Source organism: Dromiciops gliroides, chromosome 1, assembly GCF_019393635.1.
Source record: "Dromiciops gliroides isolate mDroGli1 chromosome 1, mDroGli1.pri, whole genome shotgun sequence".
Classification (NCBI taxonomy): domain Eukaryota; kingdom Metazoa; phylum Chordata; class Mammalia; order Microbiotheria; family Microbiotheriidae; genus Dromiciops; species Dromiciops gliroides.
In genome coordinates, this window is record NC_057861.1 from 224,607,667 (window position 1) to 224,679,755 (window position 72,089).

Here is a 72,089-nt window from a genome sequence, read left to right on the forward strand (position 1 = left end):
CAGTTTTCTCATATCAAATGAGTTCGGAATATTCTAAATTACTAGAAACCACGAAGATTGTGGGAGGAACAGCAAATAGACCAGTGTAACTAGCATTTACATAAGGCTTTAAGGGTTTTTTTTACATGTGTCATTTAATCTGCACTATAACCTTTTAATAGGTACCATTTCACCCATTTTACAGATGAGGAAACTAAGGCTGAGAGGTTGAGTAATTTGCACAGGGTCAGTGGCTGAGACAGCATTCCAATTCGGGGCTTTCTAATAAGTCCAGCACTCTAACCACTGGACCAACTAGTTCAAGCCCTACAGCTAGACCAGAGTACATGGAGTTGAATATCTTTTAAGAAACGTATAAAAATAGGAGGAAACTAGGCTGGGGAAGAGCTTTAAATGCCAGATAGGAGTTTATACTTGATCCTGGAAGTCCTAGGATGAAAGTGACATAGATCTGCTTTTTATTTAGTCACTGTGACAGCTGTGCTGGGGACGGTTGAAATGAAGAGAGACTTGAGGCAAAAAGACTAATTAGGAGGCAGCTGCAATAGCCCAGGGAAGAGGTGATAAGGGCTCGATATGGCTATGAGTGAAAGGGATGTATATCTGTCTGAGCAGTGTGGTGCAGAAGGACATGACAAAATCTGGCAACTGATTCCATATGTGGGGGGAGAGTGGAAAGTAAAGGACGACACCAAGGTGTCAGTCAACAAGCATTTATTAAGTCCCTATGTACAAGGTAGTATGCTAAGTGTGCTGGGGTTACACAGACAAGTGAAATAGTTCTTGCCCTCCAAGAGCTTACATTCTAGAGACAGGGAGAGGACATGAGTACACACAATAATATGCAAAATACATGATCTTTTGGGGGAGAAGGCATTGGCAGTGGGGTGATCAGGAAAAGCCTTAGAGAAGGTAGGGCACTTGAATAGTTTTAAAGGAAACCAGGGATGGTTAAGTGCAGAGGTGGGAAATAGAGTATTGTGTGTGAGGACCAGCAAGAGTGTGTGAAGGGGAGTAATAACTGTAATAAGGCTAGGGAGGTGGGTTGGAACCAGAAGAGATGGTTGACCACCAGGTGGTGACTATTCAGTCACAGAATCTCTCAAGTGGCTGGTTGTAGAGTTTATTTATAGGTGAAAGTTTATTTATAGGTGAATCAATGCAATTACAAATATTTTGAAGTATCAGCACATACATCGATGTCTTTCCTAGGACTAAATTTTTCCCCTGTATAAAACGTATTTAAAATACAAAATTTATTCTTCATAAAGGATGTTTTCACTTAGCCATCACTATATATACACAATTTTATAATAAACACAAATAATGGCATCAATTCCATTGTCATTCATAAATACAAAATTTTATTTGGACTTCATTAGTTTAGAAAGACCACAATGCTTTTCAATGCCACAACATTCAAGACACGCAAAGTTATTCAAATATGTTACTACTTATTTACTTTAACTAAACAAAGTGCAGCTTAATAAAAGATATACCAAAGATAGAATTCACAAATTCATTATCAGACTCCCCCTGCCCCATCCACCCCCCCAAAAAAATAGAATACAGTATATGCTGGACAGAACATAAGCTTCACTTTTTAAAAAAGGGTTTTGTTTTTTTTTTTATTATTCATTTGCTTCTACCATTGAAAAGGACCAAGTTATCAGGCAAATACATATATGTTTCTTGATATAGGAAAGGTATCTTCAAAAAATTCCTTTAAACAGGATTTGCTTATAGGACAGCAGCATCATTTTAACATATGTAATAGTTTCAAATACATCTCTTTTTACTTGATCTCTGTGGTTCTTAAAAGTATAGTGTATATTCTGCTCATTGAGAAACTGTGACAGCAATATTGCTGTCTTAGGTCTAAGTCAAGTCCAATATCTCTAACTCTAGTGATATGCTATCATTATTAACATACTATTAATAAATATTTTTTAAAGGATGGAAATCAAATGGATTTTTGCTTTGCTGCAGAACCACTCCAATGCTACAAGGATGCTACAGCTGAAAAAGTCTTTTGAATAAAGAAAAAGAAAACACATGACTTATGGAAGCTTTATTCAAAAAATTCTTCAGTTTTTACAAATTTCTCTTTAAAATAGTTAGCAAAGCACCAAATACTCTTTTCTTACCAGAATAATTTCTGCCATTTTAATATAATTGACAAGAACTATTAAAACATTTATTTGAAGTATTATAGATTTCATTTCTCCCACTCCTTTATATCAGGAGTACTGCAGTTTCCCCAGTGCCTACACAATATTTATAACACTGAGATAATGAAGGAAATATACAAATGTATGTGTGTGTGGGGGAAATATGTAACATAGTTAAATCCTACACAGGATTAAATATTTGCATATTTACAGGTTAGTGTGTAGCTCTGACTTGGATAACAAAGTGCGACATGAAATTGTCAAAATGATTGTAGTGCAGAGTTGAACAGATACTCTTCCCCCTTCCCAAGAATCTTTTTTACTATGTCCCTAAGAAGCAAATCAACAGCAACGGACATGTGGTCTTGGTGGAGGCAGTTCTGGTGGTATTTCTGGTTCTGGTTGTAAGGAAAGGATGCTGTTGGATAATTCATTCCTTAACACATCCAGAGGCATCTTTAAGATGAGAGGAAAAGAATGCTTAAGTATTTAACAAAGTTACCTTTATACAGTTTTTCAAACAGAAAAATTATAGAGAAATGAAAATCCCACTAATCCCCAAATAAAATCTGCTTAATAACTAAACAAGAGTTGTTATTCGCATTCACGCTGCCCTTTAGGGTTTAAAATGACTCTGTGAGAAATTTAGCTTTATATCAAAATAAAGCCCTTTTGGTCCATTACATGGGGAGTGGGGGAGAGTTAAGAGCAATTACATTTTGGATTAATTGAAATATCTATTTCCTAAAAAACCACAAGAGGAAGATAATTTGGCACACTGGCAAAGAAAGATACCGCATCTCACTGGTAGGGCTTATAATCACTGTACCCCGACTGTTGTCTCCCTGTGATATGAGTTACTCTAGCATCTTGAGGGCCATCCTAGTGTAGTATCTACTCTGACAGCTCCTAGAGTCACTGTGAAGTCTGAGCAACAGTCCTGGTCTGTGCTCTGAGGATAAGTGAAATCCAGATAGCCTCATTCCCAGGGGCTGCCCACAAGATGCTGACTGCTTCATGAAACCCACGAAAAACACACGGCCCAGTTCAATGTAGTCCTCTTGCATGTTCACCATGATGCTGGTGGAGTGTTAGAAAAGGAAGTAGAGAAGCTAAGAAACACAAATCATTCAGGTTGAGAAGGCATGGGATTGGCTGCAGTTTGTATCAGTGGAGAGAAAAGGCACACCAATGCGGTTGCATTCCACTGATGTATATTACTATAAGTATAATTGCTTTGATAGGCAGGCTTTGAGATCAGTAAATTTGTTTTAAAAATTTGAAATTATGTTTGAATCCAGAAGATTTCACGTAAGTTACAATACCAATTAATGATTTATAACTCCTTGGTTTTAAGACTGTGTAAATTACCTCCATGCTGTGTAACATTCTTTTAAAAAAAATCAGAAATGATGGAAGAATAAGAATCACTTATTCAATACTCAAGATCATGGCCTTGTTGAGATCCTGTGTAAGGAATACATTTGAATTCAAGTAAGGGAAAAGAAGGAGCAAATGGAACTTGCTAACAGATCATGCCTTTTTATCATATCTGGTTATTCTATTAAAACCTCAATATTTAAGCACTTGAAAAAATCTGTTATGTTAGATCTGACATGCACTGCAAATTCTTATATGGCCTAAGTGGCCCAAGGGCTACATCTTCAATGATATTTACAATGCAGAGCAATGACATAATATAATGTTGTATCTGGTTCTGATCATTCAAAATAACCAAAGGAATTTTAATTTTCATATTAAAGTCACAGCAAAGGGTAAAGTACAAGGTTTCACATCAAGTTATGAACAACAAAGCAGCTTACCTTTTTCAGAATATCATCAACAAGTTTTAGAAATATCTCATCCACATTGAAATTATCCTTGGCACTTGCTTCACAGAATCTCATCCCGGTTATCTGTTGTGCAAACTAATGAAATCCAGAGATTTTTTTAAAAATTACAAACCAAAACTCTTAATTGTTGACAGCATCATGATGCAATTATGTCTTAGCACTAGCTCAGCTGTTACTTAGCTCTATGACCATGGATACATAACTCATTTAAAGTTTCTGTATCTCAATTCCTCATCTGTAAAATGAGGTTAAACTTTTTCTAAAATCTGTGAATTTCATAAAAACTAACAAGAATTTATTACTCACTAAGCAAATACAAGTTCTTATAGTCTAAGAGTAAAAACTTTCCTTATACTGAATATAAAATTTGGTAGATTTGAAGTTGTGAAATTTGAATATAATTTTGCCTACTTATATTGAAGCCCTTAGTGAAAACCTGCATAATTTAGAATGTGTTAGAAAAGAAGTCCAAGAAATCATGATCAAAGTAAAATTGCTTCAAAATAAGAAAATGACATATAAAAATATTTTAAATGAAAGGCCAAATAATGTAAAACCGCTATTACAAATATTCTGTATGCTAAAAACAACACTTTCTCTATATCTAGATGAATTTAAGTGGCCAGATGTGAAGGAAAATCAATTATAAAAGCTGAATATAACTAAATTAGAGCCCCAATTAATTTTAGTCCTTTTAAGTCTATAACCCCTGAGAACTTTGTCTATTTTCTCTTACCTTTTCACCCTGCTGTCTAGTGATTTCTCTGTCAGTTTCACAGTCCAACTTATTTCCAACTAACAAAAGTTCTGCATCTTCTGAGGCATACTGTGGAATTAAAACAGGATAACTTTTTGCACCTGGAGATATGACTTTTCTTCTAAATAATGGTTAGAATCTTGTAATTCAAATTTTAGAAATCTGAAAACACACTCTTTTTTGTAGAGAAAAAGAAGATTTTGGCTCTTGATGGAAGTCTATGGATTTAAGTCCCTTATTAAGAGACAATTTGGTTCTGAAAATTCCAAATTGACTGAGCATTTTTCTTTCTTATTTTGATTATAATGATAAGGAACCCTATAAGGCTAAGAAACTCTTCTCTGAGTGTGTGTTGTGGCTTTAGCACAAAACAAAAACAGCCAGTGAAGTGGGTGCACACTAGTCTCCCAATATAATGCCTAAATCCTAACTGCTCAGGTATGTCTAAAGTGACAATACAGACTTTTGCAACAGAGAAGTGGGAATAGCTAGCCATTTCTGTTGGATACAATAGGAGAATAAAAAGGTGTTTTTCCCCCCAAAGAAAGCACACATTAATAGTATGTTCACCAAACTGAAGAAGACGTATCATTTGACTTTACTCTGGGGGTGTGTGTAAAGTGTGTAGAATGGATGGAAAGCTGGTCTTGGTGGATTCAGGAAGATCTGAAGTCCAAGTTCTACCTGAATGACTGTGGGAAAATCCTTAACCTCTAATATGCAATGCAACTCTCTAATCCTTCACAGGAGTTTGCTGATCTGCAATAGCAGAGTAAGTACTCACAGAGGGAACCACCCACACTGGTGAAATCACAGGTTTGGACCCCTGAAACACCAACTATATTTGGAACACATAATTGTAGTTCACTATTTAAAGAACAGTAAACATTTTTTTTTTTGTGGGGTTAAAGGAGATAAGGTAAAAAACTAAACCTCAATTTATTCTTAAAATTGTTATTTTTAGAAAACTAGAGTTTCTTTTTTTTGAAGGATGGGAGTTATACTTTAAAACCTTTTTTCTTTAAAGGACAAAACTACAGAATTAAATTATATTATTTTATGAGAAATATACAAAGCCTACCTTATCAATCATTTTCATCCATTTCGGTAGATCATCAAATGTCTCTTTCTTTGTAATATCGTACACTAATATGATTCCCTTGGCACTTCTGTAATAAGCTGAGGTAATGCTGTTGAATCTCTCCTGACCTGCTGTGTCCCTAGGAAGGAATAACAAACACTGGCACAAGGATTCCATCAACTCATAAGGTATGAGCAAAACAAGATGCTCTATATTTGGTATAAATTCTATATACTCAAATCTATGTGGTGGGAGGGTATACATGTAGAACATTTCTTCTTAATAGTTACAGCCAACAAAAAGAACAGAAGAACCCTCAGAAACTGAGGTTTCCTTGATGGAGGGCTACCAACTAAAAGAGAAGAGGGCATATGTAATCATAGAAGGTTACTTAAAATGGGGATGGCCTATGAGTGAGGAACAGTATGTTCAGAATGAGTTTTTTCTTCTTAAAGACATAAAAATCACTAATAGTGATGCTATAGCACATTGAAACATGTGAATGCAGGACTTCAGAGAGAAGGCAGCTACTTAGTAGCAAAAAATAAAATGAAACTTTCACAAAGTATATTGAAAATAATTAACAAAAATCCAAACACATGACTTAGAGGCAATGTAAAAATAATAGTATAAGTGATTGAAAACAACGTAATTTGATCATATACAAGGAGTGCAGGTATTTACAAGGAAATGTTAAGTTTTCTGAGGACAATGAATGTTTCATTTTTGTCCCCGTATCTCCTATGTCCACCATACAATCAAAACATCATAAATACTTGTTGACTGATTATTAATTTCTTTTTTATAGTTTAGGGTTTTCAAAAACTATTTTAAGATTCTGGATACAGCACCAAAAAGCTAAGTTCTTCAAATCAATAACACAGTTACTATAAAGACAAGAAGCAATCCTGAATTTCCTGAAACCGCTGTCAGCTTAGTATGTCCTATCCTTCTCTTTCTTGACTTTTGTGCTAACACCTAAATGGGTATCAATCATCAAGTCATAATCACAACAACAGCCTTTCTAATTTAGTTTTCTTAAAAAATACACTCACCCCCCCAAAAAAACCACTCCCTGCCACTTGCTTTACAGGGCTATTGTTTTAAGCACCCCCCCCCAAAGGCTTGTTTGTGGTGTCTATGACCTTTTTTTAGCAGGTCTCTGAGGATACTATTACTTTTAAAATTTCTCTAACTTCAACAGTCATGCATCCTTCATTGAAGGAGTGTAAATGGATGGATTTCTCTCTAGAGAGTATCCACATGCATTCACAGTTTACCCTTAACTATCTTAAGAGCTGAGACCTATTTCCCCATGCCATGGTCTTTTGTGTATGGGAAGATTATTCCCTTTAGCCCTGTGGAACCTGAGTTAGGACTTGGAACTGGAATCCTAAGGGAAAAAAATCAGCATCTTAACCAGAGGGACTGTGAACCTCATTTGAAAGAACAGCCTAATGACTAGCCTCTTGGCAATGGCCAGACAATCTGGAGACAGAAGTCCCTGAGAATACTCAGAACCCACAATAATCACTTCCTATCCTGTAAATCTATGTAGTTTTAATTGCATCTTGGCTTTTTTCCCCTTTAATTTCAAAAACTAAGTGAAGTTTCTTCTTGACTCCCCAATTACAACTTCCTATGTAGGTGTTCACTGGGGCCCAGATAGCACTACACCATCTGGGATCACAGATAAGATTCTCCACATACCCCTTCCCTTGTTAGCATACTTTAAGTAGATGGGTGAACATTACTACCCTCTAATTTTCATCCTATTCAACCAGTTATAGTATTCTGAAGTACAGAATGGGACAGTGTGATGTTTAAAATTTAATGTGTGATGTGTAAAAAAATTTAATGTGTGGTCACCTTAAATTAGAAACTTTAGCACCAGTCATTGGGCATTAAGCATTTATTAAAGCATACTAAGTATTAGAAAAAAGAGACACGTGAAGTTAAGAAAAGGCCTATCTAGCCTAGAGTTCAGCCTGGTCTGGTTCTTCTTCAAGTCCTCCATCACGAGCCTGCTTCAATCACGAATTGCCCCTCAAACTGAGTGTGGAAGCTTTTTATAGGTCTGGAGCAGAGTCAGTCCTTACACACTGCTTCAAGCTGATTGGTAGGTATCATCCAAATCCACTGGTTCACTGGACTTGAAGGTGGTCTCCAGTTGAGTTCAAAGTCCTTGGCTTCAGAGAACAATACCTTCTTAAGGGCTAGCCAGGTGTGGTTACAATCTAATTAACTTGAAGTAGGCTAATCAGCAAAGTCAATCACTCTCACTTAATTTAATCAATTTAGATTAATCTCCAGGTGGGCTATTGGGTATCTGCCAAATCCCATTATTTTCTCACAACAGATAATGCCTTGATCACCACCAGTCAGTATTCTGGAATCCCTAAAAAGGAAGAACATTATCCCTAATATCTGTCAGAAGTAAAACTAAAAAGTTAGGAAGTCATCTTGGGAGCTGTCATTATCCCCTTCCCAATCTGAATATAATTGCTTTCCTTTGTTTGTTCTTGTTTTTTGGTGAGGCAATTGGGGTTAAGTGACTTGCCCAGGGTCACACAGCTATAAGTGTTAAGTGTCTGGGGCCGGCTTTGAACTCAGGTCCTCCTGAATCCAGGGCCGGTGCTTATCTACTGCGCCATCTAGCTGCCCCCTTGTTTTTTTGTTTGTTTTTGTTTTTTGGTGTAATTGCTTTCCTTTGTAATCATATGTATTTATTTTATACATTTAAAAACATTATTCTGAGAAGGGGCCCACAGACTTCATCAAGCTGTCAAAGAAATCCACGATGCAAAAAAAGTAAAGAAAAACTCACTATAGAATGTTTAAAAAATTAAAAATAAAAATGATTAACTTTCACATCCTTTTTGTTTCTGTATACAAACATCAATGTTTAAATAATATTAATTTTCTGTAATAAAAATCAGACTCAGGAAAGAACTGATAATTCTCTTCTCCCCACCTAAGTTCATGCCTTATGGTTCTTCCTTTACTGTGTTCTGCCCTGAATGCTTGATTAAGCATCTTCTCATGGAAGGCTAATTTATAATAACAAAAATATTTGTAATGACAAAATGTTTTTGTTTTATTTCAAGAGCTTCTTTTCTTGAACTTTTCCTTCATACAGAAAATTTTCTGCTATCATATATGGTCTGAAACTAAGAAATATAGTTAATTTCTAACTTCTCTAAGTCCTTTCTAATTCTCTGGTACTAAATTATCTTTCATAATTTCCCATATATAATTTTAGACAGACATGCAAGCATTAAGTCTTTATGCTATTAGATCAAATTATTTTAACTTTTCATGCTTAGGTAAAATTCCTGAGTATATGTAAAAAAATATATGTGTACACACAGCAATATATGTCAAAGTGTATGAGATATGATGGAGAAAGTTCTTTTTCTTACTACATATATAATATATGAAATACGGAATTAGGGAACAAGAGTGATTAATCTCAAAATAAAAATTACTTCTATGCATGTCCTTGCCCCCCCCTTAAAGCATTTGAGGGAATTGAAAAGTAGTTGTGCCCAAGGTTGCTCTAACTCCAAATCTTCAGAAAACACTGGTTGTTGAATTATTTCTTTAACAAAACAAAATACCCAATGTTTTAAGCAGATTACAGAACAAAGCCATCCCCACAAGGGAACAAGAATTGAATTCAATAAACATTTATTAACCATCTACTATGCATACAGTACTACTAACCTAAATGTTCAAGATACAAAAAAAGAACAAAAGTCCTCATTCTTAAAGAGCTTCTATTCTACCAGGCATGATAAAATAAATACACAAGTTCATACTGAGTATGTTGTTGTTCAGTTGCTTCAGTCCTGACTCTCTGTGACTCCATTTGGGCTTATCTTGGTAAAGATGCTCTGGAGTGGTTTGACATTTCCTTCTCCAGTTCATTTTATAGTTGAGAAAATGGAAGTAAGTGACTTCTCTGGGGCCACAGTAAGTGACTTGCCCAGGGCCACAAAGTTATTCAGTGTCTGAGGCCAGATTTGAACTCATGAAGGTGAGTTCCTGATTCCAGGCCCAGTGCTATATCTACTGTGCCACATAGCTATTCCAGCAGAGGGATAGACTAAAGCAAATACAAAGTACAAAGTCTATAGTTTAAAAATAAGGTCAATATTAGTATATGATTTACACATAAAGGGTGATACCATAAGAAAATTAAGAGAGCATGGAATAGTTTTTTTAAGATTTATGGACAGAGGAAGAATTTAGGACCAAAGAAGATACAGAGAGCAATACAAAATATAAAACAGATAATTTTGATTGTATAAAATTAAAAAGTTTTTGTACAAGCAAAACTAATGTAACCAAGATTATAAGGAAAGCAGAAAACTGGGAAAGAAATTTTGAAACAAGTATTGGGGAGGGGGAGCTAAGTGGTGCAGTGGATAAAGCACTGGCCCTGGATTCAGGAGGACCTGAGTTCAAATCTGACCTCAGACACTTGACACTTACTAGTTGTGTGAATTTGGGCAATTAATCCCAATTGCGTTACCATAAAAAAGGAAAAAGAAAAAAAAGAAACAAACAAGTATCTCTGATAAAGGCCTCATTTCTCAAATATATAGAGTACTAAGTCAAATTTATAAAAATACAAGTCATTCTCCAATTGATAAATGGTCAAAGGATATGAAAAGTTTTCAGACAAAGAAATCAAAGCTATCTATAGTCATATGAAAAAAAATGTTCTAGATCACAATCAATCAGAAAAATGCAAATGAAAACAATTCTGAGGTATCACCTCACACCCATCAGAGTGCCAAATATAACAAAAATGGAAAATATTAGATGTTGGAGGGGATATGTGAAAACTGGGATGCTAATCCACTGTTGGTGGAGTTGTGAACAGATCCAACAAATCTTGAGAGCAATTTGGAACTATGCCCAAAGGGCTATAAAACTATGCATACCCTTTGATCCAGCAATACTACTGCTAGGTTTATATCCCAAAGACATCGTCCAAAAGAGAAAAAGACCTATTTTTACAAAAATATTTATAGCAGCTCTTTTTGTGGTGGTTAAGAATTAGAAATTAAAGGGATGCCCATCAGTTGGGGAATGACTAAACAAGCTGTGGTACATGATGGTGATGGAATATTATTGTGCTATAAGAAATGACAAACAGGATGATTTGAGAAAGGCCTGGAAAGGCTTACACGAACTGATGTATAGTGAAGTGAGCAGAACCAGGATAACATTGTGCACAGTGACAGCAATATTGTTTGATGAAGAGCTGTGAATGACTTAACTATTCTCAGCAATACAATGAGCCAAGACAATTCCAAAGGACTAATGATAAAGCATACTATTTACCTCCAAAGAAAGAACTGATATTGATTGAATGCAGACTGAAGCATTCTATTTTTCACTTTCTTTCATTTTTTCTTTTATTCAAGTTTTCTTATACAAAATGACTTATGGTAATGTTGCATAATTGTACATGTATAACCCCAATCTGATTGCTTACCACCTCAGGGAGGGCAGAGGGGAGGGAGGGATGAAATTTGGAACTCAAAATTTTAAACAAAAACAAACAACCTAACAGTTACTATCAGTGTGACCCTGAGCAGGTCATTTAAGACTCTGTGTCTTGGTTTCCTCATATATAAAATTGGCATAATAATAGCACCTACCTCCCAGGTTTGTTGTGAGGATAAAATATTTTTTATAAAATGCTTTGCAAATATTGATGTTCTAAATAAATATTATTATAATTATTACTACTAATATTATTAAGATGGAGGACATAGGAACTGAAGAATAAGCAATACAAGGGACCATCATCACATATACTGAAGTCCCCAATCATGAAGGCAGAAACTAGGATGAGAGGAAGGAAGTCTGTGAATCAGGTACTGAATTCCCTGAGAAAGAAAGGAGGGAGAATGCCTAGGAGAGACCACCGTATGGCTGCTGTACCAGTACTGTTTTCAAATGACATTTCAATCACTTGGTTCTGATTGAGGCATGCCCTTGAAATCAGAGTAAAATAAAATGTCCATCTCACAAAACAATTACAACAGCATGAAATAGTATAGCAATTGTAAGAAATCAAACAACAAAAAAAAAGATGTAGCTTTAATTGCAAAAGAGGGAAACAATAAGTCCTATACTTTTCCTTATAGTTTTTTCTACTTATTCAATCCAAGAACAATAATTTTTAAAAAAAATACTAGTTCTATTTTTCCATGTTTGTGTCCGAAGAACAAGAACTATACTTCCTTCAAAGAGGGAAGAGTAAGGAATAAGTATTTTTTAAGTGCCTAATATGTGCCAGGCACTATGTTAAGCACTTAAAAAATGTGATCTCATTTGAAATTAAATGGTGTGCTTAATAAAGTGTGGCCCACTAAGGGCATAAGAACTACTTATTCTGATAACTCTATGTATGGACAACATATGAAATAAAGAACAAATACAAATTTAAACTGAATGTCAGAAAAAGTGGAATCATTAAATCATTCCATGAATGGTTAGTCTGATTTTTTAAATTTAATACAAAGACTTCTGAAAATGTGAGCAATTTAGGGCAGGGGAGTGAAGAATTAAAGGAAATGGCAGTTAGAGACAGCTGTCACAGAAGAAATATTTTTCTATTAAAAAGAAAGTTGTTATTTTGTGAATGAACCTATAATAGTAATGTCTTAAATATTAGTGTATACAACAGGCTTTTATTCTAAAACTACTTTATCTCCTGTAAAGGTGTATAAAGGTGCTTAGTCTCTAGCCAAAGCTGTTTTCACTCAGTAAAGTACCAAAAGATAACCACTACAAAGCAGTCTTACAGAGGTAAATGTGATTATATGATGTCTTAGTATATTTGACAATTTAAGGAATCTGATTATTATCCACTACTAATTTTTTCCTTTAAAACATTAAGCACATTATGCAAGACAAATATCTTTTTAGATAGGCTAAAAAACCCAAAGTAAGTGTGTACAATATCAATCATATTAACGTTTAAAAGATTGTTATATCATAGATTTTGAGACTCAAAGACCTTTTCAAAAGACTCAAATTCATCCAAATCATTAAAAATACCTAAGGTAACCATTTGGGCATTTAATTTTTGTGGTTGCTATACAAAATAACTTTTCTTTTTTTTGGTGAGGCAATTAGGGTTAAGTGACTTGCCCAGGGTCACACAGCTAGTAAGTGTTAAGTGTCTGAGACCGGATTTGAACTCAGGTCCTCCTGAATCCAGGGCTGGTGCTCTATCCACTGTGCCACCTAGCTGCCCCCAAAATAATTTTTTTTTTTTTTGTGGAAAAGGCTAGGTTTTATTCTTACACGTATAGCTCTCTACATAGGACAAAGATCATAAGCTAAATTATCAATATCTCCTTATACTTTAACAAATTATAAAACTGTTTAAAATGTAATCATGTGAAAAATACTTTAGCGGCAACTACTAAAAATGTTTCTGGTCCTGTACATAAACTCAGTTTATTTTTTTTTCCGAAAATACAACTTCACAAGCAAGATTTTCCTTTAAAAAGCATGCATTCATAGTACATGTATTTTTTTTTCTTAAAAAAATACTTCAAGATGCTCCTGGGATCTGTTTTTATTAAAATGTATCTTCTTTTTGCAGACATAGCTATAAATCTTGGGAATTTCTTACAGTAAAGAAGTACCTGAAAGGTGATTCCTGAATTGATGATCTCATATTTCAAGCTAAAAAATTAGTTTGCTAAATAAATGTGAAAAATATCTTCTACCTTTAAGAGTCAAATTCTCTTTCCCCCCCCAAATATAAACATTTATTCTATTTTTAAAAAAACAAACCTATTTATTATGCTACAATAATTTTTTAAAAAGACATTACAATGGGGGGGTTTAATCCCATAAGGAAAATTACATTTAAATTTTCTCAGCTCAAAATTTTAAAGCAGCATAATGGAAAATAATTAAAGAAACAAAAGTATGTATGTACAACTAGTTCACTGAGTGGAACAAATCTATGGAATTTTCCTTTGAGAAAATATTGAAGATTATGTTTAATATGGTTAAACCAAAATAACTTTTTAAAAATATAGTTTTTACTTTAGAGATACTTACAGAAACAAGAGCTTATATAGGAAAACAATTTTTCACTGCTTTTGGATTCTATCATCAAAAGGCTCCCAGTTTAAATCTTTCCTGGTTTTCTCTCTTAAGTTGCTTTTAAAAAATAGCATTTTCAAATATCAGTTTTTTAAAGGGTAATGATTTACAAAACAGTATTTACTGCCTTTTTTAGACATGGCTTAATTCCATAAGATATTTTAAATAAAAACTTGATGTTTCATAATTTAAAAACAAAAACTAAAGTGAGCTTCATACACATGACCAAAAACAAACAAACAAACAAACAAAACCCCACAAAAACCAAACCATTACCTCAGACAACTCCAGGAGGCCACTGACAAGCAATGTTGGTTCTGCTGTAGCTATGTCCCAAACAGGGACACAGATGAAGAATGAAGACATGCCACTAACATTCAAGCATTAGGTGACCGGTGATGCCAAAGATGAAGCAGCAATTAACGCAGATGGAAGCAAACAAACACATGGTGTGACAAACAGAGTTGAGGTTGACCTGCCAAGAGGAGTTAGTAAGCTGAGTATACTGCATCTATGTCATGAAAAACAAAATGGCATAATATCTCAATGGTGTCATTTTAAAACCACCACTGGATTTCATTTCCTTTTTTTTCCCCCACAGAAGAACCTTGAGCACTAGATGTTGTTTCTAATGCCTTCTGTGCATCAAGCCTTGTTAACAGTTAAAGAAAAGTTAGCTAGTAGCTTAAAAGGTAGCTAATGAGAGCCGATTTATTCTTTCATCACAGTTGTGATTTGTTATACTAAAATACTAACAAAGAATATGATATTAAAACTGAAGAGTAAAATTCTTTCCTGAGACTGAATTCTAGTCATCTAATCTGCATAAATGGGATTTTAAACACAATGAAGCAACATCAAAATTATGATAAGAAAGGTTACTTACATTTGACTCACTGCAAAACACAGCCTACATTATTCAAAGGTGCCTCTACTTCATAGGGATACTTTTTATTTTTAATTGACCTGATATGGCTTTGAATATTAGGATTTTCTTTAGCTACTGTTATGAAATTTCACATAAATACAAATAACATTTTAAAGATTAACATTTGAGCTAGTTTATTGATGATATTTTTATTATGCATGTCAAAGAAATTTTAAAAAGGAGCTAACAAATGCTGGCTCTTTATTATAATAGCTTTCACCTTTCTAAAATAACTTATTTGTAAGGAATGGAAAAATTGGTGAACACTATTTTATCTGACTAAATTATTTTTTCCAAAAGGTCAAGTCAATAATAATAATAATAATTACAATAAATAACAATGCCTTAATTTATAGGACACTTAATAAAGTATTTAACAGAATTCTGCTAAAGAAACTGAGGCTCACTGAGTCAAATATTATCTTGAACCACATGATTAATAACTAAATTGTACCAGAACTAAAAGGAATAGCCCCTGACTCCTTAGTCCAGTGCTTTTCTCACTATAGTGTTGTACCTCTACTCTCTATGTTAATTCTCTATATTCTCACACCTAACATATGGTAGGCCACTTTTGAGGAGTAATTAAGTTATTGCTTCTTATAATTCTGAGGAAGTAAGAAGCAATCTAAGTTCAATATGTTTTGAAATGAGGTAAGAGGAAGAAAATGGAAATATAGAAAACCAGCTTAGGAACAGTTAATTTTATTAGACAAGCATATGGATCCATGTTAAAAAACACATACACACATACAAACACATAGACAAACACACATTACTGGATACATAGGTACATACTGTTTACTTACCAGATTTGTAATCTAATTTTCTTCCCCCTTAACTCTACTGTTTTGATTTTAAAATCAACACCTATAAATAAAACAGAGTAAAGAGGAAAAATAAGCAGGCAAAATAATGAAAATAAAACTTAAAATAATAAAAATATAATTTTTCTTTATTTTATATGTTTGCGGTAGAATATAGAAGTTAGTAGTCATTTCACCATGAGCCATTAAAGAGAGGCAGAAGAATGCTATTGGCCTATAAACAAAATTTGTTTTCCAACTTTGGTACAAAATTCAGTTGTAAAATTCACCATGTTGGATATCTTATGAATTATTCAGCATTTATTGTTCCAAATTACATCATTTCCTAGTATCAAAGATGCTGTTTCATTAAAAAATACATATAAAATATATATACCTATATTTAAAAAGTTATGGTCTGGGGGCAGCTAGATGGCACAGTGGATAGAGCACCAGCCCTGGATTCAGGAGGACCTGAGTTCAAATCCGGCCTCAGACACTTAACACTTACTAGCTGTGTGACCCTGGGCAAGTCGCTTAACCCCAATTGCCTCACTAAAAAAAAAAAAGAAAAGAACACAAACTTTAGGGGGCAGCTAGATGGCGCAGTGGATAGAGCACTGGCCCTGGATTCAGGAGTACCTGAGTTCAAATCCGGCCTCAGACACTTAACACTTACTAGCTGCGTGACCCTGGGTAAGTCACTTAGCCCCAATTGCCTTACTAAAAAAAAAAAAAAAAAAAAAAGTTATGGTCTTATGAAGTATACTATGGACTAATATTAAATCACGAAAATATTTCCCTCAAGCAACACACTCAAGACACTTGCCCCCCCATCTAATGCTAACTGGTTCTTTGAAATTACAGTATCAGGTAAAGTGACAGTCCCTTATAAATAATATTATAGATGGGTAGGGACCAGTCTTTATTGGTATAGAGAGTTCTTGGTGGAGCTATTTGGCACAAGGCATAGAGCACTGGATATGAAGTCAGGAAGACCTGAATTCAAATCTAGGCTAAGACACTTGACACTTACTAGCTGTGTAACCCTGGGCAAGTCACTTAACTTTCATTGTGGGGGGGGGGGGGGGCGGGGCGGCATCACCTCTACTGCCAAAGTCACCATGTATGCAGTAAGTACACTTGGAATAACCCAACTGGCTACCAGGAAATAGTACCATCAAGTGAATTACAGACATCTCCCAATTTCTAATGGTGTTTAAAAGTTACAAGGAAAGTTAACCAGAACTTAGAAAGCATTTCCCCATAAAAAGCTATGTTATAAATGGTGATTAGCTTTCCAGGTCAGTGCATATATAGTGCCTGAAATGTAATTCTGTACAAATAAAATCTAACCACTATTTACAACGACTTAAAAATGACTTCTTGAGTTCTAGCAGATGACAGAGATATGTTCCTTTTACACTGTAGCTCCAGAAGTGTGAGAGGATTTTTAGAGGCAAGAGAGAGGAGTTGGAATAGTATGACCAGGAAGAAGAAAGAGTGGTGTATATGAAGATGTTAGGAGTCTTGAGAAATCTAGAATGGGGAATAGATGAGGTGAGAAACTTGATACCAGTGAGAAAGAGAGGAGGACCTAAGGACAAGGTAACAACATTCACAGGATTGGGGTTTCCCCTTACACCAGGCTTCAGGAAAGTGCTGAAATTCAAGTATGTGATTTATGGAGTTTTTGTTCACATATAAAGTACATCTAAAAATCAGATATATGTAAGTTGGGGGCTCTTTCTATAGGAGAAATACTCAGTAAGCTGGAAGTCTGCTACCACAAGTAGTGACTATGCATTATTTTATCTGAGTCTCACAACATGCTGTGGAGTCAGTACTATCGGTATTGCAAGCCGTTTTATAGATGAGGAAACTGAGGCTCAGGGAAATTAAATGGCTTTCCCATTACCACATTGCTAGGAAGTAGCAAAAATCTAGCCATAGTGCTATGGCCTTGGCCATTGTTGCTATTGGGAAAGAAGTTCTAAATTCCAAATAACTTGGCTTGGAAATGTTAACCCTCACCAGATATAACCAAGTAGAGAGAATACTGGGACTTGGGAGTCAGCAAGAAGTACGTTCAAAACTCTATCTCTACAGCTTACTAGCTCTGAAACTTTGGGAAAATCACGTGATCTCTGATCCTAGGCCTGTGGGATGAGATCCTTGCCATACTGACGATCCTCTCAAGTACGTATCGTGTCTGTTAGGCCACTTTGGAGGGCCATCTGTCTGGTATAACATCCTAGGTTTCCTCACTTTGCTGATTTTTTCTAACAACAGACATCTTCTGGAAGGAAAATTAATATGAATAAATTTAGTCATTTTACTTTAGTTTGCTTTAAAAAAATTAGGTTCCCAAATACAAGAAGGAGGAGTGGCTGAGAAAAAGATCTGGGTGTTTACTGGACTTCATGTGCTATATATATCCTCCATAATGTGATATGGTAGCACCAAGAAAGTGGGTGCAAGCTTAGGCTGAATTCAGAGGGAGTGTGCATAAGCAGAGAGCCAGAGCCTTGGTGCTATCACGTCTGCAGTACTGTACCTTTTAGGAAGGACATTTATAAGCCGGAGAGAATACAGAGAAAAGGATACCAGAAGGGCGAAAAGGCCTCCACGCGAGGCCCTCTGAGGGAAATGGGGACATTTAACTTGAAGAAGAAAAGACAGGGGGAAGACACGACGATAGTCTTCAAAGGCTATACCTTATGAAAAAAGGTAAAGACTTATTCTACTAGAACCCAGAATGTATAAAGGTGGGAAATGGGTAGATGTCAAAGGGGCTGACTTAGGCTTGTTATTTATTAACATAGCTTTCTGAAAATTAGAGCCATCTAAAGATGATACAGTCACCACTGTACCAAACGGGAGATTTTTAGATAAAGGTTAGATGACTATTTGTTGGGTATATTGCAGAATGGAGTCTTATTAAGGTACAGGGATAGACTCTGAAGTCCTATCCAATTCTGAGATTATGATTGTGAAAGGAAAAACTTTGCCTCATATGTCAAGACAAATTCAAAGGTGTTTAATAAAAAAAAGTTGGGAAATACTGCTTTAGAAGTCCAGAGAAAGGTCTTTCTCTCCCTAAGGGTATAACTCACTGTCTAATGGAGTAACAGCCCTGGGATGAATTTGGCTCAATGCATATTAAGTTCACTAATTTCATCATCCTAGTTTGTTAAATGAGAAGGAAAAAAGGATTTATCAGTTTCAATTAAATGGTTTTGTGAAAAGAAAAAACTCTTAATAAAAGAAAACATAAGCTTAAATTTTGAGATTTATAAAAATTAACCTCTACAGTTTATAGACTCAAATACATAATATTTATGAAATAAGTATATAATTTATAAAGTAAAACTGTAGTACAAAAAGACTGTCCCAAGAGAATATTTTACAAAACTCTTCAAACTCCATTTTTCTTTTTTTTGAGATCGGCTCTTCCTCACCCTGGCTAGAAGTATAGTGGCCACTCAAAACAAATCTGATCCCAACACTGACAGGAGGCCTGGAAGTTTTAAATGGCTCATTTTCCTAACCTGAGTGTGTTTTTGTTGTTGTTGTTTTTTTTTTATTTTTTATTGAGGCAATTGGGGTTAAGTGACTTGCCCAGGGTCACACAGCTAGTGAGTGTAAAGTATCTGAGGCTAGATTTGAACTCAGGTACTCCTGACTCCAGGGTCGGTGTTCTATCCACTGCGCCACCTAGCTGCCCCATAACCTGAGTGGTTTTGCCCATCCTTAGGTAGCCTGACAGCCTTCTGATCCTAGGGACTCAGTTTGGATACTCAATAGGTTTTAGCTCTTCTGCAGATCAGAATACCCAAATTTAAGCAATCAACCAACATCTCTGGAAGCAAGTGCCACCAAAACTCACTAAATTCCATTTTCCTGACCATCTTAATTTTTAAAAAATCTGGTAGCTCTTATCTACTGACTCTCGAGACATTCTCCTTCCTTAATGCTTGGTTCAGGCTCTTTCTACCTCAACTCACACCCTCAATACTAGAGAATTCCAATATAGATATGTTGATACTCTTTCAAATACCCCAAATTCGCAGATCCTCAATCTACTGAATTCCTATAACTTATTCTTAAACTCTATCTCAGTTACAAAACGAGATGGTCTTGCCAGCATCCTCAACTGTTCCTTTTCCATGTTTGTGAGTTACAAAATTTGCTTTATTTGTTCATAATCATTCCATTCCTACAACCCTCGTTCCTAGTCTTCATCCTCATCATTACCCTCCATTCAATGCCTCAATTCTGCACACTCCTCCCTTTCTGTATCTTGAGCCATCCCTTGGTGAATCTATACACTACCCTCTACACTCATGTCCCCTGCGTCCTTATCTTAGCATCCATTATGTTTTGCCAAACCCAAACCATGATCATGGATTATTCCCACATCTGCTGCCTTTGTTCTCCTTCATGCTACTGAATGAAACTGAAAATATTATGAAACTGTGTTGACTAGATCCACAACTTTGGGTTACGTAATTCCAACTAGGCCCTCAATGCAGCAAAGCAGCACTTTTATACCTCCCTCACCAGAAAGCTATTCCAACTTCTTTATCCCTCCTCAAGCTTGCCATGACATACCACCACACCTTCTACACTCTAAGGTGAGAACTTTGCCTCCTATTTTGATGAAAAAAATTGAGGCCATTCTCCAAGAGCCGCTTCTTCCCTTCAAGTCACACCATACAAACATCTTTCCTTACTATCCCACCCCTGTCTCCTATGAAGAGGTGGCCTTTTTCCTTTCCAAGGGTAATCCCTCTACATATACAAGTGACACTATCCAATCCCATCTTCTTCAGAAGATTCCCCCTCTATCATCTCTACCCTCTCACTAATCTTCAATCTCTCCCTGTCTACTGATGCTTCCCTATTGCCTATAAACACCCCAATGTCTCTTCCCAAAATCCTTCACTTGATCTGCCCATACCCACTACCTGTATCTCTCCTCTTAGTGTCTCCATTTCTCTTTTTTTCTTCTACATTCTCAGCTGTCTGGCTTCAGAACTTATCATTCAAACACTGCTCTCTCTAAAGTCACCAATGATTTCTTAACCGCCAAATCTAATGGACTTTTCTCAGTTCTTATTCTTTTTGACCTCTCTGCAGCCTCTGAAATTGTTGATCACCCTCTTCTCCTGGATACTCTCTTCTCTCTAGGTTTTTGTGACACTCCTCTCTCCTGGTTCTCCTCCTACCTGTCTGACCACTCCTTCCCAGTCTCCTTTGCTGGATCTTCATCCAGGTCATGCCCTCTAATCGTGGGTGTCCCTCAAGGCTCTGTTCTGGGTCCTCTTCTCTCTAAATACTATTGCACTTGGTGATCTCATCGCTTCACATGGATTCAATTATCATCTCTATTCAAAGAGAGTTAGTATGTAAGTTACTTTTGGGAAATTGGAAAGCATTTTCCTCTAAAAATAACATAAAAAGCAGTTAGGTCTGTATGATAGTCCATTACCCTAAATGGGTCAGAAGCAAAGTAATACGGTAAACATAATAAGGATAGCAAATTTAAGTGTAAGAGTAGAGAATCTAACCAATACACAAAAATGAAGATTCCATAGTAAAATGCACCAAGAGTTCCAACTTAGGATGCCAAAAACATATCTTGTGCCTCTTCTCCACACCACAGAGGAGTGGAGTGGGATTGAATAACTCAAGGAGTCAGTCAATAAACATATATTAAGGACCTACTATGTGCCAGGCACTGTGCTAAGTGAAAAGGCTACAACAAAGGTAAACGTTTTGCTCTTGATCTCCCAATATAATGGGTGAGACAACATGTGAACAACAATGTACAAACACGATATATACAGAATAAGTTGAAAATAATCAACAGAGGGAAGGAGAATTGGGAAAGGATTCCTGCATGAGGAGAAATTTTAGCTGGGCCCTGAAGGAAGCCATGAGGTAGAGATAAAGGAGGGAACTCTAGGCATAAAGAGCAGCCACCTGGAGTTGGGAGGTGGAATGTCTTGTTTGAGGAAGAGCAAGGACAGTATCACTGAATTGAAGAGTGTATGTGAGTCTATGTGTATGTGTATGTATATGACATAGGAAGACTAAAAAGGTGTGTGTGTGTGAGTTATGAAGGGCTTTGAATACCAGAGGATTTTATATTGATTATGGAAGTAAGAGGAAACAGAGTTTATTGTACAGGGGAGGTGACATGGTCAGATCTGCCCTTCAGTAAAATCAATTTGACAGTTAATTGGAGGGTGGACTGGAGTGAGGAGATACTGGGCAGGCAGACCAATGAAAAAAAAGGAACTGGATGGGCAGTGGTATTGCAATCTCTATGGGTGGCAGAGGTGAGCTATTGCCTACTCCCTTACATACCCCCACACCCCCAGACACACACTAATGGATCCTTTGGGTGTACCAAAGGCCTGTCCTTTGTCTGCTTTGCAGGATCAATTTATATCTCTTGCTCAGCCCTTCTTCTCTCTCCACACATTCTCTCTTAGTGGTCTCATTAGCCCTCAAGGTTTCAACTAGCCCCAGATGCCCAAACCATGCTTTACCCTATCTAGCCACCTACCAGGTATCTAGTCACTTACCAGCATACCACAGCCTCACTAGTGATGGCTTCTTGCCTTTAACCCTGCTCTTAACCCACACTGCATGTCTAGTTCTCAACTCTCTCCTTAGCTATACTTCTGCATTTCCAACTGCCTGCTGGATAGTATAAGCGTGACCCATAGGCATTTCGAAATCAAAAGGTCACAAACAGAAACCCCCTAAAACCATCTTTCCTCCTAATTTCTTTTACATCCATACCCTTCTATCTGTCCATACCACAACCACCCCAAGTTCAGGCCCTTGTTACCTCTGGTCTGGCTTTCTACAATAACTTCCTAACTGGTTTCTCTTCCCCCACTGATTAGTTCATCTTCCAAATAATCAAATGTTTACTCTTAAAGCCAAGATCTAACCATTTTACTCTTCTGATCAAAGGAGCTTCATTGGCATTGTATTCTAAATAAAATATAAACTCCTCTTTGGCATGTAAAGTCCTTCATAATCTGTCCCCATCTCATCTGTCCAGATTGAAAGATAACTAGATGGACTGTGCTCCATGATTCTAGGATGCAAAATAACCATTAAATCCTGACCTCAATCATGCTTGAAAATTGTAATAAATGGCATGTTTTTGTTACTAATGAAGATCTATTCCATGCCCTTTTGATATGATAATAGACAACTAGTTGTTTATATGATATTCATGGAATTAAATGTTTCTTTTTAAATTTACTGTTTGAAAGTGATTAAACCCTCTGTATTCAAGGATATTCTGTTTCTGCAGGCATAGTCCTTGATTCAAAGTTGTGTCAGAGTATCTTTTGAATTTGAAAAGCAAATCAGATTATCAAACTAAAAATGGAATAAAATATAGATCAATTCAATTGTATTTACTACTGAAGTAGTAAGGGTCATAACAATTTATAACCCATAAATGTGTGCTTTTGTTATAAAAATGATCATTTCATTTGAATTATAGGAATACAGAATGTAAAAAACCCTCTTAAACAAAGTATCTATTGCTGAATAAACTGTGGTGCATAGATATAATGAAATATTATAGTTCAATAAGAAATGAAGATGCAGAGAAAAATGAGAAGATATACACTATATACAATTATCTCACTAATAATGTGTAACGATTGGAATGAGGCCACCTGCTGGAGACTTACTGTAGAAGAGCTCCACCCATGAGGTGAAGGTCTTTGAAGGCAAAACCATGCGTCTTTTCTTTGGCGTCAGGAAGTGATGTTTGCTTGTGGGAGGAAGAAGGGGGAGCCTGGTGCTCTGACTCCGGCTCTTTCCTGGGGACTCGGGCAGAGAGCGGAGCTAGGAATGCGCTCTCCCTTTTAATAGATAGATGAATGTGGGTCTTTCTCTCTTTACCAAATTCTTATTCTCCTTAATAAATGCTTAAAAGTCTAACTCTTTCTAAAGCTTATAATTTATTGGCAACCACTCATTAGATATTTTAGATAGTTTAGCTAGAATTTTAGCCCTTAACAAATGTTAAAGGAAAAAAAAAATCATTAAAGGGAAGCCAAATTCTGAGTAATAGTAATGACTATTCACAATCGCTAAAGAATAGATAATAAAACACTTATCCCACCTCTTAGCAGGGAGGTGGGGGACTATGGGGCAGAGTGTAGCATAAAATGTCAGAGGATATCAATTTATAAGTTATTTTGGCTGAACTATTTTTCTTTATACAAGGGTGAGTTCATTATAATAAGGGTGAGGTAGAGGATAGGATTCATGTGGAAATGATTTGATGTAATAAAAGGCATAAAAATACAACTTTTTAAAAGAGAAGGAAAAAAAAATCCCTGTTTAAGTGATATATAGTTCGTTTTAGTAACACGATTTGAAAGCTTGAATGTTTTAAAAACTTGAATTTGTCCCAATGCAACTGATGCATTAGGGAACAGTTTGAAGATAATTAGAATTTATTATTTGCTTATTTGTCATTTCATCCTCAAGAGATAGAGACACCCCAAGAAAGTTGTACCCCTTCACAATAACTCACAAGCTGCCACTGTTTCCCCACCATTATCTCCCAGTTGGAGGATGACCTCAACAGATGGACTGGGAGAAGGAAGAAGGGGAACCAACAGGCCTATGGGAAACGGAGATGCCTGGCTTAAATTTCTATGCTTACTGGTGGTTGGGGTATAATCTTCTTCAGGGCAGCTAGGTGGCACAATGGACAAAGAACCAGCCCTGGATTCAGGAGGACTTGAGTTCAAATTCTGCCTCAGACACTTGACACTTAGCTGTGTGACCCTGGGCAAGTCACTTAACCCTCATTGCTTCCTCCCCTTCCCCATGACCCACACCCCAGCAAAAAAAAAAATAAAAATAAATCATCTTCTTCAGCTGGGGATGAAGTGAGAGCTATTGGGGCAAAGGCAGGAGATACGAGTAGATAGAGTTCTGCTTTAACCCTCACCAAGGTAGAGCAAATCCCCACAGGTGGCAGTGGGGAGGTTTCCCAAGGGATGAAGTTTAGGGCCCATTTTCACAAGCAGAAGTCAGCTCTTTTTCAAGGTAAAGTGCCACATTTCTTGTACATTTTCTGGTGCAATAGGAGCTGTGGATGGAGGAGCATGGATGCAGCCCTGCCCTGTGAACCAGGGTTCAGGCTGAACAGCAGCTTGAGGTCAAAGAGGGTCACCACTATTTATGTATAATTATGTATTTCTTAACCACCCAAAAACTGTGCTAACCATTTTTTATAAAAGTTCTCATCTTGTTTTTGGTTACTGATATGTAACTTTTGGATCTTGTGCCCCTAAATCTATTTCCATAACTCCAATAAGCCCTGTGGTTTCTATTGCTCAATTTTGCATAGGATGCTTTTTAGGAAAGCATAGGTTGAGTTATAAAAAGAAGTGACTGCAATTTAAGACAGCCTTTCTAAAACCATTAGTCTGTTGATCAGTCCAAGTAGCACTACCAATAGATAAATACAATATATGCATACACACATATTTATACATATGCTTTGCTCTCAGTCTCAATTATATACGTGTGCATTCAATCAATGAAACAAATAAGTACAAAGTTAGTTTGCAAATCAGATCCAGAGAACTATAAATGTCAACCACTACGCCCAAAATGTTGTTTGTGTACTTCTAGTGATAGTGACATATCACCAACAGGTACAGTGTCTATCACCACCTAATTCCAAGTAATCCATTCAACTTTGGGATTCACCCCAGAACAAACCTATTAGTTGGAGGGCGAGTAAACCCTCCCACTCTGCCTCCTATCTCTAGCTTGTCGAAGACTCCTAGGCAGTGCTTCATTTCATATAACCATCCACAGGGCCAGTTTTTTCCATCTTTGCCTGCTGCCATTACAAACTACTCCCCACCCTTTATCATCAGACTGTGAAATCCAATGTTCTTTCCATTATACAGGGTAGGCCAAAAGTGACAAAGGGGTCTGGTGGTTTAATAACATTTTGAAAATTATTTTTCTTTATTATTCACCATTTATGAGATTTGATCTTTTACATACAATATAAATTCATTTCCTATATATATTGTACATGATGCTATGGTGCTGTAAATTAAAAACAAAAAACAAAGGAGTCATTAAATATTCATGACTTTTGGCCCACCCTGTACAAGATCCATCAGTTTATGTAACCACTCCCACATAAACTATGGACATTTTACTGTATTTTTAAGAGAGAAAAGACTCTGGAACAGTGGGAATTTGTCATTTTCCCTAAGATTCTATTTCCTCTTAAAGGTACAATAATAATATTGTCTTTGCTGGTAATACATTTAAAATGCATTAGATTAAAAATACTTTGTGGTGTTTAAGTCATTACTTAACAGTGTTAAAAAAAAAAAAGCACAGGCAAAATAATTAAGTGAAAATCTTTAAGTGACCAGAGCAGTTGTGCCCAGGCACTGAGAAATATTCCCTTCACCTTTCTCTCTTATGGTCCTCTCCTCCACTTTGGCTCATTTTACATGCTGAGAGGATCACAGGATTGTAGATTCAGAGTTCAAAGATTCAAAGCATCAAATCCAATAGGCTTTAAAAACAAAACAAACAAAAAAACCCTACCAAAACAACAGATGAAGAATCTGAAGCACAGGGATGTTAAATGATTTGATCAACACATGCTAAGAGATGGGATTGTAGTCTAGGCCCTCAGATGTTTATTATTCCACAAATATGTTGCTTGCCTTTTCAGGTCTCATACAATTCCTTCTCTAGAAAAATCACTGTTTCCGCTTTTAAAACTTTGTCTAAGACTTATCTGCACTTCTGCTCTACGCTTAGCCTCACCTGGATCTTAAATCACTTATAACTTAAGCCACCTCCTTACTGACTTTAGTTCATCCCAACTTCCTGTTGGGTAACCCCCAACTTAGTCATCTTCTCTATTTCCCTCCAACATAGACTTGGATATTATGACTATGTCTTTAAGAAAAAATAGTAATTCTTTTCTGGTGACAAAGAATTGGAAATTGAGGTGATGCCCATCAACTGGGGAAAGGCTGAACAAATTGTGGTCTGTGATAATGATGGAATACTATTGTCCTATAAGACATGATAAGCAGAATGCTCTGGAAAGACTTACATGAACTGATGCAAAGTGAAATGTACGGTGTTCAAAGAAACAGCAATATTGTAAGATGACTAGCTGTGAATGACTTAGCTATTCTCAGAAATACAATGATCATCAAAGACAACTCTGAAAGATTTATGATGAAAATGCTATCCATCCCCAGCGAAATAACTAATAGTGTCTGAATACAGACTGAAACATAAATTTTTTACTTTATTTTTCTTGAGTTTTTTTTTGTCTGTTTTCTTTCACAACATGACTAATATGAAAATGTTTTCCATGACCACACATGTATAACATATTAAATTGCTTGCCTTCTCAAAGGGAAGAGGGGTGGGGAGGGAAGAAGGGAGAGAATTTGGAACATAAAGTTTTAAAATACCTTACTTGGTATTCCTATTGCCACTTCCCAAGTACATATCTTTCTTATTAACTTCCTGAATATAATTGGTCCTAAGTGGCCTACCCAACTCCAGTCTCTTCTTGATCCAATTTATCTTTCACACTGCTCTCAGATTAATATTTAACCTATGGATAGATCTGGTCTTGTGACTCCTTTGCTCAAAACCATTTGACAGCCCCTATTACTTACTTACCAATTAGGGTTAAAACTCCTTAGACTAGTATTCAAGGCCCTATACCATCCTGAACTATCACGCTTTTTCAGTCTTATACCATTTCCCTTCTCATATTCTTGTCAACTAGACTACAAGGTATGTCCCAAAGATACCTAATACTGTCCTACTTTCCTGCCTTAGCTCAAATTTGAAATGCCTTATTCTCCATGCTTTACTGAATCTGGTGTATTCCTACTCATCTTTAAAAGTCTAACTGCCACCTCTTCCCTGACCTCCTAGTTGATATTAATCTTATTTCCTCCCACCCTATGGACTTAACACAGTCCTGTTTATACCTCTCATGCATTTATGTATTAATCTGTGTTAGAGTTAGGTTGGGTTTGGGGGTTTTTTTGTTGTCACATTTCCTTAAACTTGTAATAAGCTCTATGAGGGCAGGAATCTTATCTAAAATTTACATCTCCCACAGGAGCCAGTAGATATAATTAATAGAATATATTTTAGATAAGAGAACTTGTTAAGAACATGAATGAACTGAGGACTTGCCAATTTTTCTCAAGATACGATATTTTGAATGATTTCAGATTGGTTGAATGCTCTGATTTTAAGACTAAAAAGAAGAATTCATAGGAGATGTTTTTCTATCAACGAACTGTAAGAAAAGCATGAAGAATTACAGAAAATTTTGCTAAACCTTTTTTTTTTCTAACCACCATCATTTCTAAGAAGTATCACTAAACTATATTTGTTCTCTTGGTAGAATGGAAAGGTATACAGGAGGAAGAATTAGCATGCAGAAATATCACATAGAAATATATTGATTTTTGTATGGAACAGTAACACTATTAATAGAATGGAAAAGATAACTGGAGGAGGAGTCAGGCAACTAGAGTTCTTGTCTTTATTCTACTACTTCTTAGCTATATGACTGAGGCTCAGTTTTTTATTCTGTAAAATGTAGATGACATCCCTCCCTTCTTGCCTTACAGAATATTTGTAACAATTTAAGGGGTGGGGCCTGGCTAAGGTCAGACTCCTATTAGTTATGGTTCTATGCTGAAACAAAACCAGACACTCATAAGTCATTTAACAGTTAACAAAACAAGATTTACTAAGCTATCGAAGAAGAATATTCAATAAGGATAGGTACTGAGTAAATACTCAATAATGACGGAACTCCAGATGATTTCAATGAAGGAAGCTTCATTGTTTAGAGTTCTTCATGACTATTTTGTTCTTAGGTGACCAGGAAGTGATGCTGACACTCTGGGCCTTCCCTTTATCTAAGCCAATCAAGTCTTTAGGATGGTGTCAATCCTACCTTTTAAGGAAAAATTATCCTAACTTGCATAGGGGCAGGAATTAAGATTTACTCGAGCACATGAGGTGTATGATAACTATGAAGTGTTCCATCCCTAGTGGAAGGGCCACTTGGTGACAAATTCTTTGGCCTTAGCAACCCACAAAACAAAGACAAAGAAAACAAAGAAAATGACCCTCAGTGATGTGTACCTCAGCTCCTTTCACTGGAAGGAAAAGGGGACACAAAGTACAAAACCAAAACAAACCTCCAAATGAAACCTGACAAAGTCCTTGTATTGACTATGAACAGTAACTTACCTGTCAGTATTTTAAATGTGAAAAAGTAAACATACTAATGGAAGAAGTGAATCATATTCTTTATACTAGCACTATAAAGGGAAAAGTTGCAGCTAAAGAGAAGTTGGCTTGGAGGCGCTCCCTGGAAAGCCAATGAAAGCTAAGGAGAAGCTTGGTTTCATTGTATAACCAAAGGCTGTAAGAAAATGTTTCATTGGACACTTGGTTATCTTCTGGTACTCATCTGATAAGCATTTGTGAAATGAGCATCATGAACACCAAGCATTTTAAGGACTTAAGTCTGGGCCAGAGGATAAGGAAGTAAAGACATTCTAGGAAGAATTTAGGAGCAGAGATGTAGACTTGTCAACCTGCAAGGGCATCTATTCCAACCCCTCCATTTTATGAAAGAGAAAACTGAGGTTTTGCCCAGACCATACAGGCATAATGAGCATCAGAGGCAGGGTCTGAACCCTGGTTCTCTGACTTTTGAGTCAGTACTCTTTCCTGCTATTATACAGCTTCTTCCCAATTAAATCAATATGGATTTTAATAATCAGTAACTTTCATGTAAAAGTAAGTCTACAAGATATCATCAGAGAAGTATGTGACTAGAATTAGAAGCTTGCTAGTCCTGCCAGGAGAGCTGCAGGTGAGGCATAGGTAGAATTCATGTCCACTGCAATGTAAAAAAGTAAAAAAGGCCCCCAGGCCACTGGAAGTGTGCTTGTGGAGGCTTGAGAAGAGAACATGGACAAGAGTGGCACAAGATGAGAAAGCACTGGCAGGAGTATGCACATGGATGAGATCGCAGAGCCATTAAAATGTCAAATAAAATAGCATTCCTGTGAAGGAACAGGAATCTTCCTCAATATTGCATATGGATAGAAAACCAGAAATTAAGACATTTTTTAAGGCCATACAGAAAAAAAAAATAAAACAACACATAAAAATCAAGTCAAAGTAACAGAACCAAGATTATAAATTAAGTCATCCAAATGTATGTCCAGCAAGCAATCTTTGACTAAATCAGACTGAATTCCAATTAGTAATAAGGTCCCACACTACTCCATTATTAAGACCATACTATCCAAAAGGAAAGAATACTGGATTAGAAGCTAATAAATTTGTATTTCATTAAAAAAAAAACAACAAACCAACAACTAGATTTCATTGTGTATCCAGGGGAAGCCCTCATAAAATGGTTATTTTATGCTGCTAGGTAACGCAGTGGATAAAGCACCGGCCCTGGATTCAGGAGTACCTGGGTTCAAATCGGGCCTCAGACACTTGACACTTACTAGCTGTGTGACCCTGGGCAAGTCACTTAACCCCCACTGCCCCACAAAACAACAACAACAACAAAAAGTCAAAGATGTAGGGTAATGATAAACACATGAATGTTTTCCTTACAAGTGCTTAATCAAAGCATAAAGCTAAGATTCTGCAAAGGGTGTATGGGAAAGAGAATCTCTAAAATGTTTGGTTAATTCAAAGTGTAACGAAACCTTTCTTAAGAAAGGTCTGTGAAGACAAGACATTAAATGTTTATGTGGCTGGCCAGGTCTTAAATAGATTTTAATTCTACCTAAAAAACCTGAAAAATTTATAACATGTACAAGATCATTCTTTGAAAGATGGTTTTATCCTGTTTAATACAATCAGTTTGAGCATTAGTTTGTATAATTCATTAAAGTCAATTACACATTTGAAAACATATGCCTACTTAAGAACTCAAATGTTAACCAAGCAACACCAGTTTCTAATTCACGGTTGCCTGAGTCACCCATATTACATTATCTTGGCAAAATAATCTTTAAACACACTACTAGATAGAACAATGTGGAACTGCAAGGTGTTGGGTTTTCTGAATTATGGCTAGCTTTCTCTCATTCTTTAGCAAAAGGAACACTTAAGCAGACAGAACAAAAGCTGGGAGACTTCATATAAACATAAAGATCAAGAAAAAAAAAACGATTGTATTTTCCCCTCTAATATCAAATGCTTATCCTGGGTTTTGGGGGGAGGGGAGAGCTAAAACTTAGTTACTCTCAGAACAAAGAAATTAGATTTTCCCTTTTTTCTGCTACCTATTGAGGCTAAATACTTGTTTCCCTGACTCACTTATATTGCTTCTTGATCATCTGTTTAAACAGAAAGGAGCCTATGGCTACCATGAAGTCTCATCAGCACACATTCATTCTTTAGGGGTACTACCCCCAAATCCTTTAAGGACTATCTCTCCTGATGGTTTCCAAAACAGAAATCTGGTCAGAGAGAGGCTGAACCCCAGTAGATATGACAAAGAGCCAAAAGCCAAAGTTGCAATAAACATAGCAGCTATGACCAAACAGTATAATCTAGAATGGTTTATGATTATACTTAATGCTTATTTTATATTTAATGTCTAATTCATAGCAAATATAAGTAATATAAGCCACAAATGATCACCCAGATTCAACCTAAATACTTCTAAAATAACCTATTCTGTTTGAGAGCTGTTTTAATTATAGGAAGTCCACTTAAACTTCCTTGTAAATTCCAGTTAAAACATTCTATGCTAGAGGGCTAGGCAGAAAATGTCTAATCACCCTTCCACATGACAACCCTTCAAGTACTTGAAAACACCTTTTCTCTAATTAAATTCAATTCAACAATCACTTATTAAGTATATATTATGTGCAAGGTCATTTTAGAAATTTATACAAAGACAAAAAAACCCCACAAGTAGTTCTTACTCTTAAAATCAGATACAACACTTACACAGATAAGTAAATACAATATAAGTAATTAGGAGGAACACAAAAGTATTAATTTCCCTATAAGTTGGGTACCTGTGACAGCTCAGGATCGCAAGCTATGCAAAGTCAGGGAGGTGAGATATAAAATGGAATACTGAATATAGGAAACAGAAAATCAGTTTGGCTATAACATAGAATTTGTGAAGGAGAGTAATGAGAAATAAATCTGGAAAGGCAAGCTAGAGTTATACTATGAGAGATTTGGTGCCAAGCAAAATAGTTTGTACTTTAATCTAGACTCAACAGGGTACCACAGAAGCAAACTGAGAACACATTCAAACTTGTGCTTTAGAAATATCAATTTGGCAGCTGTGTCAAAAGACAAGAAGCAGGAATAATCAAGAAGTTATAGAAATTGTCCAGGTTAAGAGGTGATAAGGGCCTATATACTAGGGAGTGTGGGTGGAGAGAGAGGAAGGGGAAGGAAAGGAAATTGAAGGATAACTCAAAGGTCATAAATCTGGGCAAATTAAAGGATGAAGTTGTCCTGAAAGAAACAGGAATGCTTAGAGGAGGGTTAGTGGGGGGCTGGGGAGGGGAAAGGAAGTGAGTTGGCATATTGATTTATCCAGCATTTAGCACAGGGTCTGGCACATAGCAGATGCTTGATAAATATTGATTTTGAAATGCCCACTAGATAGCCACATGGACATGTCTAGCAGACAATGACATGGGCCAGGAGCTCTGGAGAGAGATTTGAGCTGGGTATATAGATTTCAGCTTCATCTTTAAAGAGATAATAATGGAACTTATGATAGCTGAAATCACTAAGGGATGGTATAAAAAGAAAAGAGGACCCAAGTCAGAATCTTGGGAGACAGCCATGTTTTAATGGGCAAGAGATCTGAAACTGAGGATGGGCCAGACAAATACATAGGGAGAGAATAGTGTCATGAAAGTAGAGAAAAGCATGCAGGAAGATAGCCTGGTGATCTAGTGTCAAAAGCTTTATTTCAATCAATCCTCATATGACATGTTTGGTAAAAACCATTCTGGTCACTTTTTGTCCAATATCCATTGAATGGATACTGGACTAAAATTAAAAGGCTTATAGATGTCTCCCCCCCCCCCCAATACATCCATTTAATTAAGCCACAGAACAAATTATGCTACAAAGTCTAAAGGAAGGTTGATTTAATTGGTTTGTTAACCTCGGTACTTTAAAGCAAAGTTTGGGCTAATCTTCTACTTGTCCAAAGGCTAGCAGGTAAAGTATAGCTTATTTTAAATGACTCCTCCCCCAAATAATATACAAATGATTAATATTTCATAATTCATATTTTAAAAAGTCATTCTAATATCACCCTATTTGCTGATGACATAATGGCTTCCTTAGAATATTCTAGGGAATCAGAAAAGAAACTGAAACAAAAGATTCAGTAAAGTTGCAGGATAAAAAAAGCCAAAAAATTTTCAACATTTCTATATGGCAAAAAGAAAATCTAGAATGGAAATACAGAATGGAAAAACTGCATTTAAAATAATTACACAATTAGCAAAGAACTGAAAACTAAGACAGTGCCCATCAACTGGGAACTGGCTAATCTAATTCTCCTTTACAAGGAATACTATTGTGCTGTAAGAAATGAAGAAGGGGATAATTTCAGAGAAACCTGGGAAGACTTGTACATTCAAACTAATGGAGAGTGAGAACAATTTTTATAGTGACAACACTGTAAAATGAACAACTTTGAAAGACTTATGAACTCTAGTCAACATAATGATCAGATCCCAGATTACTGATGATAATGAATGTCACCCACTTCCTGACAGAGGTGATGAACTAAATATTCAGAATGACACCTATATTTAACATGGCCAATAGGGGACTTGTTTTGCTTATATATTATTTGTTACAAGGGCTTTCTTCCTTTCTTTTTTTCATAGAGGTAGAAATTGAGAGAAAATAAGTACTTAAATGAATATAATTAATTTAATTTTAAGACCCCCCCCCCCAATTAACCTCAAATGCATAAAATAGCTAGGACTCAATTTGCCAAAGCACTCACAAAAGCTATATTGAGATAGAAATACAAAATAGTCCTTAAAGAACTGGAGGAATATCTGTAGCATCATGGCTATTCTGTGCCAGCATAATAAGAATACTACTGCAGTTGATTTACAGATTTAGTGCAATAGGAAATTAGTAAGGAAATATATAGTTAGGTAAAATAAACTTTATTTAGAAGAACAAAAAAATCTAGAATATTAAAGGAAATAATTAAAGAAGGAGGAATAGTACTTCCCAACTTTAAATCATATAATTATCAAAACTATTTTATACTGGTTAAAATAGGAAGTAGACCAATGAAAGATATTTGCAAGGAATAATCAGAAGTTAACTAAATTCAATAAGCCAATAAAACTCCAAAACATAAATTATCTATGAAAGAACTCCTCACTGGGCTGGGAGTCAAATCTGGAAGAAATTAAGTCTAAGCCAACTTCTCAGAGTATATAATTCAAAACTGATAGATGGGGCAGCTAGGTGGCCCAGTGGATAAAGCACTGGCCCTGGATTCAGGAGGACCTGAGTTCAAATCCAGCCTCAGACACTTGACATTTGCTAGCTTTGTGACCCTGGGCAAGTCACTTAACCCTCACTGCCCTGCAAAACAACACAAAACAAACAAAATTGATACATGACCCACATATTAAAGGTCCTATCTTTAGGACAATAATATTATTTTAAATAAATTATTTTAAAATTAAATATCTCCGATAAAGGTTAGATATTTGAAATATACAGGTGACTAATAAAGATTTAAGATCAAAAGCCACTCTCCAAGTGATAAGAAAACAATATACACATTGACTATAACCTTAAATAAACAGAACAACATAACAATTTAAAAATGGAATGCTATAAAATTACAAATAAGAGTATGAGAAGGTACCTCTTTCTCTTCCATGAAATGTTGAGTGGGGCTAGGGGTGGGCTGGCATGGGGGTTATGCACATGGAAGGAACACAGCAAAAAATGTTCTCCTTTTTGATGTCAGTTTTGTTGAATCCCGCCCCCCCCCTTTTATTTATTCTATGTTATAAGGAATGGTTCTGTGGAATGGAGTGAGGATACATCGGGAAATGCTGGTGCTTGGAAAACAAAATATCATCAATAAATTTTTTTTAAAAGTGATCCGAGTAGTACCAGAATCACAGGATTTTAGAGATAAAAGCGATCTACTAGTCCAATCTCTTCACTTCACAATTCTGCAAAAAGGGAATCATGCTACTTCAAAAGGCTATAGGCTGGGGCAGCTAGATGGCACAGTGGTAAAGCACTGGCCCTGGATTCAGGAGGACTTGAGTTCAAATCCAGCCTCAGACACTTACCACTTACTAGCTGTGTGACCCTGGGCAAGTCACTTAACCCCAATTGCCTCACTAAAAATTAAAAAAAAAAAAAAAAGGTTGTAGGCTTCCCATCACTTGAATTGTTCAAGTACAGGTTGAACAGTAACTTTTAAAAGATACTGCAGAAAAGAATCCATTTTAGGGAGAGATTCGAACTAGATTATTTCTGATTTCTCTTTCCACTATAAGATTCTGTGTAACTTAGGCCCAGATATAAATGAATAGCAATGTTCTGGGTTAAGCTAGTGTCAGATCAAAGATTAGAATTCAAGTTTCCTGATTTCCAATCTTACGTCATTTCCACTACTCCCAATTTCCCTTAAAAAAGCATGAATAAAAATTTGATAAAACAATAATTCCCATAGTGATCATTTCCATTTGTATACTTTATGGTCTATAAAGCACATTATCTTATTTAATTCTCACAGGGCAGCTAGGTGGTGCAGTAAATAGAATGCTGGCCCTCGAGTCAGGAAGACTCATCTTCATGAAATCATATCTAGCCTGAAAATCTTTTTCACTATGACCCTGGGCAAGTCACTTAACCCTGTTTGCCTCAGTTTCCTCATCTGTAAAATGAACCAGAGAAGGAAAAGCAAAACCACTTTAGTATCCTTGCTAAGAAAACCCCAAATGGGGTCAAAAAGAGTCAGACAAGACTGAAATGAACAACAAATCCTCACAAAAATCCTGTAAAAGATCATAATTTTACATACCAGAAAACTGAGATTCAAAGAAATCAACTGGGTTGTTGATGGAAACACATCTAATAAATAGCAGAGCCAGGCTTCAAATCCAGGTCTGACTCCAAACCTGGTGTTCTTTCCAATACTTGATGCAAGTAATCAAGAAGATCAGTAAGTACACATAATAATTATTATATATAATTTGCTTCGTTGTGCATGCAACAGACTGTTTTTAGTCTTAAAGACAAAAAAATTAGCATGAATATAAAATGAACATTAGGTTAAAACACCACATGGTTATTTCATCTAAAGTTCATTCACCTGTTTTTCCTCTTGAGAACGTTTCTAGCCATAGAACAAGTGGAAGCTGAAAAAACCCAGAGGCCAATAACTCATAAGAATTGAAGAGGCAGAACACAGCTTCCATCAAATGCCCCATGAAATGAGGCAGAGGCCCAACCAGGTTACCCAAAGTCACAGGTGAAAGGACAGCAGAGGTATATAAGAAAGGCAGTGGTCAAAGGCAAACTGTCTTTTTCATGTTTAATTTCAAACCTGAACTGCCACTATATATTTTACATTTTTTAAACTGTCAAAAACACTACAGTAGAATTTCACTAACCAACATTATGATTAATAAAGAAATCCTATCTTTAAATGTTGTATACAAAGGCAATCTCTATTATATAGATCAATTAATATATTTAAGATGTGTTATTTTTGTATAATAAAATTATTACAATATGAGCCTCTGTACTGAATAGTAGTATCAGGTAATGTTTTGTTCATTTAAAAATACTACAAAAAGGTTTCTTACCCCATCCAAAACCAAAAAATGAATTTCTATAATCTTGTAAAGAAAGTTCAAATTATTCTAAAGAGTTTAATATTAAAATAATTTAATATTTTACTTTTGGTATGTTTAATCTGTTTCTTTTTAATTACAAGGCATCCAATACTGACCCATCAGTATTGGAATATACTATGGGTTATTTTTCCTAGAGTGGATCCATACTCTTAGCCAGTTGCATTTGTTATCAAAAGCAAAAATTTACAAGAATGGTGGTAAAATTAGGAATTATAATCTGTCATCCATGGAATAATATTTCCTCTGTGTGAAGCCAGATGGAGCAGAAAAGTATCAAATTTTCAAAACTAGCCTTTACTGAGATAAATGTCTTAAATTGTATGTATCCACCTTCGGTAACTATAAAATATTGTGGTAGCCCAAGGAATTCCAGGAATAAATTGATCTTTACAACATTCCTGTCAGGAAGAGAAAGACAGCATCCATTATCACTTCTATTATATAAAGTATATCCAAAGTCTTAGTGAAGTTTCATTATTATAATATTAATCTTTAATAGTGTAAAACTACAATAACTCTGGGTATATCCCTTATATAAACAGAAATGGAAATAAGGAAACTTAAAAAGATTCATTTAAGGTCCCATAACTCCTACGCATTTATCATTTCCTCTTAATCCCCATTTATCATTACCCTGCTATTATTTATTCCCATTTATAATTACACTGCCACAATGGCCCTTTAATCCTCCAAACTGGCTTCCCTGCCTATACTGGATCCTTTGAGGCTCAGCTTAAAAGAGTATTCCATAAAAACTTCCCAGACCACTCCAACTGGAAATCTCTCTAGACCTGAACTTTTAAGACTTTGCTCTGTATATCTGCATCATTTAACTGGGACTTTACTTACCTATGTTCATGTAGTTTCCCCATCAATGCCTGGCACATAGTAGGCACTTAATGTTTACTGACTGTCAAGAGAATGTAAACTCCTTTAGGGCAAGGGATATTTCTTTTTTTTGGTTTGTATTCCCAGTGCCTGGAATACATTTGATACTTGTTAAGTGAATGATCATTCCACAAGTTGTTTTCCTACCAATAGTTAGAAAGGCAACTTGGTACAGTTGATAGAGGGCTGGCCTAGGAGTTAGAAAGACCTCAACTCAAGTCTCTGATACATCTGAGGGGTGTGATCAAGGGCAAGTCAGGGCCTGATTCTCTATGGTTATTATATATGTTACTGATGAATTGCTAAGCTGTCTTGGTAGATATTCCGAATTTGAGTTCCTCACACAAATGAAAGGGATAGCCCTTTATTTATCTTAACATGTGTATATGGTTAATCCAATTCAAATATCTGAAAGTGAACTCATTTTCCCCATTAAATCCACCATCCTCTGCACCCTTTTACTTCAACCTAACTCACAGAGCTATTATGAAAAGCATTTTGTAAAACTTAAAGCTTGATATAAATTAGTTATTATTCTATCAATCATTCTCCCAGTTATGCAGTCTCAAAACCTTAGAGTCAACGTTGGAGCCTATCTTCTAGTTCAACTTAAGTCCTGGCATGTTACCCATGTTACTCAGACTGCAGTGGCTCCTCCTCATTTCCAAGGTCAATATAAAATCTTGTTTGGTGTTCAAAGCCTTCAAAATTTGCCCCCTCCCTTTCCAATCTTCTTATACATTACACTCTCCCCTTTTACTCTGCCATCCAATGACACTCACTCCCTTGCTGGTCCTTGAAAAACACACTACAACTCCCAACTTCTGCCATTTTAACTAGGTGTTCCTCATGCCTAGAGTGCCCTCCCTCCTCACCACAGAATCCTGGCTTCCCTGTTTTCCTTTAAGTCAGCTACAAAACCACCTTCTTCAGCAGAGGTGTCAAACTCACAGCCACAACTAGCAGAGAAACTGCTAAGTGAAGCCAAAACCAAATTAAAAAATAATTAGGAAATGCTTAAGAAAATAAAAATACAGCACAGTTTTCTAAATTGATATGAATACTTCAGGGATCCTTTTCTATTTGAGTTTGACACTACTGTTCTACTGAGAGCCTTTTCTAACCCCCCCTTAATTCCAGTGCCTACATTTTGTTGATTATTTCCAATTTATCCTGTATACAGGTGTTTATACAGTTGTTTGCACGTTGTCTGTGCCATTCAACTGTGAGCTCCTGGAGAGCAGAAACTGTCACTTGTCCTTCATTGTATCTTCATTCTTTAGCACAGTGCCTGTCCCATAGTAGGCATTTAATAAATGTTTATTGACTGACTAGCAATTCTTTTGAAATTTCTTTCATATGTATCTTCCTTTCTATTCCCACTATTTTCTCCCTGAATTAATGTAAATTTCCTAATTAGTCTTCCAAGTACTATTAGATTAACTTTCCTAACATACCACTTTGAAGATTCCACTGCTCAAAAACTTTTAATGACTCCTCAATGCCCACATGATAAAACTCCCAACGCCTTACTTACTCTAATATACAACATGCTACAGTCTGACCTAACAACTCTACGGGAGCCCTACAATACAGCCAAACTGATCTACTTGCAGTTAAGTGCTGCTTTACCAAGTTTCTCTACGCCAAATTCTGTCCTTATCTTGCTTTGTTTTAAGTAAAACTCTTCCAGCAAAGCCCAGTTCAAATCCCTCCTCTTTCACAAGTGGTCCCACCCATCTTTCCCTTGGACCTCCAATATGACTGGATACAGGTGGTAGTATTAGTTTTCCTTCTTGTAAGCCCCTTGAGGCCAAAGTGTCCTAAGATGTTTTTTGTATACTTAGCACAGGGACAAGTCATGATAGGACTGAATTAATCAGACAATGTCATACTTTTGGGTAACAAACTCAGGCAGTTCTAGCACAGCAGTAGCATTAGGGTGCAATGACCTAAATGTGGAATCCAATGACTAAAATTGTCTTCTCTTTAACCCCAGTGTACACAAATGTAAATTTAAAGATACTATTATAGGTGCTACACCCTCTTATGTACTTAAAGACAATCCATAAAATTAAGGAAGAAAAATCTGCAAACTTGTCATTGTTTACTTAACTTCAAAAATATGAACAAACCTCATTAGACAGTATTTTTTATAATTCTCACCATAAAATCTGTAATTTATATGCAGCAAAATCAGACTTTTAAGCAAATAAGTGCCAAAAGAGCAACTCTTTGAAAGGAAACAAAGGAAATAGGAAGATCAAACACTTCCACAATTAACTGCTTCAAAACAGTACTAAGGAAAATAAAACACACACATATGTATGTGTTTCTTTTTAATCAAAAAATTAGATTTTAAAATATGGGTTTTGATTACAATTTAAAATATTAAACATTACACTCATTTTAAAAAAATCTGTGTAAATAAGTCTGCACTTAGAAGAACCAGCACTAAAAATGTTCAGCACTGAACAGCTTTATAATCACAAATTATGAACAGATTCTGTCCAAAACCAGGTACTGCTTTTTAAAAAAAAATTCATAAATTTCCAAAATAAAGTCACAAAAAGAGAATAAGGAAAGTTTCCAAATTAATTAGGACTTTTAGAATCTTACAAAATTGGATTTGCAAAGGTTATCTCCTAAAAGTTAAAATCTAAAAAATGCATATTCACTGTTTCTTGGACATTCCCTGGGGAAATCCCTAACAGAACATGATTCAAGGTGATTTCCTTTTGTGCTAAGAACCTTCAGCCTACCACCATATAATAAAGTTCTCTCCTGTTCCTCCTCTTTATTTAGGTTACATATATACATCAGCATAGAAGTCATGAGATCCAGGTTAGCTTCATGGGATTTTTCACAAAAACAATTATCGGTAACTGGAAAAAACAAGGTGGTTTCTTCATCTACAAAATGTTCTTTCCAGAACTAAGCTACAAAAAAAAATGCTATGAACTCCAGTATATTATTACTATAAATAAATTTGTCTGCCTTCATAAATTTTCCCTTCAGTTTTATGAGGCAGGGTAATTTTATTTTCTAATCTGGTACATTATGTCACTGGTACTAAGTCTACCTGGGTGGTCATTTAAGTGTTAATAGATTATCATAATTCACTGTTATTGAAACAGGATTCAAAGTTTAGTCATTTATTTGATCATGTGTACATTAACATACTGTTTTATAACAAATTTGAACTATCCTAATATTCTCGTCCATTTCCTTAGTTTTAAAAGGCATTTTAAATTTCAGTACATCATATCAGTAGCTCATTATGAATAGACACCCAGTTTTAACATGGTACTATTCCTTTCGAAAAACTGTTTTGTTTTTTGAAAATTAAAATCTGAGGGGGGGGGAAATTTGCTAGAGATGAACTCGATACACCTTTGTCACTTATTTAGTCAAGGCCATAAAACCCTAGTGTGCCCCAGCAGGTGAATGTTATCTTTATCTTCAATTTCACAACATGCCAGCCTGAGTCCCACCCCAAAGTATCAAGTGACTCCCCCCCCTCCAACACCGCCCCCCACCCCGCCCCCCTCCGAAGTAATATAAGACTGTCAGGAGTTTCAATTGAGACCGACGCTGGCTACTTGCTGAGGACAGCTGAACCCAAGCAAATGCACCACTCAGTTATTTGACCTTAGAACAGGCAAATAAAGAGGGTCTAAGGGCGCAGGTCATCCTAAGGAATAAATCAATTCTACAGTTTGGAGAAGAGGAAAAGAGGGGAAGTATTTTTGTGGAAAGATGAACATACACAACAAACATGGAAAAGAACCAAAAGGCACCTGATGTATGTGGAGGTTGATGTGAAAAATAGCCCTAAGCAAAAAAAAAAAAAACAAAAGCTGGGGGGGGGGGCAGAGTGGGAAGCAGTTTTAAGTTTCCCACGGAAGCTCCTAGGCTCAGGGCACCCACTTTCTGCGTTGGGCTGAAGCTAAAGGGGCAGTTCATTGGAGAGTTGTCACAAAGTGCCGGGGAAGGAGAAAGGCTCAAGGACGCGTGGACAAATGAGGTCAATACCAGGGATGTGGGGAAGAGGAGAGTCGAGGCAGGGGAGGTGTCTAGATAGGGGAGACCCAGGGCAGGCCAGGGTTGGGAGCGGGACAAGAGAGGAGGGAGAGCACTCGGGGCTGGCTCCAGGAGCCGGGGTCGCCCGCTTCACCTCGAGAGTGGGGGAAGGGGTCCCAGGCCTCTCACTGGCGGGGGGGAGGGGCTTTCTGGTCCCCTCCCCGTTGCCCGCCCCCCGCCCCCCAGTTCTCTCCCCAAGGGTCTCCGTCCTCTCTCCAGGGGCCTCTTGTCACCGTCCCCAGCGCCTCCCCCGTCCCGGCCCCGCATCTCCCAGTCCCTCTTCCCCGTGTGCCCCCTGTGCCCCCCGCTCTCGGGGGCGGGCTCGGCGCTTACCCACGGTGGACTTGCAGGCCTCGCAGAAGGTATCGTCGGTGAAGCGCTCCATCAGGCTGGTCTTGCCCACGCCCCGGGAACCGATGATGATGACCTGCAGCTTGAAGTCGGCCGGCCGGGGCGGCTGCTTCCTCCGGCGGGCCTGGCCGCCCGACAGCGCCGGGGAGCCGGCGGCCGAGACGCCCCCGCTCAGGCCTCCGCCTCGCCTCTGCAGCGCGGCCCCCCGATCCATGGACACATACGGATCCCGCTCCGCCCGCGGCCCGCTCCCCGGAGGAGGCGCCCCTCGGGCCCGGCCCCCGGCCTCCGGCCCCGCCGCCGCCTCCTCCTCCTCCTCCCGCCGCCGCCGCTGGGGCTCGGCCCCCGGCTCGTTGTTCCCCTGTTCGTCTGGCCCCGCCGCCCCGCGGGGTCCGTGCAGCAGTTGCCCCACTGGCCGGCTCCCTGAGCCCGCGTCGCCGCCGCCGCCGCCGCTGCCGCCGCCGGGAGAGGAAGAAGGGAAGCAGCTATTCCGCAGCAGCGGCAGCAACATCCCGGACAAGGAGGGGCAGGAAGGGGGAAGAACCCGCGGGAGGGGCGCGGGGGGGCGGGCCGCTGAGCTGCGGGAGCCGGGCGGGAGGGGCCCGACCCAGGCTGGGTGTCGGCGAGAGCGGGCAGCCCGCGCCCCCTGGCGGTACGGAGGACCGGACCAGGAGGAGGGCACCAACCCTGAGGCTGCGGCGTACTTTGTAGTGTCCCTCCCTCCCTCCCTCCCTCCCCCCCTCCCTCCCTCCCCCCCTCCCTCCCTCCCCCCTCTTCCACCTCTTCCATTCTCTTTCTTTCCCCCTTTCTTCCTCCTCCTCTCTCTCCCTCCCTCTCTGTCCCTCACTCCTTTCTTCCCTCTCCCTCCTCTTCCTCTATTTCCCCTTTATGTTCACTCTTATTTTTCTGAACTCTCCTTTTTTCTGTCTGCTGGTCTTATTCCCTCCAGCCTTACAAAATTGCCTTTTTTCCTACTCCACCCTCTCCCAAACGACTCTTCCTCTTCCTCTTAGTCCTTCTCCTCCTCCCCCTTCCCCCTTCCCCTTTGCCTTTTCAATTCAATTCAATTCAGAAATCATTTCTTTAGACACCTACCATGTGCCAAAAGGGAAAGATTGGTTTAATGGATAAGGAACAAGTCAGACTCAGGAGCACCTAGTTTTCAAGACATCTGATGAATATAACACATTGACTCTGGAAACTCTGATGAATACTGACATTTTAAAAAATTCGAATAATAAACATTTTCATTTATAGTTTTGAGTTTCAATTTTTATCCCACCTTCCCTTTTCCCCATCCCCCCTCCTTGAGGCAGTAAGCAATCAGATATAGGTTATATATGTATGATTATGTAAACCATGACCATATTAGTCATTTTGTATAAGAAAACTTGAATAAAAGAAAAAATGAAAGAAAGTGAAAAATAGCATGCTTCAGTCTGTGTTCCATCAGTATCAGTTCTTTCTTTGGAGGTAGATAGTATGTTTCATCAATAGTTCTTTGAAATTGTCTTGAATCATTGTACTGTTGAGAATAGTTGATATTTTAGTTCTTCATCAAACAATATTGCTGTCTCTGTGCACAATGTTCTTTCTCTTGGTTCTGCTCACTTCACTGTACATCAGTTCATACAAACCTTTCCAGGCCTTTCTGAAATCATCCTGCTTGTTATTTCTTATAGCACAATAATATTCCATCACCATCATATACCACAGCTTTTTTAGCCATTCCCCAATCGATGGGCATTCCAAATACTGGCATTTTGACCTTGGAAACCTTTTGGGGATGCAAGCAACCCTATAAGACCATAATTTGCAAAGATGTTATTTATTTACTTTGGTAGAGAAAGTATCCTCATGTAGAAGTTTTGTTTTTTTTTATCAGTCGAATTTCAAATTCATTTCTTGTCTATAAGAGCTATGGCTACAATGACAAAAGGAAACAGCCCCTGCCCTCAATGAATTTTCATTATAAATCTCATTCTATTGAGTCTCTATTATGGACTTTGACTCTAAGGCTTTTAGACCATTCTTTATATAAACTTTCTGGAGGAAGAGGACACCATTTTAATATGAAAGGTAGTTTGTTAACAGAATCAGATATCAGGAGAACATAATCCTGACTTGGAAAAGTCATTTAACCTCTCTGGGCCTAAATTTCTTCATCTGTATAATGAACATAATATTTATATTACCTACCTGATAGCATTATATTGAGGATCAAAAGAGATAGTGTGTGTTTGTATCTTCATAAAAACCATATAAATGCCAGCCATTATTATTTGGGAAGTATTATTATTTTAGATATTACAAAATCAATGATAGTTCCTGAGACACCACACAAGTTTGAAAATCGTGGGCTAGAATCATATATGTAATTCCTATTTGAAGATCCTAGGATACAGAAAACCTATCTTTGTTGATTTATTACCCCTGTATCATTTTAGCAAGAGTTCTGTGTATGATATGACTTGGCATATTTACAAAGAATGATTAAGTTACCAACTGAATTTCAACTATTTGGGCTATATTTAGATTCTATGTTTGGCAAATATAAGAGAAGTATTCTTTAAGCAAGCCTAATGAACAAAAATCTTGATTCATACAAAAGATAAATTAGGGAATTGATAATTCCCTTATAAGAGGGTTCCTTTAAATAGGAAGCCCTTTTGGTATTTAGAAAAATATAATGTTGTCTCTTAAAGTCCCTTCTAGCTCTTAAGAATAATTCTATAATTTGCCTTCACCCCCAAAAATGATTGTAGAAAATTTCAGAATATTAGTTGAATAAAAAAGCAAGAAATACTAGTAAAGAGAGTCTTAGACCTTGCATTGTATCCATTTCAGTGTACAACAATGGCTGTCATAAGTAGCCAGCTCCTAATGGCAAGGTTCCAAGTGCTCAAAGTTTACTAGCCTAAAATATAACACCTTCCTTATGAGGCAGCTGGTGGAACAGTGGACAGAGCCCTGGAGCTGGCTTCAGACACTTCTTAGTTGTGTGATCCTGAGTAAATCCCTCAACCTTTATCTCAAATGTAAAATGGAGAAAATATAGTATATGTTTAAATGTTTGTCTCCTTCCTTCTCTACAGATCTGTTTCTATTTAGTTGTGTCTACCTTTTCATGACCCCATTTGGGGTTTTCTTGGCAAAGGATGCTGGAATTGTTTGTCATTTTCTTCTCTAGCTTATTTTACAGATGAGGAAACCAAGGTAAACAGGGTGAAATGACTTGCCCAGGGTTACACAGCTAGTAAGTGTCTGAGCCAGTATTTGAACCCAGATCCTCCTGACTCTAGGGTCAGCAGTCTAAATACTGAGTCACCTAACTGCCTCATAGGTCAGTAACCTCTACTATTTGAGTCACAGAATATTAAAACTGAAAGAGCCTTAGCAATTATAAAATCTAGCTTCTCATTTTACGGTTGAAGAAACTGAAACCCAAAGATTTTGACTTTACTAAGGTGGAATAACTAATAAATGGAAAAGTCAGGACTCAAACTAAGGTTTTCTGATGCTAAATCCAGTGTTCTTGACGTTATAACATTTCCACTAATGTGCTTATAATTCTTGCTTTGCTTTTTTACCCAGAAATCCCCCAAAAGACCACAACACTGACCTTGGTATTGGAAGAAAATGTGGTTGAAAGATAGAATAGGACTTAGTATCCATCCTTCTAAGGGTAGCTAAACTGATTGGAGAGGAGCCATGGGAGGGTTCAGGGGCAGTGTGATCTTCATCTATGGACTCTTTGCTGACATAGGTAGACATTGGGAGCCAGGAGGAGTAGCCAGAGATTGCTGAAAGTTGATGGGCATGTTTGGGTGAGACTTGGTGGCTGGAACAGTTGAAACTTTTTCATTTCCTCTTTGCTTTTTAATGGATGTTTAGCCTGAAGCCACCAGTTCCCCATTTAACTGCAGACAGTTTACTATCTGACTCCCTTTTGCTCAATGAGTGAAGGGGTAAAAGACACCCAGTTGCTTGTCAAAGGTGGCAAGCATCTAAGCTTCTGTTTCCCTGTTGACCCTTTTCATTTCTATACTATTTCAATTGTTCAGTAAAACTGATAACCACCAACCCTGAGTGGTATAGTTAAACCGATATGTTATTGGAAGAGAAGGAAAATTTGCTTTCTCTTAAAGATATCGATATTTTCCCCCTCAAGTGAAAGTTGGATCAGAGTAGTAGACATTGGAACCAATAAGAGAAAGAGGATGTGAATCCAGATTATCTTTCTTAACCTGGGGTCCATGGATAGTTTTAGGGAAGTGAGGTGGTCCATGAACTTGGGTGGGAAAAAATGAGATCTTTTCCATTAACCTGTAGCTTCCTTTGTAAACCTATGTATTTTATTTTATTCATTTGCAACCAAAGTGCCAAATCTCATTGGTATGGGACTCTCTTCATTGATGGAGATCAATCCCCTGTGCCAGGGTGGGGGCATTGAGGGGTGAGATGATGCTGTAAAGTGGGAGGGAGAAGAGCTCTTCAGTCTGTCCAGTTGCTATGGACACTTCTGACTTCCAGCTTTAAGAGAGAGGATGGATAATGCCGATCCCACTTTAGGCTGTTGAAGGGAGAATAAGACTCTGGGGAGAAGCTGACATGAGAAAAGTTAGCAATCTCCATCATGGTCCTATCCTCAGCCTACTACACTAGGGGCTTTGGGGAATTTTCCGTTGGATGAGATCTAGAACTCATTTGTTGACTTGTTATCTCATTCCTGTTAATATGAATGTATGGATCACTTGGATTTGATGGAGGTACCTTATTATCCAAAGGTATTTTTTATGAAACCCTGGGTTAATAGGAACAAAATGTCCTTCAACTGAACTCCAAACTGAACTCAGATAGCTATCAGATAAAAGTCCCTACCTGGTGACTTCTTTCCTCAGGATAGTAAGTCCCCATCTTATGGGGACATCTGAGCATCCTCATCCTTGCCAAATCCTTTTTTTTTGAATCCTATAATCTTATCATGATGCTTCTGTATTTCCTCCATGCTTCTTACATCCATTCTTGTTATAGTATTTGCTTTTGGGTTGATCTGTAACTGACAATACCCTGTAATCAGTGGACAAAAAAACCCCTTATATACCCTCAGAAAGAGGGAGTCCCCAAGCTCCTTTTGGAAGATGTCTCCACATGATCATGCTTATATTTCTTCTTGGGACAAAATAAATTGGTATCATGTTTTTTCTGTCTGTCTCTGATTTGGTTTATCCTGGAGGAGACATTATGTTCTCTGATCTGGTTTTGTTCTATGAAAGACATGTTTCTATTTATTATTGTTATTAATTTTGTAGGAGATATTATAAAATTAATTTCTTATATTTATTATTTTCATAGGAAACAGGCAGATAAAAATTATATATTAATTTTTAGCATTCCTAACAGGAGAACTGCTTCACTCTTTATTTTCTGGTATATAATTCTCATATGTATGCTTTCTCTGATTTCTATTTTGCTGTTGACTTGGAAAATGGGTTTCTTTGCTAGTTGCCGTGTGTGTTCATTGTGAAACTAGTATTTGGTGGGAAAGGAATCAAACCTTGGAGTCTTCTTTTCCCCATCAATGAAAAGTGATCAGAGGTTTATCTTGAAATCTTTATTCACTGGACTAATAATACATGACAGCAGATTGATACAATGCTACCTGGTATCTTCTTTTTGAGCAGAGCAGAGTAGCCAAGCTTCTGGCCCCAATCTCTTGCTTCCTTTCCTGGCAGGAATTAAAGTCTCCCTTTGAGACACATGGCAGAAAAGATGTTAGATTTCTCTATTCTGACAGAACGATATCCCCAATCTACATATGGAAGACAGCCTCACTGCACGTTTGAAAACTTTATTCTGAAAAAAAAATTCAATAAAACTTTATTCTGAGAAAGGGTCCATAGCCTTCCTCAGACTGCCCTTAGGAGTCCATAGGCTTCCCCAGACAGCCATAGAGGTGGTTGTTGTTATTCATCCTTTGTTCTTGAAGAGGACCAATGACAACAGGAGGGTAATGTCTTGACTTGCATATGAATTGGATTTAAGTGAGGCAGAGCTGTGCAAAATCATCAGCCTCACTCTCTTCTCCAGAGTCATTGAAGTCCAGTGGCAAGACAAAAGTCAAGATGACTGGTGATGCCCCAGAATGCAATGGGTACCTTGGCATTTCTAAATTAAGGTCTTTCCCAGGTCTCAATTTGTCTGAAGTAATGCCCATTCAATGACTAAGGGCTAGGTAAGAATTGAGACAAAAGATGACCTAGTTTACCATCACAAAAAAATATCAATCTAGAAAGGGCAGACCCTCAAAATTTCTGGCCAGAACAGAAAACAATTGCTATTTACACTCATACTAAACTTTCAAAACATAAAAAATGATCCACTTTTTATTGTCCATTCAATGAAAACCAGATTGATTTGGGTTTAAAGGCATAGTCAAGTAGCTCCATTTGAATCACAAAGGGCTTTTTAAAAATGCCTATTTTTTTCAGAGCTATATCTCAAGAAATCATAAATGAAAACTGTGCAGGAAAAAAAGTAAATGGCCCTAGGTTTTTGGAAAAAAGTAAATGAATTAAAAAAAATTAAAAATCTAGCCCTCAAACCTAAGTATTTTATAAAATAAAAGCAACTAAAAATTATATTCCTCTGGACAGAACAACCATATGTGATGGTATGTCACACCAAATGGAGAGAGGGATCACATGTGGTGAGGGAAAAAGGAGGAGGAGAAGAAGAAGAAAGAAAAAGGAAGAAGGAGGAGGAAGAGGGGGAGGATACATTGATCCAAGACAATTCCAAAGAACTCATGAGGGAAATGTTCTCTACATCCAGAAAAAAGAACTGTGGATTCTGAATGCAGATTGAACCATATTGTTTCTACTTTTGTTTTTTCTTTTTTTGAGGTTTTCCCCTTTTGTTCTGATTCTTCTTTCATAACATGACTAATGCAGAAATTGTTTAATGTGATTATGCATATATATAACCAATATCAGATTGCTTTCTGTCTTGGGGGGAGGGTGGGAAGGGAGGGAGAAAGAAAAATTCAGAAATAAAAATATTGTAAAAAAAATAGTTGAAAACTATATGTAATGGGGGAAATGGGTACAGGGTTTGTTAGGTGTTGGGGTTCTTAGGAATTCCTCTTTAAAGAATTACACCCTCTTGCACACAAAAGCAGTTAGAATAAGGTGGTAGTTTATTTAGGGGCAAGGGAAGGGAAGGGTGGAGGGAAGGGAAACCATGAAAGAAATCCTTGGACTTCTCATGGGGAGATAGGCGCAAAGCAGGTGGCTCAGAGGTACCAATCTCCTTGAGCAGGAGACTGGCAGGTACTTTTATAGGGGGCTGATAGGGGTGGACCATCTGCCTGTGGAAAGTTCCTTTAGTGACGGAGGAACATCCCCCACTGGTAGTGACTGGAGGAATTGGGTGAGGGGTGGCTATGGATCTCTCTTCAGGACACAAAGGCCGCAGCCACACCCAAACTTATCTCCCCAGGGGTAAGGGAGACCAGAATGAAGGGTGGAGATCCTGAAGCTAGCTCAGTCCAATTTGGTTCTGCTTATTTCTCTAGGCATATCTGTCCTCTGGTTTAGCCTCTCAATGATAAGATTCCTTGGTGTACCCCAGAGAACTTCTGGGGCGCTCTGCACCCTCAACATTCTCCACTTCTCTATATATAAGGAAAGGGGACAAACGGGGTTCCTGGGATAATTTTCTCTGGTGGGTTAAGAAGGCAGCAGCTCTCACCATCCCTTTTATAGGTTATATTGAACAGGATGCCATATTAACCAATCTTACTCTGGCCATAGAACGACTCTCGAATGAAACGGCAGCTGGGCTAGAGGATTTACAAGAGTCCCTTGATACTCTAGCCAATGTAGTGTTAGACAACAGAATAGCCCTAGACTATCTCTTAGCAGCTGAAGGTGGTGTGTGTATGGTTCAGAATACATCGTGTTGTGTGTATATTAACAATTCAAGGAAAGTCGAGACCTGAGTACAACATCTCCATGATATCTCTCACTGGATGAGGGACACACGTGAGCAGCTTTTCTCTCCCCACTCAGGTTCCTGGAGTTCTTGGTTCTTTTCTTGGTTCACTCCCTTCATTTCCAATAGTGATATTAGTTGTTCTTTTAATCTTTGGGCCTTGTCTTTTTAACCTTTTTGTTAAATTTGTCTCAAGCAGACTCAAGGCTTTCAACCTCATGGCAGCCACTACCCTGGCCTACATGTCTCTTCACTCCCTGAACCAGGCCCATAATGACTTCTACTGTACCCCCAATGATTCAGGGACATCTCTACATCCATAATCAGCAGGAAGCAGTTACGGAAGATGAGACCACCACCCTTTTTCCCCTAGATATAAGAAGGGGGGAATGTCATGGGAGGATTATGGGCCCCGGTTACCCCAACAGTTCTCTGGGGAGTTCAAGGAACTTTTTCCTTGAAACCTCAGGGGTTTTCCCTTGAAATCAAGTAGGCCTCTCCTTGAACTCAATCAAGGACACACACACACACCCAAAAGAGATAAGCAGCACCAGATTGAACCGAGCATGCTCCAGGACCACCACCCTACATTCCAGTCCTCCTGAGCACCTGGATGAGGTAATTCTGGAGAAGACCACCTGGAATCGCCCATCAGCAGACTGCTTAGACCCATCAGGACAAAGTTGACACCCACCACCAGATCACTCAGGAGGGATTCCTCCTACCCCAGCGCAACTCAGGAGGGCCCCCAGCCCCTCACCCAATAAAAGACTTTTACCCACCCCATCTAAACCCTATAAAATGGTGCTCCCTGAGCTAGTCGGGGAGGAAAGCATTTTGTTCATGCAAAACCTTCCTCCTGGCCAGTTTCTCTTGTACCCCAATAAACCTGTTCTTTTATTCCTAATTAGGTCTTGTGCGAGAGTGTAATTCTTTACAGAGGAATCCTAAGGACTCACGTGCTTTTTCCTCCCAGTTTTTCCCCCATATCATATCTTTACATGTAACTGAAAAATAATAAAATACTTTTATGAAGAAGAAGAAGAAGAACAAGAACAAGAACAACAAGAACAACAACAACAACAAGAACAACAACAACAACTATAGCAGCGTTCCATTGGGTTCCCAGAGGGCAACCACTACCACTCACAGATAACATGGTAAAGACAGTTAATAGAAAACTTAGATGATAGTAGCAGTGAGACACACGTCTAAGAAATATATGTCACAAAGGTTTAACTCACACCATCTGCTCTGGAAGTCCTTCCTCTTTGTGGAAACCCATAGAAGTCCGTGACATACAAAAAGGTTAAGTAACTCTATCCTAGATCCTTATATATAACTATGGAGACATATAAGGAAAAAAAGAGCTGAGGAAAATCCCAGACAGGGTGATGACTGGGGAACTGGCACCTCACCTGCCGGGCAATTTGGCGTTGGTGTTGATGTGACTGGCCAACTAGCATGGGACTGCTGCTGGCCTTGCTGGTGTTAGAATTCCCCTAGCATCAAACATAGACACTACCAAGTGAGACTATTATTACATCTAGGTTCCACATTACAAATGGACTATGTGAATTTGGAAGATAACACTTATTGACTTATTCTTTGTGGGAAAGAGAGGGGCAGTAAGATGCCCAACTGACAATCCCCCGCAAATCAACACAACTCCTCATTCTCCCTTTGTCCCTGTTCTATCCTTTTCTTTCTTTCTCCCTGCCAGGCTGAAATTCCTGGTCATTCTTTTTAGCAAAGTTATTGAAAATTTAAGTAGCCTCTCTCCTATCATTAGAATGCAGCCAAACCCCCTTTTCTGGATGGCCTTGTGTTGCTGGAATTACTATTGGAGGGAGAAGTGTGAAAAACAGAAACTGCCACTTGTTCATACTTTTCTCATCTTACTTATAATTTTTTTCAGGTTTGACTGGTGCAGAGAAAATAACTCAAAAATAAAAGAAAGCAAACTCCAGATCTGAGCAAAGAACAGTTTCTAAGAGACAGATTATGGGGTAGATTAAAAAAAAACCACTAATAATCAATAGATCTGCTAAATCCTCAGAGCTGGAACAGGTAGATCCCTTAGTATTTGCCTGATGATCTAATTTTTTCTTTTTCTGGGGATGAAGAATGTAATTGGCAGCAAGATACTAAACTTTATTTCCATCTTACCAACAACCTTTCCCCATTGTGACAGAGATGCACATCTCTGCAACCACAAAATGCTTGCAGCCACTCATTATAGGTGGTCACCAAGGCCTTTTTTTAGTATAATACTAGTTTGAGTAGAGTAGAAAGTTTCATGAGTAGTACAATGGGAGATAAGCTTGGAAAGCTGGATAGACAATCGACATAATCGTCAATTAGACTAAAGTATTGTCCATAGAGCCATTGAAATTATTTTTGCACATTGAGTCATGATGATTTTATTAACATCATTCTTGTTTCATGGTTATTTGATACAAAACATACTATGCTATATATTTTTCCTTTAAAATCTGAAAACCTACTTGTATGCTCTCAGTATTATTATCTCAAGTGAGTAATGGTTAATACAAGTCACTTTATCACCATATCTGCACACCCTAGATCTGAATGCGAGCCATATCATAGAGATTGCTTTTAATTTTTCATATTTCTACTCTCTTGTATTTAACATTTTGTTTGTCCTGGGGGCAGCTAGATGGCACAGTGGATAAAGCACCAGCCCTGGATTCAGGAGTACCTGAGTTCAAATCCGGCCTCAGATACTTAATACTTACTAGCTGTGTGACCCTGGGCAAGTCACTTAACCCCAATTGCCTCACCAAAACAAAAACAAACAAACAAAAAAACAAACAAACAACATTTTGTTTGTCCTAATTGTTTTTTTTTTTTTTTAGTGAGGCAATTAGGGTTAAGTGACTTGCCCAGGGTCACACAGTTAGTAAGTGTTGTGTCTGAGGCCGGATTTGAACTCAGGAACTCCTGAATCCAGGGCCGGTGCTTTATCCACTGCACCACCTAGCCACCCCCCAATTGATTTTATGTAATTTCCTTAAGTTTTATGAACTGTATTGTATATTTTTCTTATTATTTGAAATAAAAGATTAGCAATGTGCCTGTTCACATGCCATACGATAAATCTTTTTTTTTTCTTACACAGAAAGGTTTTCTTTTTGGAATTTTAATATTTCATCTTTTATTTTGGCTGTGTTCCTACTACATGTTCAATCAGCTTAACCAAAATTCATTCCTTTTCATGCCATTATTTTGATACTATGGCACTGAAAGGGATGCTGTTTAACACACAAGATGGAAGAGCATCTGCCCACATATGACAAAAGTAAGAATGCCAGATTTCTGGGGAGTGGACCCTGTGGCATCAGAGATTTTAACAGTGTACAAGTTAAGGCAAGAAAATGTGTGTTTACAAGTATACATAGAATACAATAAACATTTATTAAGTAGCTATTATGTGCCAGACAACAATATGCACAGAGGATACTGTGAGGGAAATATCCATCCTCTTCTCAATAATTCTCAGGAACTCAGCAGTGAAGTGACAAAGGCCATTTCTCACAGATACCAATAAGACAAAATCCCTTCCCTTAAAGAGTTTACAATTTAATATGTCAATCCACAATACACAAAAGAACACTGAAAGGGGGTACAGGGCTGAAGCATGATGATGATGGAGTAAAAATCAATCAGAACAGCTATTGGCAAATGAAGAGTTGGCTGAGATTTTGAGCCTCTATAAAGGTAGGCTATGGGAGGAATTCTTGCTCCATCCTCTAGTTCTCCAGTCAGAGAGGAAGAAGCAAAAGAGGGTACTGCTGAGGTGAGAGTGACAAAGCTGAAGCAGTCTCCATGATGATGAGTCCCCTGGGGATGAATTTATGGGAGGGGATGGGTGATGCTCATGGTGGTGGTGGTGAAACCAACCAGAGCAACTGGTCCACATGAAGATGGTATCCTGATTTTGACTTGGCTGGGCATATTCAATTGTGGTAGTCTAGCAAAAAGAATACTGAAATTAGGACTTACTGAACTTAGAGTCAGGAGAGACTCAGGTTTGAATCTTACCTCTGACACCAGTAGTGAGACAAGTCAGTCATGGGCTTGTCATGTACTTACTGGCAAATTACTTAACATCTCTGACCCTCAGTGTCTTTTTCTGTGAAGTAGAGGTATATAATACCTCTTATAGCCTCACAAGGTTGTGCAAAAATCAAATGAGATAATGTAGACAAGTGCCATATACATATCAGCTATTATGATAGTTAGGGGATTACTGTGTTCTGTTAAAGGTATTTTAAATTGGTTTCCTAATGTCCTAGTCAAATGTGTTTCTGTGGCACAGAGAAGTTGCTTGGGTTCTTAAGGCCTATGCCAGTGGAGCATAAGCTCAGGTTCAGTGGAGTATAAATTATAAAGACTACACCATGGGGGCAGCTAGGTGGCGCAGTGGATAAAGCACCAGCCATGGATTCAGGAGGACCTGAGTTCAAATTCGACCTTAGACACTTGACTTAGTCAACTCAACTCAACTCAGTCAATTAGCTATGTGACCCTGGGCCAGTCACTTAACCCTCATTGCCTCGCCAAAAAAACCCCCAAAAAAACCCCTATACTACAGACCCAGGGAATCAATGTGGGCTTGGGGGAGTAGGAGAACTGTTTCCATTCTCCAGGACATAAATACCTTGGAGGGAATTTCTCCATGGTAGTCATTCCGTGGGGCTGCTGACCAGAAGAAAAAAAAAACCTGCCCCCATATTTGCATTATATCCATCCATCCAGGGATTTATTAGATCCCATGCCATGCCTTCCAAGGTCCTATTACCATTACATGTCTCTCCCTGGGTCAGGCTTATCTTACTGGGTTATATTGCTACCTGCCTGCTTACTGCCTGGCCTAGGAACTTGCAAACAAATATGCCATCAGTATCATTAATAATGGCAAAGCACACTAGTTACCTCAGCTTAACCTGGGGCATCTATCCTTCCCCCATCCTAAATTTATTTCAAGTGCCAACATTCCCAGTTATTGCTCTTTTTTTTGAACTAATTACTTTTGCATGACTTGCCTACCTTTTCTTCTCATTATCTCCTTCCCTGGCCCTAATATAAGTCTATGGCTTGAGAAATCAGAAAATTCAGGAACTGCTAGACACAAAGTGGTAATCAATGACAATGCTCTTGATGAGAGTCTTAGAGCAAGGGGCATTGAATGGTAACTATAGCATTCCATATTTCAATGTCTTATTCGAAAGTTCAATGGGAAGAAGGCATTTGGAGACAGTTGTGGGCTCATAGGTTTAAGTTTAAACTTAGAATTTGTGCTTTGTGGGAGGCACTGAGATCTCTAGTTCATATGTTCTAGAAGATCACAGAACTTGAAAGTTGGAAGGCATCTTCGAGATGATCTAATCCAATTCTTTTGTTTTATATGTGAGGAAACTGAGCCTCAGATAAATGAAAGGCGTGGCTCAAGGTTATATGAGGAATCAGTGGAAGAACCAAGGTTTCCTTAGTTTTCCTAACTCCTAGGGTAGTATTCTTTCCACTACACCACACTGTCTCCTACTCCTCTGTCCAACCTACATTGATGCTAATACACCCTTCCCAGGTGGCACTCTAAATTCAAGCTGTTCCAGTTTACTTTCTCTGTGAATGAGTTACCAGGACCCAGAATTCTGTATTTATCTAAACAGTGTGGGGCAGCTAGGTGGCGTAGTGGATAAAGTGCTGGCCTTGGATTCAGGAGTACCTGAGTTCAAATCTGACCTCAGACCCTTGACACTAACTAGCTGTGTGACCCTGGGCAAGTCACTTAACCCACATTGCTCCAAAAAAACAAAAAAACTAAAAAAAAAACCCCAAAAACCAAACCAGTGCACCAGATAGGACTGCAGTTCCAGAACTATAAGTTTGAGCAATTGGGCAGAAATGGACAGTATTAGTACTGGCTTGGTCCCTGCCTGTCCTCAGTGTTTGCCCATTTTTAGAACAATGATCAAATCAAGGGTATGTTAGTCTGTCCCTTTAGGGCTCTACTGGACATTACTGCAATTTTTCTGCATCAAAGTAATCTAAGTTCTGGTCACCATTCCTCTATGTGTGTCCTCATTAGACTATAATCTCCTTGAGGGCAGGAATTGTCTTTGTTTTTGTATTTGGATCCTCAGCCCTTAGTACAGTGCTTCATACATAATGTACACTTAAGAAATGCTTTTTGAATCCATTCATTCATTCATTCCCCTTTCAGTACTACCCAAAACTTCTAGTCTAAGGCTACGATTAATTTCCACTAATAGTTTATTAAACATTAAATGGTTCTAGTCTACATACATTCCAATAGGATTCTAATCTCTCTTCTGACTTTGTAGTTCCTGGTCATGGGCTGAAATCTGAATTCCTCCCACTCAATTTTCTGTACTCAGTTGTCATTGGGGCACCTAAAGACAATATCAGTAGGGAATCGTTCTCCTACTTCTTGGCTAAAATGTTTATTTCAAAGGCAAAAATTGTGCAATGGCCTCTTTAATGGATTACCACACTCACCTCTCACAAGCTGGCCATTCCTGTAATGACTGTCACTTAAACTACTACATAACCAATAGGCAAATCTGATATTAGGGGTTACCTTGGGGAACTTGAATAGTGTCTTTCTCAATATCTTTTCATGATGCCCCTCCCCAGTTAGAGAATATGAATGCCAAGTACATCCTTTCCTTTCTGCCTTCTCACTGCCTATCAGGCCATCAGTGTGACCCCAATCTGAACACATGCTGCCAACTCAGATTCTTGGAAGCTACAGAACATGAATGACCCACTCAAAAGAGACAAGGAGAGAAATAACATCATGATAACATGATAACATCCTTAAAAAACAAAAACAACAACTGTTCCTTCCTCCCCCTTCATCATTTAAATGCCATTTTGGCCCATCCCCATCATATGACAGATGAGAAAAATGAGGCACAGAGATTTTGAATGATTTGCCCAAGGTCACATAGATGGTAAATGGCAAAACAGAGATCTGAGCCCAAGTCTCCAAACTCAATGCTTTCTCCAACTGGATTACTCTGACTCCCTTGAGTGATTTCTCTCATCCCATTTCTGATAATCCCCTAAAATCATTCAGGTCTACACTTCCCATTTCTCTTTTACATCTTCAAGATGCAGAGTACAAAGGAGTCTTTAAAATTTGCAAAACAGGAAGGTATCATTGAGAGAGTTCTGTTCATAATCCTCAATAAATGGTGGCTGCCCAAGCATCTGTTTTTGAACATTTTCACTGATAGTAAATTCATTATCTCACAAGATCATCTACTTTAATTTTAGACATATTTAATTATTAGTAAAGTTTCCTTTATGTTGGTCCTAGTTCTACTCTCACTGAGTTATAAAGAATATGATTCATCCCTCTTCAACTGTCTCCAAGGAGCTTTGATTTACTCTTTCCAACTAGAAATGATATCTTCTTCCTATAATGTCTCACATTTTTGACCTCTCCTATGCACTTATCATATTCTCATCCCCCCTTTTTGTCTTTGAATCCCAGCCCCTAACATCTAGTAGGGGTTAGATATGCAAAATATTTGTTGAAGAAATACTAGCTATAGCAATAAGGCAAAAATAAGAAATTGAAGAATAAGTAAAGGTAAAGAAAAAAGAAAACTTTAACTTTTTGCAGATGATATGATGCTTTACATAGAAATTCCTAGAAAGTGAATTAAAAAACTAATAAAAACAATAAACAACTTCAGCAAAGTTGCAGGATGTAAAAAAATTCAAACAAATCATCAACATTTCTGTAGGTTAATAACAAAATCTAGCTGGAAGAACTAGAAAGAGAAATTGCATTTAAAATAAATCCAGGGGGCAGCTAGGTGGTGCAGTGGATAGAGCACTGGCCCTGGAGTCAGGAGGACCTGAGTTCAAATCCAGCCTCAGACACTTGACATTTGCTAGCTGTGTGACACTGGGCAAGTAACTTAACCCCAATTGCCTCACACACACACACACACACACACAAAATCCAGCGAGTATAAAATATGTGGGAGTCTATCTGTGAAGAAACAAACAGGGATTGTACAAACACAATTATAAAATACTCTTCACACAAATAAAGAGAGATCTAAATAATTAGAGAAATATTAATTGCTTATGGGTAAACCAAAACAATATAATAAAATGACAATACTACCTATCTTATTCGGTATCATACTAATCAAACTACTAAAGAATTACTTTCTAGAGATAGAAAAAATAATAAAATTAATCTGGAGGAACAAAAGGTTGGAATTTTCAAGGGAATCAATGAAAAAATAAGAAAAAAAAGGGGCCCTGGCAACAGATTTCGAACTCTACTACAAAACCACAATTGTCAAAACAGTTTGGTCTTGGGTAAGAGAAAAAGAGGCTGCTGATGAGTGGAACAGATAAGGTACACACACAATTGACAGAAGCAAATGAGTACAGTAGCCTTATGTTTGATAAACCCAAAGGTTCCAGCTACTGGGGCAAGAATTTACTATTTGACAAAAACTTGGGAACTTTTGGGAAAAAAAAAACTTCTGGAAAAATGGGAAAGTAATCTGGCAGAAACTAGGTGTAGATCAACATTTTACACTGCATAAACTCAAAATGGGCATATGATTTAGACTTAAAGGGTGATATCATAAGCAAACTGGTGGAGCATGAAAGAAATTACCTGTAAGAGCTATGAATGGGGAAGAGTTTATAACCAAACAAGAGATAGAGAGGTTCATAGGAGGCAAAGTGGATAATTTTGATTATATAAAAATATTTTTATACAAACAAATACAGCTAAAGTTAGAAGAAAATCAGGAAGCTGGGAAAATTTTTCTTTGATAGATGTCTCATTTCTAAAATATATGGGGAATTGAGTCAAATTTACAGGAAGAAAAGCCATTCCCTAATTGACAATGGTCAAAAGATGTATTCAGAGGAAGAAACCAAAGCCCTATAAAAAATGCACTCTAAATCACCAATAATTAGAAAAATTAAAATTAAAACAACTCTGAGGTACCACCTCACACTCATCATATTGGCTAAGATGACAAAAAAGGAAAATGACATTTGCTGGATATTTGGGAAAATAGGTACATTAAAGCACTGTGAGTAGAGGTGTGAACTATTCCAATCATCCTGTAAATCAATTTGGAACTATCCCCCCACCCCATACTATCAAACTGTAGTATTTTTAAATGACCAAAACATTACCTGATACTACTATTCAGTACAGAGGCTCATACTGTAATAATTGTATTTGTGCTCTAAGAAATAATGAAGGGGATGATTTCAGAAAAAAAAAAACTTTGGAAGATTTATATTAACTGATGCAGAGTGAAGTGATAAGAACCAGGAGAACACTGTAGACTAACAACAGTATTATAAAGATAATAAATTTCAAAAGACTTAATAGCTCTGATCCGTACAATGATCAGCCATAATTCCAAAGAACTCATGATAAAACATGTTATCCACCTTTAAGTAAAGAACTGATGGGCAACTAGGTGGCGCAGTGGACAGAGCACTGGCCCTGGAGTCAGGAGGATGTGACTTCAAATCTAGTCTCACAAACTTACTAGCTGTGTGACCCTGGGCAAGTTACTTAATCCCAATTGCCTCAAACATCTGGGGCCATCTTCAGTTGTCCTGATGTATATCTTGCCACTGGACTCAGATGGCTCGGGAGGAGAAAATGAGGCTAGTGACTTTGCACAGCCCTCCTTCACTTAAATTCAATTTACTGCAAGTCATGATATCTGTCATGGTCTTCTCTGAGAAGGAAGGGCAAACAACAACTAAAGAACTGATTCTTAGTGCAGATTGAAGCACTTTTTTTCTCTTTTTCTTGCCCCCCCCCTTTTTTGCAAGGGGGTGGGAAGAACAGGGCTAGTGTGGAAATTTATTTATATGACTAAACTTATTTATAATGAATTTTGTCTTTTTCTTACCTTCTCAATGGCCAGGGGCAAGGAGAGGGTGAGAATTTTGAGCTAAAAATAAAATGAAATTGAATGTTAAAATTTTAATATTTTTAACTCTTTTTTTTTTTTTTTTGCAGGGCAATGAGGGTCAAGTGACTTGCCCAGGCTCACACAGCTGGTAAGTGTCAAGTGTCTGAAGTCAAATTTGAACTCAAGTCCTTCTGAATCCAGGGCTGGTGCTTTATCTACTGCACCACCTAGCTGCTCCCTGAAATTGAATTTTTAAAAGTGCTTTTTGAATTGAATCAGATTATAACTATGATACTAATGGATATTATTTTCTTTACTAGTTGAGGTCAAGGTTTCTATTTTATTGAATCAAATTCCTCTCCATGTAAAAATTCTTAAAATATTTGAAAGTGGCTATTTTAGAATTCCCCTCCCTCCCTTGCCCCAGGAAATTGGTAATGAGGAAAAGGTTTGAAAGGTATAGATTCTTAGAGTTAACCTAAAGACTCTGAGGTCAGCTAACTACATATCCTCGTTTTTTTAGATGAAGAATTAGAGGGAAGTCCTGAGAGATGCATGACTTTTCTGTATTTTCAAAACCACCAACTCCCAGAGCCCAGGTAAGGTCACTATTAATTATACTTCTTGGTTATCTTTTTTAATATACCATGGTGGCAAAGGTAGAGGGATGAGGCATGCTCATGTCTAAGGTAGGGTGAATCAAGGACAGGCTATGCTATCATCCCATTGGCAGCAGATAGTAGCATCTTGGTAGCATCAATTATAGAATGGGGGTGGGAAGATAACTGCCTCTCCACACACCCTCAGATTGTTCTTCTTGGCCTTTTTCCCATCTAAGGCTGCTCTTAGCATTAAGTTTAACCTTCTTTCACTTTAAAAACATTGGGAGGGGGTTTGGAAAAGGGTGAATGACATTGTATAACTTGCCACAACCCTGTACCTCTCTCCCAATAGCCCAGAGATCAAGACACCTAAAATAGTCTGACAATGCTGTTATCTCACTGCAGGAGAATTTCTCTTGCCACTTAAAAAATAGAATAACTTGGGTGTTGGAATATACATTTAGTTCTTTGGAGGGTGTTTGTTTTTTCTCTCCACATTATATAATAGTCATTTAAAAAATCCCCCTTTCCCTTTTTAACTTTTATTTTAATTGTAAAGAAATTAATATTATTCCAATAATTTAAAAATTATTTTTGCTGTGAGAAAAATAGCAAATATAATGTTCCCAGTCAATCACACCTTAAAAACTAAAGATTAGAATCACATTACTCTGTCCTATATAGTTAAAACTATAGATTTAATTCAAATTAACATTTACCAGTGTGTAGTGAACCATAATAATCATAAATAATCAAAAGTGGTAATTCCCAGTAAGAAAAAGGTCTTTATCCTCATTAGATTGTAGGATTTGTTTACTAAAGCACTATAGGCTATAGTTTAGGTAGTATAGGTAGAAAGGATCTGAGAAATTCTTTAGCTCAACTCCTCATCCTATGGATAAAGAAACTCAGAAACTCCAAGTTGGAGTAACTTTGAATCCAGAAGTACCAAAATATGTGGCTTATAATTTAAAAGGAGCGGGGAAGCTAGGTGGCACAGTGGATAAATCACTGGCCCTGGATTCAGGAGGACCTGAGTTCAAATCCGGGCTCAGACACTTGACACTTACTAGCTGTGTGACCCTGGGTAAGTCACTTAACCCTCATTGCCCCACGTGCACCCCCCCAAACAAAACAAAACAACAATTTAAAAGGAGGAATTTATATATATATATATATAATTATGATATAAAATAAGACATAGTCAGTGAACTAGTAGGGTATGAAATGAACCACATGGCCCAAGGAATGAAAGCTTATTTCTAATGTGAAGATCAAGAAATATTTCATAGAGGGGGTGGCAAAGAGAAGGTAGAAGATTCAGCATCTAAATGTTCAAAATTAACTCCCCCCTCAAGACTTTCCAGAATAATTAGAAAAATTGGGGGCAATGAAGAAAATATTCTTTAATATCTATCCCAAGAAAGCAGTACTGTAGATAATAAACTTTTAAAATAAGGCAGAAAACCTGCATTTTTGTCAACTCTAATTTTTTAAGCTATCTTTTTAATGATTTATTTCCAGTACTTCCATTTGGCTTCTCATAAGTGGTTGCTATGTGGAAAAACTAATCCATGTTTTACTTTTATTTTTCTCTGAAACAAGGCTCTCAGACTTTGATTAACCCCAGGGATTCTATATTTTAAAAGTGAACATGCTTGCTGGTGTTAATGGTGTGAAATGACTCCTCTACAATGTGATACTGTCTCTCAAGTAGAGTTTCACACAGGCAAACCACAAGGCTAAGTGAGATTACTCAGAGCCTGTGTTTATGCAAAATGTTAGACCCAAGATAGTTCATCATATAGTACATATTTCTCTTACTTACTTCCTTAATTTCATCCCCATGGTCTGAAGTTATTGTTTCCCACTGTGACTAGTCACTTATTCATGAATAATATCTCATTAGAGATGAAGCTATTGTTTTTCTGCTGCAAAAAATCCATTTAAAAAATATTTAACATTTTAAAGGTCTTTTAAAACCATTTCTTTCAGGTTTGGACTGGCCTTGCTGATATCTGGGCATTTGCCTAATGTTCTAATCTGCATTTTTTTTTTCCTGAGGTAGGAACTATAATTGGAAGCCAGATATCCTGCTTTGCCTTCATCTTATCCACAAACCTCTCTTATTGTGACACAATGGGACAGATAACACAAAATCCTTGGAATCTCTGCCACCCCATTGGCTTGTCATTATGGGGATTTATCAAGCCCTCTGAGGAAGTGGAACAATCCTATCTTCATACCTCATTACTTCCTCAATTTCTATGGTTTGTGTCCCCCGCCCCAACCTTAAAAGGAATATAATGGGAAGAAAAACATTTCTGTCTTTCTTATATAGTGTCTGTCCATGAACTCTTGGTCCTAGGGGTCTCAAGGAAGGTAATGCTTGAGTGACTATTCTTGAACATATGGCAATACTATATGTGTGTGTTTGTACATACATTTTTTTTTGAGTGGCAATGAGGGTTAAGTGACTTGCCTAGGGTCACATAGCTGGTAAATGTCAAGTGTTTGAGGTTAGATTTGAACTCAGGTCCTCCTGAATCCAGGGTTGGTACTTTATCCACTGAGCCACCTAGCTGTCCCCAGCAATACTATATTTTATAATTCTCATACTTCCTAAAAGTACTTAGGCCAGCAATTTCTAGTTCCATAGGCAATCTGGTTTCTGACAAAATTGTCCCTTGCTACATCCTCCATCAAACTATTAATCATTAAAAAAATGTTCATTCATTCAAAATTTTTTTTTCATTCATCATGGATAAGGCACTGTGCTATGTACTGCAGGTAATGTAAAAGTATATAGGACAATGTCCCAATTTCAAGACACGTGCAGCTTAGTTAGGAACAATAGGAGATAAGTACTATAAAGCACTGGTAGAAATAAGATGCTACATGGATAACCTATATCGGATTGCTTAATGTCTCAGGAAGGGGGGAGGGGTGGGAGGGAGGAATAAAATTTTGGGGGAAAATATTAAAAATGTTTTTACATGTAATTAACGAAAATTAAAATATTATTTAAAAAGAAAGAAAGGGGCAGCTAGGTGGCGCGGTGGATAGAGCACTGGCCCTGGAGTCAGGAGTACCTGAATTCAAATCTGGCCTCAGACACTTAACACTTACTAGTTGTGTGACCCTGGGCAAGGCACTTAACCCCAATTGCCTCACTAAAAAAAAAAAAAAGAAAAAAAAGAAATAAAGCACTAGAGGAATTTAAAGGAAGATGATTTTTGGCTAGGTTGATGAGATTTCATGAGAGAGGTGATATTTGAGCTGGGTCTTGAAAATTGGGAAGAAACCAATCAACACAAATGGAGTAAGGAGTAAGAACAGTCTCAGAAATGAATGACGTGTAATAGGTGTGAGATCTGAAAAATGAAAAATGTATTTGGGGAATAGTAAGAAGACCAGGTTACCTAGAAAAGTAGAAGTTAAGGTTGGAATGACAGGTTGGGACCAAATTGTGGATGACTTCCAAAATCAAGGAGTTTGAATTTTAATCATAGGAAATAGGTAGCCACTGATTTCTGAGCAAGAACATGCCATAATCAAGTCAATACTTCAGTTTGCACTGAGTTCATCTGTTCTCTGGATGTAGATAGCATTTTTGAATATGGGTCCTTTGGAATTGCCATAGATCATTGTGTTGATCAGATTGGCTACGTATTTCACAGTTGATTAGCATAATAATATTGCCATTACTGAACAATGTTCTCCTGATTCTGCTTCACTTTGCATCAATTCATAAAAGTGTTTCCAGGTTTTTCTGAAACCATACCTGTTGTCATTTCTTATAGCACAATCATATAACACAACTTTTTCAGCCATGCCCCAATTAATGGGCATCTTCCATTGTCCAATTCTGTCACCACAAAAAAGGGATAATATAAATATTTTTGTACATGTGGATCCTTTTCCCTTTTTTACGATCTCTTTGGGATACAGACATAGTAGTGGTATTGCTGGTCAAAGGGTATGTGCAGTTTTATAGCCCTTTGGGCATAGTTCAAAATTGTTTTCTAAAAGTGTTGGACTAGTTCACAACTCTGTTTCAGTGTATCTGTTGTTCCACATTCCTCCAGCATTTGCCACTTTCCTTTTCTGTCATGTTAGCCAATCTGATAGATTTGAGGAGGTACCTTAGAGTTATTCTAATTTGCTTTTCTCTTATCGATAGTGATTTAGAGCATCTTATGACTATGGTTTTGATTTCTTCTTCTGAAAACTGCCTATTCATATCCTTTGACTATCAATTGGTGAAAGGCCCTTATTTTTATAAATTTGATTCAGTTCTTTGTATATTTGAGAAATGAGTACTTTATCAGAGAAACTTGCTGTAAAAAAGATTTCCTATCAGTTTTCCTTATAATTTTGGTTACATTGGTTTTGTTTGTATAAAACTTTTAATTTCATCCAATCAAAATTATCCATTATACTTCCCATGATCATCTCTATCTTTTCTTTGGTCATCAATTTTTCCAATATCCACAGATCTAAAATTTTCCTTGCTCCTCTAATTTGCTTATGATATCCTTCATGTCTAAGTCATGTACCCATTTTGACTTCATCTTAGTATAAAATGTTGGTTTATGCCCAGTTTCTGGCAAACTGCTTTCCATGTTTCTGAGCAAAATAGTGGTTTCTGAGTTAAATAGTGGACTCTTGTCCCCAAAGCTTGGATTTGGGGGCTTATCAAACACTAGATTACTATGCTCATTTATTACTATGTATCATGTACCCAATCTATTACACTGATCTACCATTCTATTTTTTAGCCAATACCAGATGGTTTTGCTGATTATCATTTTGTTATACAGTTCAAAATCTGGTACTGCTAAGCTGCCTTCTCTGACATTTTTTTCATTGATTCCCTTAATATGCTTAATCTTTTGTTTTTATAGATGAATTTTGTTTTTATTTTTTCTAGATTTACAAAATAATTTTTGGTAGTTTGATTGGCATGACACTAAATATGTAAATTAGGTAGAATCATCACAGTACAATCATTTCTACATGTTGTTCATGTTGTGAAAGAAAAATCAGAACAAAAGAGAAAATACATGAGAAAGAAAAATAAAAAACAAAAAAAAATGAAAATAGCATGTCTTTATCTTTACTCAGATTCCATAGTTTTTGTTTGTTTGTTTGTTTTTTTTGTGGGGCAATGAGGGTTAAGTGATTTGTCCAGGGTCACACAGCTAGTAAGTGACAAGTGTCTGAGGCAGCATTTGAACTCAGGTCCTCCTGAATCCAGGGCTGGTGCTTTATCCACTGTACCACCTAGCTGCCCCCAGACTCCCTAGTTTTTTATCTGGATGTGGATAGTATTTTCCATCATGAGTCCTTTGGAATTGTCTTGAATCATTGTATTGTTGAGAAAAGTTTGTCATAGTCGATCATTAGATTTTTCTTTATTTGAGTGAAAAGTATTTTGTAATTGTGTTCATATATTTCCTTGGTTTGTCTTGGCAAGTAGACTCTGAAGTATTATATACATTGTCTGCAGTTATTTTAAATTGAATTTCTCTATTCTCTCTATGTCTCTTGCTGCTGGGTTTTTAAAAATAATATACAGAAATGCTAATTATGAGAGTTATTTGTAAACTTTAAAGCACTATATAAATGTTAGCTATTATTAGGATGATGATGAACTGGGGTTGTGGCTGTGTGAGTGGAGAAAAGAAGATGGATTAAAGGATGTTTTGGAGATAGAATAGATGAGATTAGCTGACTGAATGGTTCTGTGGGGTGAGTGAGAATGAGGAATTGAGGGTGATTTCAAGGTGAAGAAAATGGCTGACTAGAATGATGAAGATGACCTCATCAGAAATAGTTAAATCTAGAAGAAAGGCAGTATTCTGCCTTTAGCAATACTTTTGAGTATAAAGTCATCAAAAATTAGCATTCATTAATGCAAGGAAATATTAAAGTGGATTAGTGTATTAGAATGTAAAGGAATATGTGGAATAAAGTGAAAAGAGCCAAGAAACAATTTATCCAACAAACAATAACAACAACAACAACAACAACATAAAAGTAAACAACTTTGAAAGACTTAAGAAACCTGATCAATACATTGAATCAATGATGATTCTGAGGACTAATGGAATATATTATCTACACCTCTGCTGACAGAAAGGTGATGGACTGAGGATGTAGTTAAAACATACATTTCTGGACATAGCCAATGTGAGAATTTGTTTTGCTTGATTATGCAAATTGTTACAAGACTTTTCCTTTTCTTTCTCCCCACCCCTCCAAAGCTGAGGAGGTAGGAATGAAAGAGAAACTTTTTTTATTAATTAAAAAATTTATTTTTTTAGAAAAGCAAAAAAGCATGCAAAACTTTAGCCTTTATCCTGGACTAGTAATCCTAAAGATCTAATTCACATAACAAAGATGGTATTAGAATACAGTACCTGAATCTTAATTCAAGACATAGAAATTAAGTCATTTGGGAATAAAACGGGATAGGAATGATGTGGTGTGGAAAGGAGAGCAGGCATGCTGGAAAGGAGGACCATGAGGCCAAGTCACTGCAGAGTTGCTGCTCAAGTAAGAAAAAGGTCCAATTAATTACAGCTTATCTTCCTTTTCCTCCAGAAGTTGTATACATCATGGGGTAGCTAGGTGGCGCAGTGGATAAAACAGTGGCCCTGGATTCAGGAAGACCTGAGTTCAAATATGACCTCAGACACTTGATACTAACTAGCTGTGTGACCCCGGGCAAGTCACTTAACCCTCATTGCCCTGCAATAATAATAATAAAAAAAAGAAAATAAATTAACAGAAGTTGTATACATCTTACTAGAGCTCTGTTTGCTGCCACTAAATCTCAGAGAAAGAAGGGATAACTGAGAGATATGTCCACACTAGACTGACAGATGGAGAGACAACATGCAGCAGGTACTATGTGGGAAGATAAGAAGGAAACACAGGACAATGCCCTACGTTCTTCCTGCTGCTTCTTATATTGTCAAAGGTTTCGCATCAGGGCCAAACAAAAATGCCACCTCTTTTTATTAGTTTCTCTGAAGCTTGCTTCTCAGTTCCTCCTAAGGCTTGGCACCAAAAGCACACTTTCCACATTTTAATCTAAAATAGATCTGGCCAGAACATGAGATATCGGGGGTATTATATGGATTTATAAACTCTGGAGGAGTAAGAAACAACCAGCTCTGTCTCTGAACAAGTAATTCTCTCTCCCAATTAATTACTCTGCTTGCAACTCCCCCCCCCCTTAGACCTGTGGAGGCAGGGATTTTAAAAATGGATATGGGGACAAAGCAAAGTTCAGATGTGGCTATTCCTCAGAGTTGAGCACCAGGGACTTTCCCTAAACCTCCCAAAGGAAAGGATTGGTATTTCCACCAGTTTTGTACAATATTCAGCAAAAGTATATACTGACCAGATCTGTCCATCTTTGGGAGATAATCCTAGTGCCACATATAGGAGAGTCAATAAATGTACCTAAAAATTTTGTAGAAACTCAGTTGTGGTAGGCAAGGTTTTCCTCTCCTCTCCCTTATCATTATTATGTCCTCCCATGGAAGGAAATCAATGTGCATGTCACATCTATTTGTTGTTGTTCAGTCATTTCAGCCATGTTCAACTCTCTGTGACCCCATTTGGGGTTTTCTTGGCAGGGATCTGGAATGGTTTACCATTTCCTTCTCCAGCTCATTTTACAGTGAGTTACTGTGGAAAACAGGTTTAAGTGATTTGCCCTGGGGTCATACAGTTAGTAAGTGTCTGAGGCTGGATTTGAACTCAGGAAAATGTCTTACTGGTTCCCAGCCTAGTGCTCTATTCACTGCACCACCTAGCTGCCCATGGTACATCTATGTTGTCCCACATCTTCTACAGCCCATGGCCAGGCCTTATACTGTTCTAGTGCCAAGATATTTAGTACACCTAAGAGGGGATCTGATTCCTGTATCCTGCAGGTATAGTCAGAAAATCATGCATATAATCCTCTAAGATTAAGATCAATTGCCCATCAATGGAGAAGATTGCTGAGTAGTGAGCATCATTGCTATAACAGGGGATTTTAAGCTATATATTGTTATTATTCTCCCCCACCTGTCATTGAAAACTAGCTTTTAAAAGATAATGAGGTGTCTATTGATAATTATAATATTAACATCGATATCTCAGCAGGCAGGATATCTCAGCAGTTCCTAAGCACCTCCAAAGGGAATAGGGAGTCTGTGAGAAAATTTAAATAATAATGAACCATCTAGAAATATTCCTATGTCCTTCTAACTGAGGGGACTTTCTGACTCAAAGGGGGTATACCAGGACTCTCCTGCTCTTTCCAACCTCAGTTCTAACTCAGAAATCCACAGTATGAGAAAGGATGACCAGGGATGAATTTTGGACACTTTTCTGAACTACAAAAACCATACCTTCTTCATTTCCCTCAATATAAATCCTGCTCTCCTACTCACACCAAAATATAAAAGGAGATATGAGGACAAAGATGCTGTAGCCCACCCTGATCTCTTTCTTGAAGATTGCTCCCACAAATACCTAATCTCTGTCCTATCCGTGGTCCTGGATAATTCACCCACCCATATCCTCCCTATTAAGTAACCATGGAATTCTTAATTTATGAGTACAATTAACATATTTCAGTTCCAATGTATTCTATTATTCCTCTATAATAATAAAACTGTGAGCACCACTGTGAGTTATGGCCATAAAGTTAAGAACAACTGGTTCAGCACTAAAGTTATAGACAGCACCAAACCCTTTCTGGGTGAGTAACAATGGCAACTTGTATAGGTGTGGAAGGTGTTGCTATTGATAATATTTAAGGATGAGATATGCTGATTCCTGGGCTTATATATTTAATCAGGCTGGTCCACTTTTGTGCCCTTTGGTAGTCTGGATGGTTCACACAGCAAGAGTCAGGATTTCAGGGGATTTAAAGTGTGGATTTTGGTCATATCTGCCTTGTTTTTCTCAAAGGACTGTTTTGCTTATTTCCTAATGTTCAACTATATACTAGATAGGTGAGATTACCAGATAGTTAGGTTGCATTTCATTGAGTTTTATTTATTCTGAAACCTACCTCAGAATGTCATACAAAACCAATGTCTTATTACTTATTTTTTATCTTCTCCACACATTAAGCCTGTGAGAATTATGGTGAGCATAGCTTTGATATGAACGGACAGTCACCTCCATGGCCTTGTCAACTGTAACTATGTTTTACCCTTGATATAAATATCAGTAGACTGAACATAGTCTAAATGAAGTTTTCTCTAAAGGAGAAATTGATTAGTGTTACAAATTTAAATTTTCAAAGTTCTCTATCCACTCTACATCCGCCATTCTCTCTAGTCTCCTAAGCCCCATCCTACTCATAAACAATTGCTCCATGTTTTACTCTGCAAATCTTGTTCCTTTTGCTTGGAATCAAATGATGTAGAAGCTTGCTTAGATTATGGCTGGAGATCATCTATGATGAAACAGTTATAATTAGAACAAGTTCAGAGCTGGTGAATGAAGCACTTTATTTTGTGTATTCTTAGACTAATGCTTTGAATGATCACTTTAGACCATATGGTATAAATGGCTACTTTTTATATTTCAACAGGCTCTTTTTGAATTCAAAACCAACACAACACAAGTTATCTGCAAACTTATATAACTGTGTATCACCATAATGTTTCTGTTGTTACATAAACTTGTGTAATAACTCTTTCCCTCCCTTGAATAGTTTCTGGGAAACAATGATCATTAACATGGACAGATTTGAGAGATAGTGGAGAATAGTGGGGTCATGAAGGGTCTGATAAGATTTGACATACTTTTTGTTGCAATGAGATATGGTGCCACTAGGTGGCAATGATGCTTCATTCAGGTGGTCCATGGTTCAAACTACATGGCATATATTTTATCTGAAATACAGATTCCAATCATAGATTTTTTCAATTGTTATCTATAAAATTATAACGCTGCATTTATAAAATACTCAATTTAGAAAATAACATATTTCAAGCATATCTCTAAATCAGTACTGAGCAAGATTTAAAGAAAAACAAAATCTAAGGCCCAATTCAATATTCATTTCATTAATCATTGACTGTTATGATTCTTAGTCCCACCTGTCTTTTGCCTTTTTGGCTTCAAAGAAAGAACCCATTAATTTCTTCCATTCTCTACTTACTTTGGTGATTTCCTCAAATGTGCTTAGAGTTCCAGAACTCAAGCTTCACTGGATGTGTTGGAGGTCTCTCAGTCTCTCTTATTTCTCTGCAGTTAGCAATTTTGCTTTAAGTGAAAAACAAAAAACAAAACCCAAACTTTTCTATGACTGCTCCCAAAAGAATCAAATGAACTTTGCCTATTTAGCTTTCCTGTTCCCACCTCCTGCTTTCTTCCTAGCAACCCAGATAGAAAACTGAGAGATTAAATCAATGGAAAGAAATTGAGACTATGAAAACCCCTAATGACTTTTTACCCCCTTCTTCCACCCATTTAAAAGGTTTCTGTGGCACCTTGCTTCTGTGATTTTATGATCCATTCATTTCCAACAATTATCCTTAGTTTAGTCATAAAGCATCTATATTTAGAGGTATCTTGAACTTCTAGGGGTATCTCAGGATAGCCCACACACTAACAACAAAACTCACAAGTCTTTTATAGACTGTTCCCGACATAGCTTCAACTTGAAACTATTTTCTAAAATGGCTAGTATCTTTTTTCCAGAGTATTTCAAACATGCTGTAAACAAGGTCTTTGAACATAGAGTTAAATCAAGATAATCACAAATGTAGAATTATATACTGCAAAATATACCTGTGAATGCTAATAGTTGCAGAGGAAAGAAACCCTTAATTATGATTCTCTATATCATTTTTCCAGTTTTGTTCAGAATAATATCCTTTTTTTACATTTTACTTTATTCTTGGTCATTACAATAAATAAAAGGCACATGAGAATTGAAATGACAGGAAGCAAGAGAGAAATAAAGCAGAAATAATAAAGGATGCTAACATTCTCTCCCCCTCCAACCCTTAAAAAACCATATGATTTTGGAGTTAGAAGAGACCTAAATAGCCACATAGTGTGACTCATACTGGAAAGGAATCCCCATTATAACATACCCAACAAGTGACCCTCTAGTCTCTATCTAAAGACCTCCAAATGAAGGGGACCTCACCACTTCCTGAGAGAGCCAATTCCATTTTGGGACAGCTCAATTATAATTATTAGGAATTTTTCTTGATAAAAAGTCTGAATTTTTTTCTTTATCACTTCTACCAATTACTCTTGGGTCTACCCTCTGGGTCAGATAGAACAAGTCTTGAACATAGCCATCTATTCCCTTTTGAGTTTTCTCTTCTCTAAGCATCATTTAATTGCCGTATGAAATAAACTCAAATTCTGTTACTGTT

At 37.4% G+C, this 72,089-nt stretch overlaps 1 protein-coding gene across 1 annotated transcript; it reads right to left on the reverse strand.

Annotated features, from left to right (window-relative positions):
• Positions 1 to 697: 697 nt before the first annotated feature.
• Positions 698 to 42,632, reverse strand: RAB12 (RAB12, member RAS oncogene family). The gene is made up of 6 exons (XM_043975558.1): positions 42,087 to 42,632; positions 15,748 to 15,808; positions 5,863 to 6,001; positions 4,761 to 4,850; positions 3,995 to 4,099; positions 698 to 2,627 (listed from the first exon to the last, which is right to left on the reverse strand). The coding sequence occupies exons 1-6, from the start codon at positions 42,613 to 42,615 to the stop codon at positions 2,514 to 2,516; spliced, it is 1,038 nt and encodes a 345-aa protein (XP_043831493.1). The 5' UTR covers positions 42,616 to 42,632; the 3' UTR covers positions 698 to 2,513.
• Positions 42,633 to 72,089: the final 29,457 nt, after the last annotated feature.

Excerpts from the sequence above, each read along its gene's own strand:
- RAB12 (XM_043975558.1), bottom strand. The coding sequence starts at position 42,615 with ATGTTGCTGCCGCTGCTGCGGAATAGCTGCTTCCCTTCTTCCTCTCCC. Across the intron at positions 15,809-42,086 it reads GGCCTGCAAGTCCACCGTGG|GTGTTGATTTTAAAATCAAA; the intron begins GTAAGCGCCGAG and ends TTTTATTTATAG. Across the intron at positions 4,851-5,862 it reads GGATGAAAATGATTGATAAG|TATGCCTCAGAAGATGCAGA; the intron begins GTAGGCTTTGTA and ends TTAATTCCACAG.